Raw genomic sequence first — 72,089 nt, forward strand, 5'->3', positions numbered from 1 at the left:
GTGTATCATGCTACTCGTCAGGTGGAATTGAGGGGAAACTGTACATCACATGACAAACATGTTTGAAAAGAGGATTTTCAGTGTGTGAACTTGGTACCTAGAATCCATTAAATTGCATTTAATTTTATGATCAGGATTGTTTCAGTGTCGTGGATGAGCTACAGACATTAACAGTCAGCTCAGAATCGCTAGAGCAGAATTCTAAGACTTTTATTGCCATCACTAGTTTAGTCAAGAGAAAACACAATCACACACACACAAACTGTTTCCATGGAGTTAGATTTATTGCCATTTGTTGCGCTGATATGAGTGAGAGGATCTTTAGCACAATCACAGTGATAAAAAGCATGAAGCCCTTTGTACATCATGAGGGATAAGATCAGTGATCAACTCCAGTGTGCTAATTAACACTTACTGTACACATTTTTTAACTTCTATTATTACTACTTAAGGTTACAAATGGAAGACCATGGTTACATCTCATAGTGTGTCACAGAGCACAACAATGGAAATGTTCAATGGGTTATTCACAAAGTCAACATGGTTTGTGAGAACCTTCCAGACAGTATCCTAACCCAAAGCATTTTGTAGTCTACTACTAAATAGAATTTAGTCTACTACTAATTAGATGTCCAATACCTATGACCTATCCACTGTTAACCTAGCTGTATGATCATTTATTATCCATATTAACCTATGTTCCTTCCATTATGAACCGAGCTGTATGATATAGTTTATTTAGCAGGCTATTCCCCCTTTCAGATTGTGTGACTTGGATACATCTGTTTGATATAACAACACTAAAACAGATGACCCTGTTATTCTATCCTATCGCAGTTAAACGCATTACATTAACATAGTGAGATATTAGTACATTTGAAGAAAAAATAATCCATTTTAGGCTGTAGACACAGCATGTTAAAATCTGACGATGTTTGTTGCAGATAACACACTCTTAGATAACGTTCTGATTTCAGCACAAATTTTTGAAAAGATTGTTAGGTTCTGTCTTTGGTTAGTTCATGGTAGTAGATCTATTTTTTTTTTAAACGTAGGGTATGCTAATACTGATTAATTAATAGCACTTCAGCTCTTAAAACATACCAATTATACTTTTAATCAGCATGATTTATCATACATTTTAAAGTTTGAGCTGCCTCTATAGTTTTATTTAAAATATTTTATAAGAATACTAAGCAAAATGTCGAGAGCTTTGTTGATCAGAAAAATCTTTCCATCTTTTTGTTAAAATGCTTACACAACTAGACTACCAACACCCTACAGATACTGTCAAGAACAATTTGGCAGAGCACAAGAAATGAACTTTTTTTCCCCTTTTTGGTTCTGTACATTTAGTTTTTGTTTTCTACATACAATAACTACATAACATTTGAGTCAACTGATCAACCCAGGTCCCTATTTAGATGAGAATGATTGTACTAACTGAAAGGGGGTGGTGTGTCTTTAAACAAGCCAGTGTCAATGTCATAATACACCTGTGATCGTCATGGCTATTTCTATTGGTTTTGGTCTATAACCTAAGCTATCAGAAGATGCATGTTAGTCCATTGTGGGGTTTGTTGACTTGGTGAGCAGTTTAGGGTGAAAATGAAGGCAGAAATAATAAAGCAACCTGTTTATCATACAAAGCAGAACTCCAGATCTAATCAAAGTTTCTTCATAAAGATCCATTTAAAAAATCTAACTGAATATATTTTATGGATGAATGAAATTCCAGAATTTGTACAGAATGGTAAGTAAAATTAAAATGACATGTCCTGATCTGGTCCCTGGGTTATCGGTTGCAAATACTGGAGTTTTAACAAACACAACATACACACAAGCTCTTAATAATAAAGTCAATCAAAAGTGTTCTGTTAAATTCCTCTCTGCAACAGCAGTGGAACACTTCCACCACACAACTCCCTTTCCATAGTTCATCATTATCAAAACTTCATACTGCCACAAACCTTTAAAATATACCACGCAAAATATTTAATACATACATACCATTTATATGCACACATGCACATACAGTGTGGCCAAAAGTATGGGCACTCTGAGAAGTCCATGAAGACATGAAGATGTTGGGCGAACCGCCCAGACTGACCTCAGACTGCTCTGACCTTAACTGAACAGATTTTGGATTAATTAAACCATTACAAGCCAGGACTTCACCAGTGCCTGACCTTACAAATGCTTCTGCCTTAATGGGTACAATTTCCCTCAAACGCACTCCAATATCTTGTAGAAAGCCTCTCCAAAAGAGTGAGGGCTTTTATTAGGAGAGGGTGTTGCCTGTGGTATTAGGATACCCTAAAAACTCATAGAGGTGTGATGACTGGGTGTGCACATACTTTTGACCATTTTGTGTGTGTGTGTGTGTGTGTGTGTGTGTGTGTGTGTGTGTGTGTGTGTTTGAGTGTGGTGTAGGTCAGCAAAATAAATGCCTTCACAAAATAAATCTCTGATTTCATTCACAATATGTAAAATAAAAAATTAAAAAACACAAAAAAAAAATATCTTACTCTAACACGATCAAAAAGTGCTAGCAAGATTATTTTACAACAATGTGCAAATGTAATTTGAAGTCTGATTATTATTTAGTCTAACTTTACATTTTAATCATTTCTATGGTGAAATGGCTTATCGTGTTCTCTGCAGTGAGGGGAAAGGGTAGAATCCCCACAGCCTTGACGTGGTCAGCTCTCTGGGAGGCCTGCGATACACTTGGCTATTCATCCTCAGTGACGGGCTCTCAGGTTAAGACAAACAATAAAACACAAAGATTTGGCAACCAAGCACGTCTGCTTGGCCTCCACTGTAGAGGATTACTGCAGACTCACCAGTGATTGACTCAGTCTTTTCTCTCCCCTGATACTCACAAACAGGGCCTCCACTCTGTTGTTATGGCAAAGATTCCACTAAATGTTTGAGTGCTCTCTACAGCAAGGGAATTGTGATTCTTCATGATGGTGACTGAAATATCGGGGCTGCTTTTACCTAATATGAAGCTCGGACTCTTTCTGCAATGTCTAGCTAGGTTTAAAATGCTCCACAATGTTCACTTATCTTTGAGTATAATATAAAGATCCTATTCAGAATAATGCAAGAATGTAAATGCATTTTACATGATAACCATTGCATCTTTGAGCTGACTTTGAAGTCTAAGCTCAAACTGTATATTTAAAACATCCAATATTAAATGAAAACAAAAAGCACCGATGATTTAGGTTTGCATGCACCTGTCTTCAGTTCCCCAACGCAGAGCTGTATCCTCACACATCTACTGAGACTAAACTGTTTTGAATGTTACTACTGACCAAACACAAGTCACAGCTACAGTATGCTCTAGTTAACAAGCCAGACAAAACCCAGATTGTTCATGGCACCAAATGCACTCTCTGACCAACACAGAGAGCGCTATTTGGCACACAGGTTAAACTGAAAAAAGTGTTTGGTACACAGTGCTAATGTCTTACGTCTTGCTTGCAGGCTTGAAACGTAACATCTACAGCACTAAACATGGACAGCTGTAAGCTGCACAGTAAACTAAAAATGGGGAGAGAGGAACAGTAAAACTATTTTAATAGCTAACCAAAATCTTGTTCTCATAAACTTGAACACATTTGTATTCTATAATACTGCATATGTAAGGATGATTCTCCAGAGGATGATTCCATAGATAATGAATGTTTGCCCTTTTAAATGCAGTGAACCCAAATATGTATATGTTTTGTTAGTCATTAAATAATCTTTAAACTGAGCTGGACTGGCAACCGGCTTTTCTTTGTAATCTCCTACAAACTCTCTATGAAGTGTCAGTGGAAAGGAGACGTTGGCAGACTGTGAGGTGACTGTGGGAATTCTGCCCTGAGGAGGGGTGAGGGGGTGAGGGGTGAGGGGGTGAGGAGGTGAGGGGGTGAGGAGGTGAGGAGGTGAGGTGAATAAGGTACATTTAGACTGCCATGTCATTTAGACTGCCAAGTCATCACCTGCTGGATGACACGCCTTCTCTCCCAACACCCCCTGACCAATGACAAGCTGACAGCTTGTGTAGTGTAGTGCATGTTGTATGGACTCATATTAGTAAGAGAAAGACTATCAGTGAGAATCACAGCAATGCTGGCAGGTATGTGGAGAAGACTGGATTAGCCTTCATGTGAACTCTTTGCACTAATGAGACTTTCGAATAGTTCAAAATCGGTGGAGGTGCAATGAAATTCAGGCAGTGACTATGAGCAGCTTGCCTTGGGAGGACAGGTGTGTGTGTGTGTGTGTGTGTGTGTGTGTGTGTGTGTGTGTGTGTGTGTGTGTGTGTGTGTGTGTGTGTCCCACATCCGTCCTACATGACGCTCTCAAAGATGATCACTTTGTTCTCCTCCATCCCTGGAGACAAGGAGGAAAGGCTTTTGATGTCCGTGTCAGGTGCCATGTACTCCAGGTGATGTGCACCCCATACAGGTTTGGTCAGATGTTCCCAACGCTGTGGAGGAATGAGGAGAAGAAACACGCCAGTTAGCCCAACCCTCTCTTTACCACACAAGGTTTTTTTTATCCCCCTGCAGTCCTGTGTAAACATAAAGGTGTGGGCTGCAGGAAAGCCCCTGGGATGCCAGATGGTGTATTTGTGATACGAGCTTAACTGCACCCACCGTTCAGAACACAATGATCTACAGCTATTCACGTCACTTTTCTGAAAATGCGACGGTACTTTTCTGATCCGCTCCTGCTGCCCCTGTCTGAAACCCCCGGCCCTCTGCACCTACTGGGAACTACTTCACCACCTACGCAAGGCTTTACTCGCTGCTCTATCTGCGCTTTATCGGTAGACGTCTGCTCGGCGTTCATGGAATGCAAAACGAGTCTGTTCTGAATGGAACGCGAGCCTGTCCTCCCTATGCCCCAAACGAGGGGGAGCGGACGCTCCTGGCTAGAAAACTCCACCTCTCTTTTTCAATGTCTCCTGGGACTTTTATTTTATCCATGAAGTATGTTGTAGGAGTTTTCCAAAATGAGTATTTTCCATACATTCCTTCCTCTAAGGACTTTGCACATCTCTATGTAGCTGTCAGTCAGTCTGTGTCTGAGGCTGAACACCATTTCAGAGAAGCATTGGGTTCTATTTTTAGAGGAAATCAATAGAAAGCCATTAGCCCACTTACCACAGTTAAATACACTGCTTTTCATATGAAACTGCCTCTGTGAAACTGCCAACCCAAATACATTATTTAACCAAATGGCTCAGTTACACTGTTGTCTTTAGAGAACTTGTATGCATTGGCATTTGTAAAACACGAAAAATATGTGAATTTGCAGGGAATCGTGTGCACAGTCTCAATGTAACGTCAGCGTAAGTCCAATTCAATTTGTGCAGAACAAAGTAAATTTATCCAGAGTTAAATTTATCACAGCAAAAAAGAATCTGACTAAGCTAGGATTAGGGCTGTCGGCTAAGAAACGACCCCACAGACATCTGACCGAATCCTTCACGGTAAAAAAAAAGAAGTAATATTTATAAATGTAATATGTGTAGTATGTAAGTACTGCTCCTTTCTACCTTTACTGCAGCACCAAATGACTGATTGTGAGAATGGTTCAACGACCACCCCCCGTGTAGGTGTGTGTGTGTGTGTGTGTGTGTGTGTGTGGGCGCAGACCCACCTCTCGGAAGGTTCCCTTGGCCCCAGAGAGCTTGTAGAGCAGACTAACAGGAATACAGAGCATGGAGGAGAGAGCCATGCACCAGCCAATCACCTCCCCCCACCAGGGGTACACGTACACATTGTTGTAGGTAAGAGGCTTGTAGTTCAGCAGATGAAACAGAAATATACCCTAAAAGAAAGGAAAGAGAGAGAGGCACACATCCGTGTAAATAGGGGTTAATTTGATGACTAAGCATATGGACCTCCCACTGTATTTAACACCGTTTGTGAGTTACTGATTGTCTAACAACAGCAGCTGAACAACATGACTTCTTTTCATAAACTGGGCATAAACATCAAGTGTCCTATGAGTATCCAGTTTGATGCACATTAGTATTAGAGCAGGGAAGCAGCTGATTGGCTGGCCCAGACACGGAGGCGGTCAGGTGACCCTCACCATGCAAACACATGGAGTAATGAAGGACCAGCACCACTTCATCCAAGGGAAAGGCCGGTAACCAATCATGCGAGCGATGTCATCCATGAACCTGTCAGCACCTGTGGACACAGGATAAGCGTGTGCATGAGTGCACATGCTCTCAGCTGGAACGGGGCGGAATGTTCGGCTCGTGACGCAATGCATCGTGGGGCCGTGAGGAGAAACGTCAGCAGAGGAGAGTTTGCTCGGGTGACGTGAGGGCTGTGAGTCTTACCATAAACCCAGGCGACAACCACGCATTCCCAGAATGCCTGCCACAATAGGGTCATACCGCTGGCTGAATAATAGTCAAACAGCTGGAAGACATACATCCCTCCCTGTAAACACACATACACACATACACACACACACATGCACATACACACGCACACACAAAACAAAAGGTCAAGCCCATCCAAATCATAGATCAGCCTCAACATGTTCAGTTCTCATAAGTACAAATGTACTAATGTTTCACAGTGACTCATGTCACACCCTCAGTTAAGCTGACCATGAAGGTAAAGCTGCATACGTGAGTCACCTGACCAGAGTTGTGTTAAGATCATCTCTGCTCGTATCTCACAGTCTCTGTTATCTGGGACAGCTATCCCACCAAACAGCCTAGTTACGTTAATAAATACTGTACAGTGGTCGTTTACCTGTGTAACCATGGAGAGATCTATAATGAAGCACAGTAAGCAACAGATCGCCACGGCGATTTCTCGACGGTAGCCCATGTAATACTTTCCAGGGAAAAGGTCAAGAATGCCAGTTACAAAACCCTCCACGCCAACAAACTGCAAAAGAGAGGAGCAACATTTTAAACAGCATGAACTCAGAGACTGAGTGGGCCAGTCTCTCTTGCCCACTGGTCAGAACAAGTGTTGTGTCTTGGCTTCTGTCTCATGGTATAACTGAAGTGAATTTAAAAGCACAAAGCCATAAATACAGTTGTTTTAAATGAGCAAGAAAAACATACAAAATTCCAGTTCCATGAAAACCCTCCACCCAGAGTGAAAGAGGTCGTCAGCGCTAGCCCTTGGGGTGTTTCTGAGCTGGCGTCGGAAACTGTTTTTTATTTCTTCTTTTTTTTATTTCTTTTTGTTTCGTCTGACCTTAGCTCCGTTAGTCAAATCACTATGACTCACCACACTCTGCTTGAGCTGAGAACTAAACACCCGCCCCAGATCTAGTAGCCTTCAGATCTGTGATCAGACTCTGTGAGCTGAGAACTAAACACCCGCCCCAGATCTAGTAGCCTTCAGATCTGTGATCAGACTCTGTGAGCTGAGAACTAAACACCCGCCCCAGATCTAGTAGCCTTCAGATCTGTGATCAGACTCTGTGAGCTGAGAACTAAACACCCGCCCCAGATCTAGTAGCCTTCAGATCTGTGATCAGACTCTGTGAGCTGAGAACTAAACACCCGCCCCAGATCTAGTAGCCTTCAGATCTGTGATCAGACTCTGTGAGCTGAGAACTAAACACCCGCCCCAGATCTAGTAGCCTTCAGATCTGTGATCAGACTCTGTGAGCTGGTACTGGCTCACGTGCTGCCCTTCCTGTCCCACGACACTGACCTGGTTGTCCAGTGAGAATCAGACTCAGTGGACAGTGACCTGACTGTTCAGTGAGAATCAGACTCTAGGGACACTGCCCTGACTGTCCAGTCAGAATCAGACTCGGGGGACACTGATCTAACTGTCCAGTGAGAATGAGACTCGGGGGACACTGATCTAACTGTCCAGTGAGAATGAGACTCGGGGGACACTCACCTGACTGTCCAGGCCCAGCAATAGCAGCATGAAGAAGAAGAGAGCAGCCCAGACTGGTGCCACCGGCATCAGCGACACGGCTTTGGGGTACGCTATAAACGCCAGGCCGGGCCCTGTGGGCAGAGCAGCAGTGTTAGAATGGCTCAGGGACACGGGCCAGGGATGTGCCCGCCACTCACCACACACATACACACACAGAGCACCGACTGCACATAGACAGAGAGGGGGAGTGGGGGAGGAGGAGAGGGAGGGAGAGAGAGAGAGAGAGAGAGAGAGAGAGAGAGAGAGAGAGAGAGAGAGAGAGGAAGAAGAAGGAGGAGAAGATGAGGGGAAAAGAGAGAGGAAGGAGCACCTAGATGATATGCAACCAAATGAAAGATTTTTTGTTTTGGAAGAAAAGAGGGATTTTTCTCGTCTGAATTTTGTTTTTTTTTTTTTTGTTTGGGATTTTCCTCTGTTTTTGCTTTTACAGTCAGGCAGGTTAGTCATATGACACTCTGTGATGTCTTTCACTGGGACATGATGATTACGGGCGTTAGATTATAGCTGATGTTGAGCACTGCCATGCTTCTGAGCAGGGATATGATTATCAAACAAGATTCGTTTAGCACAATTTGTTGGGTTAAATTCGGAGCAGCCAATCAAAGACTATAATAGTTAGTTACCACTGATTAACACAACACACGGGTCAAAAGGTATTTGCTTTAGATTAGGGAAAAATGACAAATTTATATGATTTTTGTGTAACTTGAATTTGTACATCACCAGTGGGTTTACCATTTAATCACTGCTTGATATAATTCTAAAACTTGTCTTGAGAATGCTTGCTTTCCACTGCAGTGCGCTACAGAAGGCCGCAGCTTTCAGAGTACAGAAATACAGAGCCATGGGGCATAAATGCTCATGTTTCCCTGAAGATTCGGTTAAATTTAATATTCAAATAATCTGATGGAAATATCTGATTTCTTCACCTAATAACTGACAGCTGGTAGAGAGAGAGCTGTGCTGCAGCAGTCATTACTGACTCAAATAAAACCAGATACATATTATCACAAAAACATAGCCCAAGTCACGTTTCCCATTGCAGACCTCTGAGCACACAAGACGGAATCCACGTTCTGACTCTAGCACAGCTTCCAGTAGGTCTGTACCAGGTGTTTAAAGTTCTTGATGGCCTGACTGTATTGGAGGGTGGGTTAGAGCAAGAGCGCGGAACCGAATCATGGATTCAGAGAGCTGGGCTGGAAAAATCAAGATGAATAGGACTAAATAACAATGACCTCCCATTATTCAATAGAGAACTGAACATAGAATGACAACCAATCTCACGGGTTAGTGCTAGACATTGTTAAAGTGTTTTGTTGTTGATATTTTCATTTTTAGCATTATTATTAATATTATTATAATTATTAATATTATTTGGATTTAGTAGGATTCTAACAGGTCAATGGAAAAATACTATAGATTTGAGTTTTCACCATGCTGGGCCCTGTTTCTGGGTCAGACAGCTCTGGGGCTGATGATTAGCTACACTAGGCTAGGCTGACTCTACGCTAACTCTATCGCAAGATACGAGTGTCGGGTGTCTGGGCTAAGCTGAGGTGTGTCCCACAGCTAGGCGTAAACTCTCGGGCTGGGCTAGATTAAGAGGTGTAAATGCTGACATTAGATATCAGAAGGTTACCTGCTTTGGCAGTCAGCTCCAGGACCCCTCTTGAAAACGAGATGTGCACATCTCAAGAGGCAAAGTTCCTGGTTAAATAATCCTTAAATTAATACTTAAAGCCAAAATATAGATAATATAGAGATATAAATGAATAGATATGAATCACAAGAAATAGAACGGGACTGAAGACATTCAAGGATCACTAGTAAAATCATCAAAGGCATGATGGGAAAATCTGGTTGTCCGCCAACTAAGTTCTGAATGGATTCTGGATGAGAAGGGAAATAAAAACGCCCCTGTAGTTCACGCCTCTACATAACGCACACATAACGACACGTGAGCAAACGTGAGATTCCCCTCCCTGGAGGACACACACAGCACAGAACATACATGTGGGACTCACAGTCACACCACAAGGACAGACAAGGGCTCATATTCACACACACACACACACACACACACACACACACACACACACACACACACAATTCTCTTTGTATCACTCTCTCATACTAATAAATATACCTACAACCACACACACATGCACACACACACACACACACACACACCCATAAATAAATACAGTACTATTCTAAAAACTTTATTATATGAAAAATTATATAATTATATAAAATTATATTTTAAAAAATTATATTAAAATTCATATATGAGCAAACTGCAGCTGCACACTGAAGCCAGAGTCCAATGCAGTGGCAGCAATGTTAGAATATTAGAATGAAGGTGGCATTATGGGCTCAGCAGCATGACTGATTTATGAAGAGATACAGCCTTTCTCTCTTCCGCATCTCTTCCTCTCTCTCTGACTCTGCATCTCTCTCTCTGCGCCTCCCTCTCTCTGCATTTTTCTCTCCCTCCCTCTCAGTCTCTCTCTCAGCATCTCTCTCTCTCTCTCTCTCTCTTTCCACAAAGAACATGCTGTCCTTTTCCCAGACACAAGTTCACTGGTGAACTGGTCCTCCACTGCAAGGTAAACGATGTCCTAGAAAGTTAGTGTTGCATGCTGGGAGGATGGGCTCACCGCGTCCCAAAATGGGTGTCCAGTCCTCGCCAGGAGCAAGGTATGCTGGGACATTCACCTTTCCCACATCAATGGATCTCTTCACCCCTGAGTACTGCAGTTCTTTACATCCTAAACTCATATTGCTAACTGAAACATTCTGATCTATGGTTTATTTTATCCCTATTAACACCCTTTGTGTACTTTACTTCAAAATCAAGCAAATCTAAATTTGTACATAAAATATTAGTTACAATGTGAGTTTACTTTCAGTAGAATTAGACCCATGGCATCCAATTAAATCATAGGATTGATGATAAAGGTCTAACTAGGAGACATTTGCATACAGTTGTGTGGGTGGGTAACGGTTCAATTGCTTACACTACATTTCTCTCTACTGGTCACACTACATCTCTCTCTTTACTGGTCACACTACATTTCTCTCTTTACTGGTTACATTACATCTGTCTTTACTGGTTACACTACATCTCTCTCTACTGGTTACACTACATCTCTCTCTACTGGTTACACTATATCTGTCTTTACTGGTTACACTACATCTCTACTGGTTACACTACATCTCTCTCTATTGGTTACACTACATCTCTCTCTACTGGTTACACTACATCTGTCTTTACTGGTTACACTACATCTGTCTTTACTGGTTACACTACATCTCTACTGGTTACACTACATCTCTCTCTATTGGTTACACTACATCTCTCTCTACTGGTTACACTACATCTGTCTTTACTGGTTACACTACATCTGTCTTTACTGGTTACCCTACATCTCTCTCTCTACTGGTTACACTACATCTCTCTCTACTGGTTACACTACATCTCTCTCTACTGGTTACACTATATCTGTCTTTACTGGTTACACTACATCTCTACTGGTTACACTACATCTCTCTCTATTGGTTACACTACATCTCTCTCTACTGGTTACACTACATCTGTCTTTACTGGTTACACTACATCTGTCTTTACTGGTACTGGTTACACTACATCTCTCTCTATTGGTTACACTACATCTCTCTCTACTGGTTACACTACATCTGTCTTTACTGGTTACACTACATCTGTCTTTACTGGTTACCCTACATCTCTCTCTCTACTGGTTACACTACATTTCTCTCTACTGGTTACACTACATCTCTCTCTACTGGTTACACTACATATGTCTTTACTGGTTACACTACATCCCTCTCTACTGGTTACACTACATCTCTCTCTACTGGTTACACTACATATGTCTTTACTGGTTACACTACATCTCTCTCTTTACTGGTTACACTAAATCTCTCTACTGGTTACACTACATCTCTCTCTACTGGTTACACTACATATGTCTTTACTGGTTACACTACATCTCTCTCTTTACTGGTTACACTACATCTCTCTACTGGTTACCCTACATCTCTCTCTCTACTGGTACATCTGTCTTTACTGGTTACACTACATCTCTCTACTGGTTACCCTACATCTCTCTCTCTACTGGTTACCCTACATCTCTCTCTTTACTGGTTACACTACATATCTCTCTACTGGTTACACTACATCTCTCTCTACTGGTTACCCTACATCTCTCTCTACTGGTTACACTACATCTGTCTTTACTGGTTACACTACATCTCTCTACTGGTTACCCTACATCTCTCTCTCTACTGGTTACCCTACATCTCTCTCTTTACTGGTTACAATACATCTCTCCTTACTAGTCTCCAAATCTCCTGGTCTATGTGTTTTAAGTTTAATATGTTGAACAGCTGTATCAGGGGATTATATTTCCTCAAAAACATGTATTTGCAATAGTTTTGTTAATATTCCTTTGTGCTATAAGTATGCCATTTCAGATATTATAAGAACATAATGCTGTAAGAGTGTAGTCCAGTACAAACCAAGGTAATGCAGACTCAGAGTTTAACAACAGCCCACTCTAACGTGCTTACATGACACCTGAATATGTGGATTCATTATATGTCTAATCAACCTACTCAAAACATCAGCTTCATGGGTGAACTCAAACAGAGGAAAATCCCTGTTTTTGGAGTTGTTTCAAAACAGAATAATATAATGGTTGGTATAGCATTTTTGTCATTTATAAGTTATAAAATGCGTTTATATGTGAATGTTATAAGTTATGTCTATATGTGGATGACTTAAAGAAAATCAGACTAAACAATGTAATTCAAAGTCGTGCATGACTTGCATGTTATAAGTTTTTTTATGATTGTCTGCATGCATGGACACTGTAGCAAAACATGCTTGGTTGCAAAACAATTTCACAATAAACACTAAAATCTCTGGTGTTAAATTACTTTCCATCTTAACAGAACTCTACAAGATCATTAGCACTCTCGCCAATGTCTGCCTAAGCCTGTCAATTGTACAACGGAGCACACCTGTAGTGCATGGACGTTCGTCATGAAATTTCCGTTAGTAGTGGAGTATGGATTAGAAAACAAACATTAGAGAGACCTCACAGAGACTGCTCTGTGAACACCACGTGGTGAGAGGACCAAGGGAACAACCTTATGCAGCTCTCTCTAAAGGACGTGGCTGGAGAACGTTACTCCTTCTCCATCAAAAGACAGAACACGTGAGGCACCAGAATGCCAGGCTAACCGCTGGCTAACCGCTAGCTAACAGCTAGCTAACCCCAGCTTAACCCCAGCTTAACTTAACTTCATCACGATTACTCAGGTCAAACAACCTGAGTTTACTGTCTGTGCCACGCTCATGTCTAAAGACTCGTGGAGACCGAGCATTTAAGGTGGTTGCTCCAAAACTGTGGAACACACTTTCTCCACATTTAAGATCAGCTGACACTGTAGATACTTTTAAAAAACAGCTAAAGACTTTCCTTTTTACGCAGGCATTTAGTTAGTGGTGGAGGTTGCAGCCGTTGACCTTGTACACTGTATTTTATTTCTGTTTTATAGTGTGTGTTTTTGTGTCTTTGATTTATTTTATTTTATTTTCCGTTGTAAAGCACTTTGTGGCTTGTGCCTGTGAAAAGTGCTATATAAATGTATTTTACTTACTTACTTTACTTACTTAACCTCTGGCTACCCCTGCCTAACCTGGCTAATTCAACTTAACCCCTGGCTAACCCAGCTTAACCCCTGGCTAACCAATGGTTAACCCCTGAAGCTTCATAGCTCCTGGAGTTCTACACCATCATGAACGTGACAGATGTAAAATTGTGACATAACACATGATCTTCTCCTTTTCATTCTTTCTTCATCTTACTTTCACAGTTTGAATCTAGACGATTATGAAAGTATTACGCTGTAGTTCATGGGCACTGTGATGAAGTCAGATGGATGTACTTAAAGCCTCTGTTTTTAAAGCCATCTGCTGTTAGGTATAGCGTGGCCTTCATCACACGGGTGTAGTTTCGGATGAATGCACAGTGATGACGGCTCTGACACGAGCACTTTCCCTCAGTCAAACACACGGACACACCAACAGGAACACCCATATAAGAAGACACTCGTGTTCACATGTACACACATGCACACATACAAACACACACCCCACACACATACACACAATAGCATTCTCTCATGACTTACACATACACACACAATAACATTCTTTCAGGCCTAAATACTTAAGCATACACACAAACCAAACATGATAAAAAAACAAACTCTAAATTACATCAGCATACACAGATTTAAATGATTATATCCTCACACACACACACACACACACACACACACACACACACACACACACACACACACACACACACACACACACACACACACACACACACATAATCAATCCCCCTCAGTAGTCACATTGACAGTATTTTCTGACATTTCTGAATTTTTCTTTTACAAGGCTGTAAAATATTCACAGTAAACAATGTAATACATGCAAAACATCACCAATAAAATCAGTACCTGTAGCTTATGAGTAAAATCAAATTTTTAAAACATCATTGTCATTTCATATATCACATGCCCCATCATACAGAGAGCACATATTAAAAATGCACTCCCTAAATAATTAACCAGCCTTGGCCTCAAATCAACATTCCTCTGTATGTACTGCAAATAGCCAGAGGGGCTGAATTATTTAACAGATTGACATCCATCAAGGGGAAGAGGCTAGCACACGAGAGGCTGGAGGGGCAAGAGGGGCTGGAATGGCTCCCTGGATCCAGTCTTCCCTCGCTAGGCCCAGCTCCCAAAATCCAGGCCCCTTCTGGAATACACCTGATGCAGCTAAGCAGCAGACGCCCGTGTGCTGTGTTGGCTGCGTCGGGCGTGGTTCTGGAGTGGTTCTGGAGCTGGGAGACTGTGGGGTGGACAGCTTTGGACCACGCCATACATCCACTCAGACAGCATGCTTTTAAAACACTCAGCAAGAGCTTTATGGCTCTTACCTGACTCAGCCACTTTGGAGATGTCCACGCCCTGCTCGGACGCCATGAAGCCCAGAATGGAGAAAACCACAAAGCCAGCAAAGAAGCTGGTGCCACTGTTTATCAGCGCCAAGACAAAGGCGTCCCTGACGAAACAAAACAAGAGTTGAACTATTGACCCCACGTGTCCAGTGGCAGGTGATCTGGGCTGGGCCAACACGCAGCTCATTAAACATCACACAACACCCATGATATGCCATGTCTCTAGAAATGTAAAAGGAAGTGGTTTTACCGTTCATTCTAATGAGACGTCTTACCCACGATGGCCGTGTTTAGGCCATGATGTGAGAGTTCATTAAACCCAAACTGTGATAATGGACAGTAATGAAGGACACACAACCGGAGCGGTGGATGGTTAGCCCCGCCCCCACAGACTCAACAAAAGCCAAAAGAGGCCAAAACAGTGAAAGTGACTTACTTGTAGCAGTCATTGTTGAATCGGTTATAACTGCCAAGGGCAGTCAGGGCTCCGAGCCCAATGGCGTAAGAAAAAAATATCTGAGTACCGGCATCGATCCACACCTGAATGAGAGATGAGAATCAGTCAATGTTCTCCTTCCATGTTAATTAATGCAAATTTAAAAATAGAAATAAAATTATCAAATAAATACTGTTTTGTTACTTAAAAGGAAGGAAGACCCAACATGGACATCCATGATGGCACATCACACTTCAATAATCACATCAGGCTTTCCTACAGATTCTAGGAGTGGGCGCGTCAATGTGATTGACATTAATTGTGGCCACTTACCTGCTTTTCTTATATAAGCTAAACCACAGACAGATATGTGAGCCTGCATTGCTACCTATTTAGCAGTTTTTTACTGGTATCCAATTAATTTAATGCTGGTTTTCCCTTGTTCATTCTGTGAGACCTTGAGGAAGTATTTTGTTTTACAGGTGTTTTGCTTGATTTCCCATCCCACTTCAGCGAAGAGCAGCAGGTCAATAAAGTTTGAAAGCTTCTTAAAAATTTGCTATTTTATGACCGTGGTAACCTGTCATCTGGAAAAAATAGATCTCAGACCAAAATGTGGGCACCCCTGCTGGAGAATTACGCTCACCATGCGCTGATGTGGAAAGTGTTACATGGAGTAGACTGTTTGCTTGAGAAATGTTCATTTAAAAAGATGATGAGCATAAAGAGAACTATCAGAGGATAAACAGACAAGCAACTGGGGTGAAGAAGGCTGGAAAAAGGGAGAGGGAGAGGGTGAGGGAGAGAGAGATAGGAGGGGTGGGAGAGAGAAAGAGGGAGAGTGGGAGAGGGAGAGAGAAAGGGAAAGAGGTGGGAGGGGTGGGCTAGAGAGAAAGAGGGAGAGTGGGAGAGGGAGGGAGAGAGAGAGAGGGAGAGAGAAAGGGAGAGAGGGTGAGGGAGAGAGGTGGGAGGGATGGGAGAGAGAGAAAGAGGGAGAGTGGGAGAGGGAGGGAGAGAGAGAGAGGGAGAGAGAAAGGGAGAGAGGGTGAGGGAGAGAGGTGGGAGGGATGGGAGAGAGAGAAAGAGGGACAGTGGGAGAGGGAGGGAGAGAGGGAGAGAGAGAGATTCATTAACTGTAGTGGACTCACCTGTGGCTCTCCTAGCTTTGACCAGTCAGGCTTAAGATAGTACATGATTCCATCGTAGGCCCCAGGTAGTGTGACTCCTCTCACCAGCAGAATGATCAGGACCACGTAGGGGAAAGTTGCCGTGAAATACACGATCTGCAACACACACAGCACAGCCGTGAGGAAGAGGCTTGCCCAGCCAGCACCTCTTCATCACCCAGACAACCCACGACCTTGGTATGGTTTCAGCGAGTCCTATTGTTTTGGCGCTGCAAAGCTGCAAACGGCCTTCTTAGGACACTCGGCTGGCTATTCGTTAGGCAACAGTCCAGGACTGCACGAGGGCCTTGGCTACATGTAGCCATTTAGCGATAGAAAGCATTATCAGCAATTTCAGTGTACTTGATAAGGTGGTGCTTTAGCTGAGAAGCCGTGTTATCGCTCTGGAGTCTGCAAGGACAAGGGCGATCACATGGCGCACCACCCGCCCCACACACACCACCCGCCCCACACGTATGCAGAGACAGCCACATACTTTCCTCATCAGATCATCAGATCAGTGCACGGAGGGGCCGCCTTATCTAATCAGGGCCAAATTTGAAATAACTTGAACCTTGCACTCAAGCGATGCGTGGCACGGCGTTTTGGTGGAGAACATTCTCAACGACACTTCGTTCTCTGCCTCTCTGTCTGTCGTCTTGTATTGTTTATTTTTTAAATGATGCTCTCTGGCACAGGCTCTGTTGGCAGCAAACCTCTGCCTGACTCCACCTGCTCCCCCTGCACGTCCTTCACTCCAGGCTGGGCTGGACTCAGACCTTCTCAGGCAGGAGGAGGAAAGAGCTGAACTCCGGCGGGGGCGACGCAGCCCGAGTACAGGGACTCTATTCAGGACGCCCACTTCAGCTGCCGCGCCTCGTTCGGCTCACGCCCCCCCACCTCCCCTCTCCTGTAATGTCTAGCCAGCACTCCCTCGCTCTCTTTCAGCAGGGCTACATCACGGCGCCATAGAGCCATGCTGGACTTTGATGAATACTGACCCTGACCGTGGACCTCAGGCGCAGAAATCGTGACTCGAACTTTCCTTGCACTGCTTGTGAAAGACTTCAGTATGAAATGTTCTGTTGTTTTCTGTGTCCAACTACCACCCCTCTCCCTGTCATATCTATCTATCTATCTATCTATCTATCTATCTATCTATCTATCTATCTATCTATCTATCTATCTATCTATCTATCTATCTATCTATCTATCTATCTATCTATCTACCTTGTGTACTTTACCACAATGTTGAATATCTCTCTGTACAAACGCATGTATATGTATCTGATGTCGAGTTGTAGCTATGACCTTGACCTTTAGCCTTGACCTTTAGGCAGTTGTGTCCCGACTCAAGGCTTCACGGCCGGGCTTGCCCGGGGTCTGTCTGACATGCTCCCAAGAATGGTTACTGCACTATTGCAGTGTTACAGTTATACCTCGTTCGCCGGGGACGCCCAGGTCACATGAACAGTTTTACTTAAACACAGAAGCTATACAGTGTTAGCAGAGCACGCCCGCGCTGCCATGACTGTAAAATAAAGCTCTAAAAAAACACGGCTCAGATCTTTAGCAAACAGTAGCAGCTCACACTCCTGTCTGTTCTAATCAAGGCTAATCTGGCCAACTGTTTCTGCCCCTCATATAAATTAATCTCTTTCTGAAATAGCCAATTAGCTCAGTGGGACACCAGTTTGAAGGGAGGGAATCTAAGCCCATTGAAGTATTTCCTTTTATTGACAATGTATGGAATATTGCACACATACATATCCACACGTACATGCATGCACATACATACACACACACACACACACACACACACACACACACACACACACACACACACATAAACACCCACACGCACACTCACAACCGCACACACACATGCACACACAGGAAGATGTGAGTTAACATTAATTTTCAAATTGTCATGTTTCTTTATGGCGGTAATAACCACGTCTATGGTAATATACACTACGTCTCTAATTTTAACCATTTCATGTGCACATTTCTTTTTAAGGAACAACTCAAGATGGCGAGTGTAACACAAGCATGTGGTTGTAAAATCCATGTGGGAGGAGAGGGTAGCTGCACAGGCCCCAAAATAAACTTGAGTCATTCTGTTGGTCAGGTTTCATATGTCCCGCCTCCCCCAAGAGGAGACTAGCTGGCATTTGGCCATCTGCACGAGAGCCTTGTCACGTCCCACTGCAGAAATTCTCTCACCAGTGACCAATAGCACAGCAGATTCCTGACAGAGCACTCTGTTATATGTGAAGCCACTCCCCCTTAGCAAGTGACGTTGCCATAGCTACGTCTCTGCCAGGCTTCTGTGCTACCGTGGAGATAAAGCAGTGGGTGGAGTTATGCAACGGAGAGTCAAAGGACAAAGTCACACTAGTCTTTCATTTGATTACACTACAAGGATGTAGTAAACTAAAGCTATTAAAGTTGTGTGATTTTATCTTTATGTGCAGTATGTAAAAAGCAAAAAAGGTTATTAATGTGTAAGGTGCATGAAACATTGAAGCTGTGAGGTCTTGATCTATATAAGGTCTTGGTGAGATTCAGCAGTTTTTCAGTTGAACATTTCCATTGGATATTTGCATTAAAAAGTGATTTACACACTGTGGGTCTTCACGTCATATTTGCAATTATAATGATCAGAGACACAGATCAATGCTTTCAGCATAACAGATGGAGAGTGAGGATGGACAGAAAAAGAAATGAGAGAAAGAAAGGATTAAGATAAAAGGCATAAGAAGAAAGAGGAGCAAGAAAAAAATGAGAGCAGAGGAGACGCACGCAGAGATGGAGAGCAGGGACGGCTGCTTTTAATCAGAGCACGTGTCTGTTTTATAACAGCGTGGAAAGCATATAGGTCTGCAGTAGGGATCAGGGGGCCTCTACTAGCCTGAAGCCATGAGTGTGTGGAGAGACGGAGAGAGAGAGCGAGGGAGAGAGAGAGGGAGGGGGAGGGAGAGAGAGGGAGAGAGAGAGAGAGGGAGAGAGCAAGGGAGAGAGAGAGAGAGAGAGCGAGGCAGAGAGAGAGGGAGGGGGAGGGAGAGAGAGGGAGAGAGAGAGAGAGAGAGAGAGAGAGAGAGAGAGGGAGAGAGAGAGCAAGGGAGAGAGAGAGAGAGAGCGAGGCAGAGAGAGAGAGACTGAGGGAGAGAGAGAGAGGAGGGAGAGAGAGAGAGGCGGAGAAAGAGAGAGGAAGAGAGAGAAGGCGCATACCTTCCCCGTTGACTTCACTCCCTTCCACACGCAGAAGTAGACCATCACCCAGACAGCCAGCAGACACAGTATGAGCTCCCAGTTGAGTTTGCCCATATCCTCCAGGCCCTCGGAGATGTTCAGGACCTTGTTCCTGCACGTGGGAACAACACTGCATGACACCACGCACGAGACCACCACTGAAAGGTCTTAAATAAACATAGAAAATAAGGAAAGAAATATATACTGTATGTAACCAAATCAAAGCCAAAAATGAGTTGCCTTGTTAAGTTTGCTCAAATCCGTTATGCACACAGCTGCTTTAATTAATTCTAGTTGCTCTTACTTAAATTAGCTGTGTAATTTTTCAAAATAAACAGCATGAGCAATTTCGGTCAACACACAGGGTTTTACAAACCAGAACACTTGGTTTTACAGGGTAGGATGTTGGCAGAATGTTTTACAATATCTTGATGTGTTTATTCTATATACAAATTCCAGAGATGACCTTTAAAACACAGACAGTCCCAAGCAGGCCTCCGCACAACGAAACTACAGACCAATGACAGAACACGGAGCCGGAGCACTCCGTCCCTCTCACGCACTGGTGCAAAGAGACGGACCCGTGTGCTTTTTTAAAAATTACATTTCGCACGGGACATTTTTGTGAGCCTGGACCTACTGCCACTGGGGACATGGTGTGAGACCTGCGAGACAGAGGACAGAGGTGAACCTACTCCCAAAACTCGATGATAGGGGAGCGTCCTTCTGCCAGTTCTTCACATGTCATGTTCCCGAAGTTGGAGGTGCCCATGCTGCCGTTCTGACAGTCCTCCCAGCGGAAGATCTCGATGCAGCTCGCCGTGTTCCACTCGTTGTCGCACGTCGACCACGGCAACGTGCTGCTGAAGGACTTGATGAGGTAATAGAAGCCCCAGGCCAGGACCATGATGTAGTACGTGTTACAGAAGAACACGATGACCATGGAGGCATATCCAAGCCCTGACACACATGAGCCAGATGTAAACAAACAGATGGATGTCTCGTGTTTTTGACACGGTAAACAGCAGGTGGTAAGGACGTGGAGAAAAACGTCAGACCTTTAAAGAGAGGTGCAATGTTCCACACATTGATGCTGCCCGCCTTCATGAACTGGCCTAGCGAGATCTCTAGGAAGAATATAGGAATACCCCCAAGAAAGATGAACAGAACGTAGGGAATGAGAAATACACCTGTGTGACAGAGAGAGAGAGAGAGAGAGAGAGAGGGAGCATGAGAGAAAGGGGAGAGAGAGAGAAAGAGAGAGAGAACGAGAGAGAGGGAGCATGAGAGAGAGAGGGGGAGAGAGAGAGAGGGAAAGAGACAAAGCAGATGTAACAACTCCACTGCTCAATGCAAAATCCAATTTGCAAACAAAAAAACATTATACAACATCAGACCATTATACAGTTTCCCCAACTTATTTGATTTAACTTATTTGATTTGCATATCAGTTTTGATTACAGAGTAAATGTACCACTGAGTACTGCATTGTTGCTACAATAAACTGTTAAGTGATTTAGCAGCAGTATTTTAGGGGAACCTACAATGCAAGTGCCAATCATTTTTCCCTGATCACATTACAATATGGACATGGATGTGATTTTGTAACAAGGTCGTTCCTGCAGTTGCGGCCGCGTTTAGCTCTTCATCACAGCTCGTACGGCCGGGTTAAGAGGTGAAGCCGCTTCCTTCCTGTATCACGCATCATTCAGAGGATGGAGTAACCAGCCAAAGACCTCTACCCCAGTAACCCTCTAGCTAACGGATCTGGCAGTGACCTAGCTCAAGCGGCGTGGGAGGGTGTGTGGGCGGGGCCACAGGAGGAGGAGGAGGAGGAGGGGGTTGGGCTTCAGGCATGAACCAGTCGGATGCAGTGGCAGCTGCCCTAATGCAGATTATCCAGTGAACAATAACACTGAATGAAAGTCCTGATGACGTCACCCGCCACCCACGGGCCAGAGAGATAGAGAGAGAGAGAGAGAGAGAGAGAGAGAGAGAGAGAGAGAGAGAGAGAGAGAGAGAGAGAGAACGAGCGTAGAATACACTGCAGAGCCGCTCGCACCATGTGGCGTGCTTGCGTAACACAGGCTGGTGGAAGCAGCCCAGGACTCTGCAGTAGCGTACAGAAACGTATGCGCACGAGCTGCTCGGGGTTTTGTTTCAAGATGGCTGATGCTGCAGCCTGAATGGGCTGAGCGGAAAATTACCAGCGCTCCTGAGTACGGGAGGGCTCTCAGTCACCAATGCGGTCACCGCAGTCAAAACCCAAAAGGGGAAATTTGGGAGGAGGAATCTGTAAAGTATAACAATAACGTATTTATCGGGGGGGGGGGGGGGGGGGGGGGGGGATAATGTCCTTCTGAGCGAGCAGGCATCTCTGGAGGCTTTTTTCTGGGCTTCTTTTCAAAAGGAATACCATTGTTGAGCTTCTAGGAGTTTTGGTAGGGACAAAGCCCTTTTGATAACGGCCCAGGATGAGGGGGCAGCCACACTAATGACAGTGTTCCAGTTGTGGGAAGCGACTGCGGCAGCCACCGGAAACCCCGAACATGACGTGAGGGGTGTCGATCGGAGCAACGGCAGCTCTATGACACACGCGGTCGTGGGCTCGGGCAAGCGGAGAGTAGGAGGAGGACGAGGAGGAGGAGGGAGGGAGAGAGAGAGGAGCTGATTTGCAAATAGAGCGTGCCTCAGAAATGCCTGATAGGGGATGATATATGAGAAGGTGACGGCCAGCCAGTGCAAAGAGACTCACACCTCAGGACAAAATGCAACGGTGTGTGTTAAGACACACACACACACAGTTTGGCATCGTGACTGCTTGGAAGATGAGAGGAACCTAAAGTGGAACATCTGACTGCGTTTAATAACGTCAAGCAATGTGATTAGGAGACGTGAGCCTGCCATTCGCCCGTCTCACTCTCTTTCCAGGACTGTTTGCCTCAGTCTTTATCTGCCTGCTAACAGTGTCTACAGAAGCCATAATCTATTGAAAGTGACACAGCGGACAAGATGGATTCACCAACATAAAAAACACCTAGAAACATTATTTGCATAGTAAATTTGAGAAATTAGCCAGCACTTTGTGACATGTTGTTTGAAACAGTTGGAGCGAATTGGAGATCTGGTCCTCTTTGACATGAGCTCAATGGGTGTGTATGAATGTTACACGGCGACACCTGCGACGCCATGCTGTCTTTTCCCACGGTGGGCGGCTCACGTGACACACAACACAAACCACATTATCGTGAAAACAGACGAAATGTGGTGTGGCGAAGGTACCAAAACCCCCACTATTCTGGACAAGCAACCGCCCGAATCTCTTTTGCTAATTAACGACGCAGGTTACAGGATCATCGTTTTTGTCTGGTAATTACAAGAACCGAGTGCAGGTTGTGGAACAGGTGTGAAAATGCAATCCAACCTCACCGAGCGCGTCGGTGACGATAGACGGCTATAAATAGACTACCTACGGCAGCGCCTCCCCCACCAAGCAGGCGAAGAGGGGGGAACTCAATCAACACGTTCAGTACAATCAATCCCTGCGGAATACATTATAATGTATGCCGGGGCAAAACAAAAAAATCAATTGGCCTTGGCTGCGCGCGGCAGAATCGTGACAGCTGGTCCTCACAGCTGGTCCGGGTCAGTCCAGCCAAAGAAAATGGCTCGTATACCGAGACCCGTTGAATTATTTTTTAGCATGAACTAAATTTAGCAAATTTAGCACGCATTGCAGTTCACACGTGCCCTCTCGCACGTGCCCTTTTTGCAAATGCAAATATGATTGCTCTTTTGGCTAGTTGCTTTGCTCCGTTGTATTCAGATGAGCGAATTTGATGTTTGCACCGAGAACTTCGAACATGGTGATTTCTTTTAGCGCATAGACTTCAACAGCTTATCAGTCCGAGCATTTGAAAATACAGTAATAAGCCCTTTAAATAAACATTCCAGTGCGAGAATAAACTCACTGTGAAATACAGAGGGTAAAATATGACACGTTAATGTGCTTATCTAGGTAAGCTTTGGTTGTGCACGTAGCCTATTCAAATATCAATAAAGCCAATGGGACAAAGATCAATGGCACAGATCCCATGCCAACCATGGCCAAGAACATGAAAGGTGTGCCTGCATCCAGCCATGTAGCACCAAGCTTGACTCACTTAAGAGGTTCTGGTCCTGGTGTGCCAGAGTCCAGCCCAGTCTGGTGACGTCCCTGCTCCAAACCTACCAAACCTAGTGGCGAATTAAATCATGTGCATTTGAGGAGGAGAACCTACAAGCAGGGCCACACTACTGCCGTTCAGAACGGGAGCTAGGTTCATTTCCTGTAGCCCTGTAGCTCCAGTCCTGAGGCTCTGCTGCCATGCACGGTTTCACGTTTTCCGTTTTTCACGGGTGTGCTGGAGCAGTGACATCTGGAGCCTGTGCAGGCCAGCGGGGCCCTGGGATGGAAGCTGAACACAATGACTGTAAATGACATGGTGGCTCAGTTTTTCCACCTAACTGAACCCGTCTGGGTTTGGACCCGGTCAGCAAAGGGATTAGAAGATTACCAGACGCTATTCTTAATCGCCTGTCCACACAGAGTGAAGGATTGTTGTCAGCTGGAGCAAAGGCCAGTCTCACTTCTGACTGCAAAGCACAACCAGGCCTAAGCCAGCGATGCTCTATCCAAAAGAACTTTAAAAGTCATCGTTCGCAGGGAAATATTCATACATTTGTAGTCATTTGCAAGAAAGGTTTTTTTCTAAATACTATAAATTATGTAATGACTGACAGGATTTTGTGTCATTCATATGTTTTTGCAAAGATCTAAAAACCTTAAGATTTACTGTTTACACTGTAGATGAGGCACACCAGTGTTCCAGTGTCACACCCACATATGTCTGTTGTGTAAGACAGACAGCAAACTGCTGCGAGTAAGAAGCAACAACAGGATGGCAATTTTTGAACTGTACATTTTTGAACACAATAATACACAGTGTATGAACTGGCTGTCATTTTTTATGTGTGAATGACATGGATATGAAGAGATCTGAGCGATATCCTCACGTCAGATACCCTGCAGCTAGCTCTGGAACTGGGCATTGACCCCACGGTAGCCGCTAGGAGAACAGTCAGTGAGCCTACTGCAGAGGTCATAAATCTACCGGCTATGGGGCTGCCGCGCTAGTGTGCAGGACGAAGAGTAGAGCCTTCTTCTTCCTCACCGTTTACGACCTGCTGCTGATCTACGGCTAGTAGTAAAGGACAAAAAGGAATAGAAAAGAACCACTGTGACCAATAACGGGAGGACGGAGAGTGACTGCATCTCTCAGAAGGGATGACTGATCTTCGTAAGTAGACTATAAGATTCAGCAAGGCCTTGGGTGTGGGCCTCGGTGTGTCAGAGCACGCTTGATCTGTGAGGAAACCAGTCAAATGACTGAAACAGTGTGTGGCAGAGGCAGAGGGTGTAATGTTTGACTTTTGAACATGATGAAAACTAACATTACGGCAGACAAGGCACTCGAAGGTCTTTTTCCTGTGAAGAGCAAAACACTGCAGTCCTTGTTCTGAAGCTAATGCACATTTTATTACCTACGTGGGCATTATTAGGATACAGATTACAGGGAAATGTAACATCTCATATCCTCATGTCACTCAAAGCAACTCAGTGCAGTGTGCCTGACCTCCCAAACAGAAAAGGCTGTGAGAAGGGCACTCAGTGACTTATTTAGTGCGCACAAGGGCACTAGGGAATACCATCACCCTAGTGGGATTGGAATGCCCCATAAAATAAGTTATTTCTGCCTAATGATATAACAGTACTGCACTATCAGTTGCTGGAACTCCACTAACAAATTTAAAACCATGCACAGAAGCACTGATTCTGGTATCTCTTCCACCTTAAGAACAGATAAAGCAGACCTACTAGACCCATGCATCAACAAGGACACATAAACTGGCAAGCCAACAAGAACACGTTGGCTTTATAATGAGGTGTCAGTCATGAAATACAAGACAGTGAGGTGCCGTGACTACCATGAGCCAACACAAATCAGGGTTTGCTGTACCCAGTAATATTTACACCACAATAGCCCCCTAACGCTAATTAATCATTATTAAACCCTTTAATGTTCCCTTCATAACTAGCTGAGTTATCCAAAGGCTACAGAGAATTACTAATGGTTGGAGGTGGCAATGGAGCCTCTCACAGGACCAAAATAATTCAATTAACCCAGGAGAGCTGAGGTAACAGCAAACAAACAATATCACTGCAAACCTGGTCAGCCTCCACAGTTGGTTATCACTGCAAATGATCAGTGTTGCGAATAACGCCGTTAAAAATAACGACATTAGGTAACGGCGTCATTTTGTCAGTAACGGGATAATATAATTAATTTTTTTTTCACAAAGATTTGGAATTTTAAAGGATTTTATCCTGCACTGGTCTGTGGATGTGCAATAAACATCAAAAGTTAAAAACCTTTCTGATCTACTCATTTCAACTGACTGTGAAAACTGCTTTTTCAAAAAATCCTTATTCATTGGCATATAACTTTTTTTTTACTAATGCAAATAGTTACTTTCCCTGATAACGAGTTACTTTTATTATAGAGTAATTGAGTTACTAACTCAGTTACTTTTTTGAACAAGTAGTGAGTAACTATAACTAATTTTTTAAGTAACGTTCCCAACACTGCAAATGATTATATGTGACCTTTCATGGTTGAAACAGGCCATTTGATGGTAGACAAAAAAGTTACATTTTCAGCTTCTGGTGCAATTTTACTCATGTCTTGGCTGGCACTTTGATCATATTAAATTAGATTATGACATTATATATCATATAAATACTAGAAAAAACGTTAAATATTTTTAACAACTGTGATGTCTCTTAAAACCAACCTGGCAGGAAGCAAAAAACGAACCTATCATACTATACAACATAAAAAGATGAGACTTCACTCATTTACAGTTGGAGTTCAGTGTCTCCAAGAATGTAGGGTGCGTGGTCCTTGAGTGGCACTCGGACCAGAACATTGCAGACACTACAGAACTACATCCTATGACATGGACTCAGTCATGGCTGGACCACTTTGCACCAGCCCTGAGTAACTCTGAGTCCGTACGCCCGGTACTGACATAAGGACAGGAACTGGAAAAGCACCATTTTCCTACACATTTCTAGCATTCTGCACAATGGAATATTGAGCAGATTTGAATACTTTGGCTGATTGGTTGTTTGAGTCATGGTAAAATACATAACTGAATAATGAAACCACGTTTGAGAACTTCAAAACGGGCAAACACCACAAACTCAAAATAAACACTAGTGCCCCATAAGCCTAGCCTTTGCAGACATGAAGAATGTGTGAGAGTGCTATTATTTATACTGGGAGGCTACCTGGGAGACTTCGTTTGAGTTGGGGGAACATTTCAGCAGTCTGTGAAAAATGCACTCATTTTGAAAACAGCTACACTGACTTTGGCAACTTGAATCAGGACACGCTTGCACGCTCTCTCTCTCTCTCTCTCTCTCTCTCTTTCTCTCTCCCTCTCTCTCTCTCTTACCCTTTCTCTCCTTCTATGTCTCTCTGGTAACCTTAGCACTCCTTGTTGGGGGTAAAACAAGTATTTTAGGAGAGACCTTTGAGGGAATTGGACAATTCTCACTAGACACCTTTATCAAGCATCTCACATTTCTCTGGCTGGCAGGTCCCTGTTGAATCGTTTATTGTTCTGGGAGAATTGATGCTCTCCGTGCCCTGTTCCCACCAGCTGGTCCCAACGCCCTTTTCGTCCACTGCAGGCAGGGGGCAGTGTTGTGGGGCGGCCCGAGTGGTCCAACCCAGATCACATCCTCTCTGTCCAAACAGCCAGAAGGACAGAAAAGCAGATCACCCCTTCCACACTACAGGGAATGGAAACCCGAGTGCTGCAACAATGTTCTGCGCTTTGACATTTATCTCACTACAGGGAGCCAAGGGTATTGGCAATAAAGTATACAGTTCTCCAAAAGACCTGGCAGAGACTCCAGGCTTAGTCTGAAAATATTCAGTTATAAAATCGTTATGGCTATAATTTTTCATGTTTGTCTATTTAAAGAAGTATAATAAGGAAGAAAACCTAGAGCAGACATGTTCCCATTAAACTAAAGCCCATTTTAAAATACAATAAAATACAAAACAATAAAAACAGAGGATAGAAAAATATAGAATAGGCCTATTATGAATATTATCCTCTAGTACAATTTGTAGTAATTTCCTTATTATCTTCGAGCTTTGACCCAAATTCCCATTTGACAGTCACAGTTCATATAGGTGCGCATAAAAATCGAATTATAGTCTTATTATGCAGTTTAAAATATGTCATGTGCGATGACCACACGTAGCCTAATTACTGGTTCTTTAGTCAGGCAGTCACATGTACCATTTTTCTTTATCTTCAGGCCCGTAATCACCAAAGGTCTATCGGACTATATACGTGCAATTTCTTAGCACAAAGAACAGGTAGCTTTGATAACTTTAAAATCGCACGGCATCCACGGTGGATCAAACAGAGACAATCGGCCCGCGATTATTTTGAACAAACTCTCAAACACCAGATTTCTTGTGACGCAATGTTAACATATAACTATGCCACTTAATTAGTGAGTTTGAGATGCAAATGTAAATCCATCCGTTGAGTTTTTAATATGAGCTCGTTCAGTTGATGTGATTTGGATGGAAGGGGGGATATTTCAACGCAAATCTTTCGTTTAGGACAAATGTAAAGAAGCCATTTGTTATGGAGCATGAAAGTGTTAGAGATGTCATTGTACCTCCAGTTACAAAAATATAAGAAATATAAGAACCGAACAACCACCTTCGTGTTGAGTCAATGCAGCGAATGCAATAGACTACAGACCACCATATCCTTGATGCTGTGCTACTTTCCGACGCTTTTTCACATAAAAAGGGAGACACGACTATGACGTAACATACAAGACAAGCAAGTGATGAAATACTTGTACGTCCTTCCTAGTGACCTCTGACAAACGAAGTTTCTACTGGAGATTTACACGTACGCATCTTCCAACAACGCCTTAATCGTAGTTTTGTTCGTACTCATTCGGTTTGATGTCATAATTGATGACCGTGAAAATGCGCAATGTTGTCACGCGCATCGACCATCAGGGCAGGCACCCTTAATGAAACCCAGTCCGGTAAATTTGGTCAAGATATTGTGTTGAAAAGGCGCAATATTGTGCGTCGCCTGACGCGCCATGCAAAAAAAGCTTAAGCTACGCTTTGATAGACACGTACCCATACTGAACCCATACGTTAGCTTGCGCAGTGGGGATCACTCTTGACTGCACAGAATGCATGAACGTTACGACTGTTCTCTAAACACATAGTAAATGACAACTCAGCAATGACTGCTATTTCAAATGCTTGAGGAGAACAGTGGATGTCTAGCCGTTTCATGAATGAATGAACTGTCCAATGTCTCGCGCAGGTTTTCCTCCTCGAGGTTTCCTCTGACGGACTGTGACGTATTATCATGGGAGGAGATTTAGTCACGAGACGCATCAGTGGAATGCACAGTACTTTATTTGGCCTATTTGGTCTGATATTGAATTGTAAGTGCATAAATACTGGAGGTTAACTTACCACCACCATTTTTGTAGCAGAGATAAGGGAAACGCCAGACATTTCCCAGGCCAACAGCAAACCCAACACAGGACATGATGAAGTCCATCTGTCTTGTCCATGTCTCTCTTTCAGGGTACACGTTCTCTGCCATGGACATCGCTCCAGGCGCCGAGACGCCACCGGCGGTGCCGGCTCCTACGATATGGTTCCCATTTACGCCTTGATGACTTCCGTTAGGAATTAGATGGCCCTTCTTCTCTTCCACCAGGACTACGTTCAATGCGCCACATTCTGCGTTAAGAGACGTTTTCTCCATCCCAGTTTCACACTTGTAAACAATGCGCTCTTAACGCCTTAACAAGACTGAGAAAGGGGGAATCAGCAAAAAATATCAGTCAATTTATGGGATTCCCAATAATCCCAAATCTGTTTCCCCTTTGTCTTTTCTCTTGAGTCAGTTCCCTTTATTGACACCAAGATGTCTTTTGGTTTTGATCTTGACCCAATAAAGATGAACAGATCTGGTCCTTTGCCTTTTCAGTAAAGGCTGTATCAAGTCAGCAGTGTTATTCTTTAAAATATACTTCTCTCTTTTTTCGTTTTTCAATGTCAAACCTTTGACGATGACAGTCAGATATCTTGTCGCAATTGGCAACAGGGGTGTTTATCAAAATACGATTTTTGCAAAATAACAGTAAATAAATGTACAATACGGTCGCAAAAGAAAAAACACCGAATTAAAAAGCACCTTCAAAAACAATCTACGAAACACTTAAAGGTTAGTCTGAAGAATCGCATGGGAACGTATCTCTCAAAGAGGAGACGGGTGTCGAGACGAAAAACCAAGCAACCCTTGCGCACACAAATAGACGAATGTAATGGAATTACATTCACCAATTCCCTGCAAAACTCTTAGTCTAAACCATTGTCCTCTCTGATATTATTCTCTCAGAAATAACGGACTCCCGGTTCTATCTCTATGGGTGGTACAGAATTGTCTCTCCGCTTCTTTCTTCGCGCACTGTCTGTATGGCTGAGTCCGAAGGCGCTCGGAGCTTTAACTTGGTAGCCGTGGTCAAAAACGTCACTTGGGGAGTACCGCCCCCGTCCCGGTTATGGACAGAATTTTCATCCAATCGCGAGCATGCGTTACTGTGAGGTCAGTTAATCATAAACTACGCGCTACCCTTTGCACTTGAATGACACAATGATTTATGCACAACGCTAAAAAGTTCTTTGTGGTACGTTACAAATACTGTTCGGCAGTAACTGGATGGTGTCATATATAATAGCTATGATCAAATTATAAGCCGTGCACACATATTAAATGAACCGAGCTATAAATATCAAAGGGCATAATTTTCCATGTAACCTGATTTTATGTATTTGTGGAGATGTACAAAAATGTGACCATAGATTAATTATAGATAACCACATACGGAATTACTAAACGGGACAACGATACTTCAAATATTTACCACCTGCAGGGAGATCGAGGTGTATCAAGCTAGGGTTTCCTTCTTCACGTACACTACCAGTTACAAAGTCTATGTGAAATGCTGGAAAACAATGTTTTATGATAATCGTGTATATATTTTAACTTAGCTATGATCACTAATTTTTCATTGTATGACATGTGTGGTTTCTATTTAAGCAGGCATTCATAACTTAATTGCAGTCAGAAATTAAATTTGAAATGGAAATTTAATCTTGTAAATTGTCAGTTAAATGACTTGCGTGATTACTTGTTGATGTGTTCAAAGCAAGTATTAAGGAAAAGTGTGCTAGTGTTAAAAATCCAAGATTTAAAATACATGTTTTTTCAACATCTCTGTGATATGCTATTTCTCAAGCTTTGTATTGTCATATGCTGCTTCCTCTCTTAAACACACACACACACACACACACACACACACACACACACACACACACACACACACACACACACACACACACACACACACACACACACACACACACACAAAGAATAAAGGCCTGACCTTGACTGCAACATATTTATAGCCTTTGCTTTACGTGGCATTGTCTGCATTTTTAAATAATACTGAGCAGACTTCTCTAACAGACAGTGTGTTCTATATGTAACAGAACTAAATTCTGTTAGTCCCCAATACCCATTTAAAGTGCCTTATAAGTGTAAGTTGGATTATTGAATTATTATTGAATAATTGTATTATTCAACATTATTGAATTATGGTCAGTAATACATTTACTTTTAGATATTTTAGTTCTAGTGCTTATGTCCAAATATGCATAAGGGAATCTGTGTGCTGTATACTTATTACATAGTTACACATTACGTTTCTTCTTGTTATTATTTTAAAGCGATATTAATAAAGGGAGCTGTGATGGAACAGGTCAACCAACCCCTTGAACCCATCGGCGCAGATGGAAATTCTGAAGTGAGGGGGACCAAGCTGTACAATATATACGTTTATGCTTGTAGATGCTCGATTTCGGATGGGGTCAATATAAATCTGGAGGGGACATGTCCCCCCCGTCCCCAGTGCCGTCTGCGTCCCTGCTTGATCCATCGAGAGGGTTTACTAGTGCTCACCAGAGAGCAGAGTGAGACCATCGGCTCTGAAGTCTGGGACTGGATGGAATGGCCAATGACAAAGTAAAGAAAACTGTGGAACTGGCATGCTGCCTTGATCCTCGTTTCAGAGGAAACGTTTCAGATGATTTCGAAGTCACAGTCAGCTGCTGTGTTGAAGAGGCCTTAAAACCGAAAGGCGCGACACCAGTCAATGAAGAAGCAGTCAGCACACAGTTAACACCTCTCTCCACCCAAGCAGAAGAAAAGTGCTCAGGCTGCTAAAGACCTCCACAAAACCTCCACCCACAAAGAGGACCAAGGAAGTGGAGAACTGCAGTGTGAACAAAAGCCCACGTGCAGTACCACCACTGTCTAGCAGGGGAGCACCGTCACAGAAGTCATCCACTAATCTCTATGGCAGGGGTACTTTGAGGACCGCGGTCCGGATCCGGACCCGAACGCAGTCCTGTCCGGACCCAATCTCATTCCTGATTAACTGGATACGGACCAAAAAAAACCGGAGCATTTAATTCAGGGCTATTGAAAAAACACTCCGTCATGAGTGTTACGTTTGCCACCCCCACTCAACAACTTACGTTCGCCACCCCCGCCGCACCGGACCTCAGGTCACAGGTATCTGCCATAATTGGACCGCGGACAAATTTAGTTGAGTACCCCTGCTCTATGGCTTACAGCAATGTATAACGTACAGTTTATATGGTCCTGACAGGATGAGCATTCTTGTGACAGAACAAACCAACTTTATTTGCAGCAACCACACATAATGAGATTTTTTTTCTATGGAAAAAAAGTTACTAATTTATAAAACCATTATCTGTCCGAGAGTTATTCATTTACAATACATGCAGGGTGTTGTTAAAACGTGTTTGGAGAATGATTCTTTTGTCATTTACAAGAGACTGACAAAGCAGAAAAGTCCCAAAATCAAAATCCTCAAGGTGAGTATACAGCCCAACTACACCAGACTGGCAGAACCGAGAGTAATTGTATCTGCAATCGATCCTTACGCTTTATATATCACACCGGATCTCAGTGTACTCAGTAAAAACACACGATGAACATGTCCGACTTGTCAGTGCAGTCAGAGGATTATATCCAACAGTCTTCATAACGCACACTAGGACATCGGCGGTAATTTGTTAGTACGTTCATTTAACCAGCGATTTTAACTGGAGACGTTTGTGATGCATTTCTACCTCGATGAATTATACAGGTTTATAACGTGTTAGGTTTAGCTGATTGGTCAGCCCTGCTGTGCAAGCATGTTTCTGAAACCACAATAATCAATAACTACTAATTACACGTTTTGATTGAAATGATCTTCTTGTGGTCCTCACTGTGCTGCTTTGCAGTTACCACAAAATAGGACAGGCATGCTGTGACAGTGACTCATGGATCATGCGTGACCCCCCCCCCCCCCCCCCCCCCGAAACAACCACCAACATTTACATGTTAAATTTAGGCTGCATCACTAGCTCCAAGCAATTCATCACAGTAGTCTATTAAAAGAGCCTCTCACTGCTAACTTACATGACTGTACACTCTGTTGAATATTTTTCTCTCTATGTCCAGAAGGACGTACAATAGAGTGTAGTCCTCTCCATGGAATAAATCTATATTCTAGTGTTCTGGTCCTGAGTCTACGGAAACCATTAATCCAGAACCATGACAGGGGGAGTATACACAAATAAGAGGAACAGAGGTTTTTTGTGTGGACAAGTACGTAATGAATTGGTGATTATTCAATTGCTGGGAAATCGCTATGGATTATTCAAGGGCTTCATGAAGAAGTGGGTTTTTAGTCTGTGTTTGAGGAGGCTCTGATGAGTGGACCGGTAGTGAGGGTTCTTTCCACCATTTAGATGCTGGTACATCCAGATTTATAATGATACTTCCAGGTATATGTTCCTTTTGTCTTGAGGGGCAGTATGGTGGTAGTTCAAGAGTGCAAAGGTGTGAGATAATGCAATGTGTGCAATGTGGGTTGAGACATGTGATTTCAGGTAAGAGGAGACGTGACCTTTTGGGCTTTGTCAGTAAAGGTATCAGGGTTGTAAATCAGATATAGGGATCACAGCAGTGGAGTGATGTATGTGAACTTAGGAAGATTGAATATGAGTCACACAGTTGCAGTCTGGACCAGCTGCGAGTGTGTGGTGGTGTGTGCAGGGAGGCCTACAGAGTGTGAGCGGCACAGGCCCGGCTGGAGATGACCAGAGACAGAACAAGCAACGATCTGATGGTTGTTGTCCACAGTTTGTTTATGTACATGCTAAAGTATTAAAAATCATAGTCTCTCGGAGCGTGGCATGGAGGGGAGTATTCTCATGGTCTGGGAATATTCAAAGAGAATGAAAGAAGATCTAAAGACTTCATGACATGACTGAGAAGCATTTTTACAAATACATGTTTTAAACTAATTGTGAACAAGAAGTTGCTGAAGTTGCTTGTAATCTTCCCATTAAAATTAAGCCAAATTAAAACTTTTACTAATGTAACTTTTTAACGATGAGAAAATAACCACACATTTATTGTCTGTAAATGGTCTTTTGAGAATCAAAATGCTCCTTTGTAATTTTGAGGATGTCTCATTTTCTTACCTCAGGAACTTAATTCAACTTTACTGCCATTATAAGACAAATTTACTCACATTGACTCACTGGTCTCAACTGGTGTAAAACACAAACTATGAACAACAATTTAAACAATTGCAAAATTGAGCATCGTGTAGAAAAACAGCGAAAAGAACCAAATACACGTGCTTCAAGTGTGAAGAGATTTACAACAGGACGTGACGGATTATCAACAAAAAAAAGAAAGAGAAGAAAGTGTCTGGGGAAGCACGTTAGCAGCTCACAGTGGTGCTGGTACTACACTCATTCAGTTATTGTACAATCTCAGTCCTACATTCACAGAAATAACAACACTGCAGCGATCTGTGGTGTAATGACTAGTGTGGGTGAGTGGGAAGCTGCATTTTCTGTGGCAGAAAGCGTTCCTTAGTTGGACTATGCGTGAGTCTCATTTAGAAAATAATTTCATTTACTAGACATAACACGTAAAAATACAATTTTCATCACTATATAAACATTAACAGATATTCCACCATATATTTAATGGTGAATCACAGATGCTGAAATTGTAGTAGTCTAGGTCTACACAGGTTTGGTTAGGGTGAACTTAAACCAGCTTATATTAAAACAACATTACAGGAAAGGAGCATTTTGATTCTCAAAAACCATTTACAGACAATAACATAATTTAAATCAGAAGCCACTAGTGACTGATATCTAGCAATACCATGTGACTCACACATGGTCTCTGGCAAAGTGAAATGTGTCTTTAAGATCTGTAAGAACACGCAAATAGTGAGAATGTCACAGATGGTCAGTGGGCAGTCCTAATGTAAATAGCAGCCATGGGAATTAGTTATAAGAGAAATAGGCAATTCTTAAAAAGCACTGAAGTGCTCACAGACTGCACCGCTACACACCAAAGACTTAAACTGACGAGCACACTGATTATAAATAAATGGCCAAATGTTTCATTTCATAGCAGAACAAGAGCTGAGGCAGTTTGTAGAATATAAAGGACCACATTTTGGTTGCATTACATGTCTGATGGAAATTCTTAGCAGGAGACTGAAATCCGACCTGTGTGTCTGAGACACTTATACATGCTGTGCACTTAAAAACTGCCAGTCATGGTGATATGTCGGAAACCCTTTTTTCAGTGTTACCACAGGGTAACACTGCATTGTCTTCTCTAATCAATCACTCTTCATTACCCAGACTTTAGGATTTTAATCACTTGAATTTCAAACCCATGCACAGAAACATCACACTGCCACAAACTGCCAATCTGTCATCTGTCCTCATCGTGTTGGACCTTTCGCTGCCTTTGACATGTTCAAAGGGGTTCCTCAATCCATATTCTCAAATCTTTGACATGTTCAGAGGGTTCCTCAATCCATATTCTCAAATCTTTGACATGTTCAGAGGTTCCTCAATCCATATTCTCAAATCTTTGACATGTTCAGAGGTTCCTCAATCCATATTCTCAAATCTTTGACATGTTCAGAGGGTTCCTCAATCCATATTCTCAAATCTTTGACATGTTCAGAGGGTTCCTCAATCCATATTCTCAAATCTTTGACATGTTCAGAGGTTCCTCAATCCATATTCTCAAATCTTTGACATGTTCAGAGGGTTCCTCAATCCATATTCTCAAATCTTTGACATGTTCAGAGGTTCCTCAATCCATATTCTCAAATCTTTGACATGTTCAGAGGTTCCTCAATCCATATTCTCAAATCTTTGACATGTTCAGAGGTTCCTCAATCCATATTCTCAAATCTTTGACATGTTCAGAGGTTCCTCAATCCATATTCTCAAATCTTTGACATGTTCAGAGGTTCCTCAATCCATATTCTCAAATCTTGGCGTCCCTGACTGAGCATGACTCAAGTTTACACCCTGCCTAGAGAGCAGTTCATATCAAGCAACATGGAGATGATCGTTATCTGTTCCTTACAGGTTCTCCACGGGTGTACAGTACAGCAAGGATCAATGCTCTGACCTCTTCTCTTTTTCCTATATAGTTGCTCAATCACTCATTTAGATTCGAACTTCGTGGCACTGAGATCTGGTGGCCTCCTTTGAGGAATCTCTAGAATTTCCCCAAAACATGTATGAAACCCGGGTGTGGTCCTCAACCTCCAGGTATGAATGAGCCATTTCTTTCCATAGAAGCCACTAATTTGGCACCTGCTCACTCTTGGTAGGCTTCCTCACACACACCTGCTCACTCTTGGCAGGCTTCCTCACACCCATCTGCTTACTCTTGACAGGCTTCCTCACACACATTTGCTCACTCTTGGCAGTCTTCTTATGCATACACCTGCTCACTCTTGGCAGGCTTCCTCACACACATTTGCTCACTCTTGGCAGTCTTCCTCGCACACACCTGCTCACTCTTGGCAAGCTTCCTCATATACACCTGCTCACTCTTGGCAGTCTTCCTCACACACATTTGCTCACTCTTGGCAGTCTTCCTCGCACACACCTGCTCACTCTTGGCAAGCTTCCTCACATACACCTGCTCACTCTTGGCAGTCTTCCTCACACACACTTGCTCACTCTTGGCAGGCTTCTTTGCACACACCAGTACACTCTAGCAATCCCTGCATTCCTCTATTGCTCTCCATGGCTGCATCCGTACTACCTTAAAGCACTGGTCTCATCCTCCACCACTGTCTCGTATGTCTCATGCCCTAAGGACTATTTATTTTGAACCAATGCCAGTCAGGAAATGGAAGATCCGGCTTTAGAATCTTTCCTGCACTAACGTATTGGTCTGCAGTGCCCTATACATACTACAAAAGTATTTACTGTGTATGTTTTCTTTAACAGGGTTCTAGCTTAATGGTGTCCTTAGACTATTGCCTAATGTACTAGTGAAAGGGTTACTTCCCCGGAGATAACAGGCACTTTTGTAAGTCCCTCTGGGCAAGAGTATCTGCTAAGTGCACTAAATGAAAATGTCAGTTTGATGCATGGTTATGTGTTTGGTGAATAAACGTGATTCTGACACAATGAAATTCAAATTCCAGAAGTATATGTAATTTTACTGTATCGTCTCAAATTTCATGTTCACATTGGCACAATACTAAAAAAAATGCTATGGCAGAAATGTTTTGCTGTACTAAACAGCTTCCCAGTGTGTTTCCTAGCATGATGTCTGATTATTGATTCTCTGCAGTATCATATATCATATTTTGATGATCAGACTGGACCCAGACAAGTGGACCCAGACAAGTGGACCCGGACAAGTGGACCCAGACAAGTGGACCCAGACAAGTGGACCCGGACAAGTGGACCCGGACAAGTGGACCCAGACAAGTGGACCCGGACAAGTGGGCCCAGACAAGTGGACCCAGACAAGTGGGCGGTTCCCTTTTTACTTCTAGTCTGTTCAGACTGCAACACATCTTACAGTGTTCCTGTGATATTTGTATGTGTTTTTACATTCTGAACTTAATTACATAAATGATTATTTTCCCCACTTTTTACTGGGCACATATACAATGTTCTGTCCAGGCAGTGTTATTGAATTATTCAAATATTATTGTTAAACAGGGAAGGGATTTATTTGGTCTACTCAGAGTAGCTAAACCCAAAGAAAGGGTGCAAAATAAGAAACAATATATCACAAGTATGCTATGATTATATTGTCACGTGTAATGATTGTAATATACTGGGATTTAAGACCTTTTGGTGAACTCTTAATCTGGTGTTGAGCTGGAGACTCATTTGGAATGACTGTGATGGTTTTGGATGGTCACAGCACACACGTTTAGGGAATTTTGGGGTTTTGGGACCTTTTCTGATTTCTTGGTATGTGTCTTCCTGGCTTCTTCTGCAAAATATATGTAGGGTCATGGTAATACACGTAATGTCACCAATAACAGATGGGACCGGTGGGGTCTGAACCTCCTAATTAAAACACAGACTCCCCCAAAAGAGGCAAAAACAAATGCCTTGTAATTCATACTTTGGGTAGGGGGCGACTATCTTCTCTTCCAACTTGATGTAACAGCTAAAGTGGAGATTGTTCAATGAGCAAATATACACAAATTCAAACAATTATCATATGCATTTTTTGTATAGTTTAACCAAAAGGACTAAGGTAATGCTGAAAACAAGAGTTTCTTCAGTAACAGACTATCATGCAAAAAAACTTGAAAAGTCGATCAGGTACCTTATTATTTGTGATTAGGGTTGCAACGGTATGAGATTTTCACGGTATGATAACCGTCTCAGAAAATACCGCGGTATCACGGTTATCACGGTATCACAGTTAGTTTGTATATTATTAAAAGATACACTGACCCTTAAAGAAATTACAAGTTTTTTTTGTTCAATTAACTATTTATTGTAGAAACCTGGAACTATTGTATACAAAATGTCTCCTTTAAAAAAATAAGCTGTACACATGTTTAAATAAATACTGCAAAATTAGATAAACCTAAATCATGGATTTCAGTACAATTATTTAAGTTTAAATTATTTAATATCTGATAAACTCAACCTGGGTCAGTGTCTGATCAACAACTGTTGTAAACGTCCGTTGTACTGCCAAGTTAGAATATAACCAGATACTGCAGAAAGAGAGGATTTATTTCTGACATGACCCTCACAATAGAGATTTCTATTTTAAGGCTTTCACACCGAGTCTGGTTTTAACATATGAAAAACAGGCACGTAAAATTTTGAAAATGAACGCATGTAAATTAATGGCATCTTTCACATCCAGTGAAAGCAAGGACCTTAAAAATCTATGGATTTACACTTTCACTAGTGACCGTAGCGCGCGACTCGGCACAGTTCTTTTGTATTACGTTAACAAATACGAGCCTCTTGTAATTCCAGGACGAAACACGAGAGAACGTGAAGACGTTAAGACTGGGCGTTTTGAAAATAAACAACCATTAAATAATTTAATAAAAAGCGAATTATTTTGAGTATATGTATAAATATTTAACTTAATTAAGTTTAAGGTGCTGGGAAATATTGAAACGGACCTTTAAAGTTACGTACAAGTGCTTTAATTCCACCTTATAAAGGTGTATGAACCCTGCAAACATGACTTTGTTCATTGCGCTGAGGCGCGACGCGCGCAAAGTTACAAAATTCGAGACGTGCACGACCTCGCGAATCGACAGCGCGCGAGACCCGCGCTCACCGGCGGAGCCACCGCGATTACGTCATTTTCGCCGCTGATTTTAGTTAAGCTTTTTTTTTGTTAAAAAATTTGTTAAGTCTAATGCACTTTCTGCCATTCTCACTGCTGTGTGCTTAGTAGCTGAACCGGAGCGGAGTTGCGCATGCGCGGGTCAGTTTCTCCGCTGGCTTGCTTTTTACCGGTAATAAGCAAACGCACACGGTATGATAACCGTGCATTTTAATACCGTGGTATACCGTGAAACCGGTTACCGCTGCAACCCTATTTGTGATATGTGAAATATTCATTAATATGAATGTGATGAATTCCTAATCACTTTCAACACTGATCTGTATTCTGATCTGTATGCTAGTCCTTCTAATGGCGTCCCAGAGACACGTCAATAAAAGGCCTGTTAGCTGGCCAGGCTCCCCCGACGTTAGCTCCTCTCTGGTCATTTCAAAGTGTGGCACCCCCTTCTGCGCTTGTGCAGTCGTGCTTAATGTTACGAAAAATAATCCGCTTGCCACACAAATGTGCTTTACAGACTCCTGAATGGCCGCCGTGCATCAACGCTTGAGCAAAGTCACTGGGGGTTCCCGCTCTCTTCTGGCCCTACCTACAACTAACATCAAAAACAGATCAATTTGTCCGTGGCGGCACACGAAGTGGGAATGAACGGCCTTATCTGTTTGCCCTCTTTTGTTCATACAATTGCCACAAAGGATGTCTGTACCAAAATATGCTAACACAGTTAGCAACGGCTAAAAGTTAACGTGTTACAAGCTTTACCTCATTTAGATAAAATCAAATAGCTAAGCGGCTAATGTGTTTCAGTGAAGTATTCCTTTAAAACCTTAGAGAAGGCCATGAGAGGCGGAGTCTGAGATGCAGGTCATGCCCAGTCAAAGTGGTGGGGGTCAAAGTTACACTCTTAATGGAGATTCTCCATTTAAACTCCAACCATCTCTGGAGCGGCGGTATGAATTAGCATGGCACGCTGCCCTCGGGGCAGGAAGAGCACACATCTACAGTTGCACTCATACATTTCCGTCCATCTAAGTTTAGGTCGGAGTGGATCTCGTGACCCTCCCTGACAGCTGCCCTGCAAAGGTTAGGCCTGTCCTCTTTTTTATAGCTCTCTGGAAAACAAGACCGCTGCAGTGGGTTTGCTCCGCCCCCTGCACCCCCCCGCCCCGGTCCATGTAAAGTAGAGGTTGATGAAATGACAGGGACTGTTTATATCCCAACGTCACATGGTTTATGTTGTAATTCATTCGGCACAGGTATACCGCGTGCTCCGGTGCCGGTTTGGGCCGATGCCACAACCGTCCCACCGTCATATGGTGTCTGACAGGGAATCAATGCGGTGCAGATCCGTCTCTCCAGCGTGGTTTGTGGTCAAAGGTCATATTAAAGCGCTGAAGCAGAACAACAACAAACCTCCAACACAACAACCAATCAGCATGGCACACCTGTGTTTTCTTCCTTCGCTGTTTAATTGAAGCGTGACAGGCCGGCGGGTACAGACCGGTGGGTACAGGCCGGCGGGTACAGACCGGCGGGTACAGAGGACGCAGATGTGGTCAGTCTGGACTGAGGGTTTCCCCAGAAGGAAACGCGGGTCCGTTGGCAGCTGTCTGACTCCCGAGCTGGCGGAGTGAAAGGTTAAACAGGTGCAGAACTGTGTCCTGACCTCACAAGGGGTAACGGTTTTATGATGTCAGAGATAAGGTTGCACTGCATCCTGGCCCGCTGTGCAGACCCATGGAGAGAGCTTGCTCTGGTTCCCAGAAGAACCCTGAACTACAGGGAATAGAAGGATTAGCTCTGCCATGTGTGTGTGTGTGTGTGTGTGTGTGTGTGTGTGTGTGTGTGTGTGTGTGTGTGTGTGTGTGTGTTTGAAGGGGGACAGACTTTACTTCAATTAAGCTCACTAATTATTTCCTTACCATAATACCTGATCCTCTGTCCTTTTTGGTAGTAACTGAAACCTTCCAGCATCACCTGCACCGCAGGGTACAGAGTGTGATGAATGCAAATGTCCACAGTTTGTCGATAACCAGGTGGTGCATGGAATTCTCAACTCAAATTATTTATGTATAACAGCATTAATTATGTGTGGAGATTTAACTCTCAGCCCATAATGTTGGTTGAGGTGACCACGTCAGTGGTATACAGTGTACAGTATGTACTTCTGAAATCAATCTGCCAGTCCTCTTCCAGAGTCACATTAAAATCTGAATCACCCTGGAATACAGCTCTTGAGCATGTGTGTCTTAGTACTCACACATTTCAGAATGTAGTGTGCATCAATGTGTGTGTGTGTGTGTGTGTGTGTGTGTGTGTGTGTGTGTGAGAGAGAGAGAGAGAGAGAGAGAGATGATTTTGCTCTGGGGACATGTACCCCAGCATATGCTGAAAAAGACCTCTGGTCATGCATCATCATATGACCGCAAGTGATCTCACTGCTTTAAGTGAAAGATAATCTGAATAACCTGAATAATCTGATTGGCCTTTTAACCTTCTTCTTATGTCACTGCTGGCAAGGGACAGAGTTGCCTCTTTTGTAACCAGGGTCACCAGTATTTGTCTGTTTTTGACATGATCTTTATTAAATGGAAAAACAGTCATGACTTAGCTCAAGAATCCGTGTGCTATGGGACATAAAAGGCCAAAGTTCAATTGTCCAGCAAAACAATCTGCATTGTTTTTATATAAAGATCTTCTTACCATGTTAAAAAGTGCAGACTAAGTCAATTCAATTACACCCATGTACAGATTTGTTTATTTACTTTTAAGATCTAATCAAGGTCTAATACTGTGGAATAGTTTAAAGTTAAACAATGCTGCCCTCTGGTGACAATTATTAATACAACGTTTAAACATTTTTTGGCTACATGATTTATAATTATAAAGAATAGTCTAAGGTGTAGCTTAATAAAACATTATATATTAGTAGGGACTTTCAATTGATAATTAACATAGACCTTTAGAGTTTAGCCTAAACACTTTCCATCATCTTCATTTTTAATGCCATATGTTTACTTTTCTTGGAGCTTTTGTCATATCTTGTGCAAGACGTGTTCTGGGACTGGTGACAGAAACAGTGTTCATGTTAGTGTCTTTGGAGGAGGCAAGGAGAGGAGAGGAGAGGGGAGGAGAAGAGAGGGGAGGAGAGGAGAGGGGAGGAGAGGAGAGGGGAGGAGAGGAGAGAAGAAGAGAGGGGAGGAGAGGAGAGGAGAGGAGAGGGGAGGAGAGGAGAGGGGAGGAGAGGAGAGAAGAAGAGAGGGGAGGAGAGGAGAGGAGAGGGGAGGAGAGGGGAGGAGAGGAGAGAAGAAGAGAAGAGAGGGGAGGAGAGGAGAGGAGAGGAGAGGAGAAGAGAAGAGAGGGGAGGAGAGGAGAGGAGAGGAGAGGAGAAAAGAGGGGAGGAGAGGAGAGGAGAGGAGAGGAGAAGAGAGGGGAGGAGTTGAGAAGAGAGGGAAGGAGAGGAAAAGAGAGAGGAGGAGAGGAGAGGAAAAGAGAGGGGAGGAGAGGAGAGGAGGTGGTGTGGGGGCACTGTGGATGGTGGCTCACGCCTGTGTCCATACAAGGAGTGTGAGAGGTCGCCTGGGATCCTTCTAGTGCACAAAAAACCAGGCAGTTTTATAAACAGAGACAATGATGTCTGCTCCTCTAAATATGAGTTATGATCAACACGAGGCTATTGCCCCTCACCCAACCAGCTGCAGTGAAAAAGAACCATGGCTGTAGCATCAAGTGCATCTCTCAGATGAAGGGATTCAATTAGATGAAGGAGAGAATCATTTCTATCCTCTTTTTCTTTCTGTCTCTTTCTCTCTCACTCACATACACACAACACACACAACACACACACACACACACACACACACACACACACACTTCACTCATTCTCCGCGTCTGTCTTCTCTTAGGTGTGTGGGTGTCCAAGGTCATAAGTCTAAAATACATGTGATTTTTCTTTCAGGAGCTCAGATCAGATTGGACGTTCAGTGACGTGGACACAGCAGAAGCTCTGGACTCCCAGTTACTGGAGGGTACCAACCACATTTCGGTAGCAGTAGTCTTCAGGTAATTGCTTACTTTGTCATTTTGTTTGTAACCATCGATCTGTGCTCTACACCTCTGTTATACAGGTTCCAACAGCAGACGCCCATTAAATGGTCAGCCTGTGGGAAGTGTTCTTTTTGTCTGGTTGTTAATGTCACGTTCTGTCGGGAGAAGGAATGTTTGTTTCTTCTTTTGTGACTGTAAGACTCAGCTAGAGCCACGCAAAACTGCAGTGTACCTGATAAATAATCTCGCATCTGGGGCTGTAGTGTTCAGATGGATTATGCGATATAATAAACGCAACACTGCTGTAGTGTTCAGATGGATTATGCGATATAATAAACGCAACCACTCCTGCTTCTCTGTCTTATGATGGTAAAGAAATTGGCAGCAATTAACAATTTATATTTATATTTGCTCTGTGTTGGTGCTGCTGGATCTCAGTTCTGCGTTTGATACCATTGATCATGAAATACTGATAAATAGGTTACGTGACTGGGTGGGCATATCTGGAACAGCACTTGATTGGTTTATTTCTTATCTCACTGGGAGAAGTTTCTCAGTTACGATGGGAGATTACACGTCTGAGGCAACCCCATTAACCTGTGGGGTTCCACAGGGTTCAGTTTTAGGGCCTTTGTTGTTTTCTTTGTATATGTTACCTTTGGGGCAGATTTTAAATAGTTTTAATATTTCCTATCATTTATTTGCTGATGATATTCAGCTTTATTTCTCTTTTAAACCAAGTGAGGTTCATAGTTTGTCTAGGCTATTAGATTGTCTTCAATCAATCAGAGAATGGACCTCAAATAACTTCCTACAGCTAAATGACAACAAGACTGAGGTATTGATCATTGCTCCTGATAGGCTTAGTCAAACGATTAAGCAAAATCTTGGGCTTCTTTCCTCTGCTGTCCACACTAGCCTCCGAAATCTGGGAGTTATCTTCGATCAGTCTTTAGCATTTGATTCTCATGTTAAACAGCTGTCAAGATCCTGTTTCTTCCACTTGAGAAATATCAGTAAACTGAGATCTATGGTTTCAACAGCAGATCTAGAGATGCTGATCCATGCGTTTATTTCATCTCGCATAGACTACTGTAATGCCTTGTTTTCATCTCTCAGTGTATCAGCTCGTGGACGTTTACAGATAATTCAAAACGCTGCAGCGAGGTTACTGACCAAGTCAAGCAGACGGTCTCACATAACACCCATTTTAAAATCCTTACACTGGCTTCCTGTAGAATTCAGGATCCAGTTCAAGATTTTAACTTTAACATACAGAGCACTACACAACACAGCTCCTGTGTATGTCGCTGACCTGCTCCACCCCTACACTTCATCACGATTACTCAGGTCAAACAACCTGAGTTTACTGTCTGTGCCACGCTCATGTCTAAAGACTCGTGGAGACCGAGCATTTAAGGTGGTTGCTCCAAAACTGTGGAACACACTTCCTCCACATTTAAGATCAGCTGACACTGTAGATACTTTTAAAAAACAGCTAAAGACTTTCCTTTTTACGCAGGCGTTTAGTTAGTGGTGGAGGTTGCAGCCGTTGACCTTGTACACTGTATTTTATTTCTGTTTTATAGTGTGTGTTTTTGTGTCTTTGATTTATTTTATTTTATTTTCCGTTGTAAAGCACTTTGTGGCTTGTGCCTGTGAAAAGTGCTATATAAATGTATTTTACTTACTTACTTACTTATATATTGAAGAGTAAGTTTTGTTTTAATAGACATTTTCACAGGATGTATTGTGTGTTTGAGGATGCAATGGTATCGGAGAGCCTAGATACATCTGATCTGAAATAAACAGATAGATCCTTTAATTTCACTGTGTGTGTGTGTGTGTGTGTGTGTGTGCGTGTGTTCTTGCCTGCACTCTTGTGTATGGGCCTGTGTGTGTATTTGTGTGTGTGTGTTCCTGCTTGCACTCGTATGTATGGGCCTTTGTGTGTGTGTGTGTGTGTTCCTGCCTGCACTCGTGTGTATGGGCCTGTGTGTGTGTTTCTGCCTGCACTCGTGTATATGGGCTGTGTGTGTGTGTGTGTGTGTGTGTGTGTGTGTGTGTGTGTGTGTGTGTGTGTGTGCGTGTGGTGTGTGTGTGTGTGTGTGTGTGTGTGTGTGTGTGTGTGTGTGTGTGTGTGTGTGTGTGCGTGCGTGCGTGCGTGCGTGCGTGTGTGACTCATTCCGCCAAGGTGAAGATGCCACTAATGAAGGAGTCGCGTAAGAAAGCGGACGACATCAGTGCCGTGTACGAACTGAGAGAGAAACTGGGAGAGTGAGTCACTGGGTTTTGCGTTGATGGATTTGGCGCTGTGTAGCGGGCTTGTCAAATGTCAAATGTTCTGCGTGGGGGCAACCGAGAAGAGCTGCACGTGAAGAAGTCTCCGTCCACGCAAAACATTTCCGTTTATGGAGAGTCGTGCGATAACGACATTAACGTCCCATGTCGTTTTTTTAACAACTCGTTCAACAATTGTCATGACAACAACAGTTCGGTATGATCGTCTCTAGTCTCAGCTCATGTGCGTCTCAACATGGCGCCGTAGCTACAGAGATCATAATCCTTTACTGCCATACGAATCCAATAATGTTGTATTAAAGTGACACCGGAATACATTTTTCCCAGAGGCTCGTTCTCCGAGGTGAGGTTAGCTCAACACCGACGTACCCAGAAGCTTGTAGCAGTCAAGTGTATCCGCAAGAGGGCGCTAAAGGGTAAAGAATCTATGCTGGAGAACGAGATTGCTGTATTACGCCGGTTCGTGGACATTTTTGTACAAATTAACTTTTTAACTGAGAATTTATTTTTAATCCTTTAAATTTTAGAAATAGGCTCGAGCATTTGCTCAAACATCCTGAATATTATAAATGGTAGGCCTACATATATATATATTTCAAATTATAACAACTTGCCTGAATATAGATTTGAATGTATTCTCTCTCCAGAATCAAGCATGAAAATATTGTTTCCCTGGAAGAGACATTTGAGACGCCCACAAAACTCTATTTGGTAATGACGCTGTGAGTAGACATGTTGAACACGCGTTTCAGTGCACGAATTCAACAAGGGGTTTCAGACCCCAGTAATTCATTATACCGTTCAGAGTTTTCTGTATACATTTACATAATGCATTTACAAACACGTATGCACGTGCCGCCAGCCCGAGGCAAGCAAAACCGCATCACGCGCTTACAGTCTGTACTAGAATAGATGTGGAGATGCTAGTAAAACTATGGCACGGTCTTGCTTGCGGTCTCGGACCAGGTTCATTCCTCACTCATAGTGTTACAGTAAAGGATGGAGCAGATGTGAAACTGATCCCAGGCCTGTGGTTGTGGGCGCTGCAGGGTGACGGGCGGAGAGCTGCTGGCCAGGATCCTGGAGCGGGGCAGCTACACGGAGAAGGATGCCAGCCGCGTCATCCTGCAGGTGCTGGGGGCAGTCAGGTACCTCCATCACATGGGCATCGTGCACCGGGACCTAAAGGTACCACACCCAGTGATTGTTGCAGAGTAGTTCTTGTTTTCTCAGTTGATTCTCCAGTAATAACCACGTGTGCAATGTGCAGCTCGAAACTGGTAAGTGACTGAGCAGCTTGTGTGTGTTTGGCTGCCAGCCAGAGAACCTGCTGTATGAGAGTCCTTTAGAAGACGCGAAGATCGTCATTAGTGACTTTGGACTGTCTAAGATGGAGGAGCAGGGCGTTCTGTCCACTGCTTGTGGAACCCCTGCATATGTAGGTAAGATCATCTAGTAACCCTGCAACACATTTTAATTGACTCTCCTTAAAAGCTTTTCTGGTAAGTTTAATATTGGGATACATTTAGCTCATGAATGATGATCCATGCCATAAGCTAGAACCTTGTGGGAGCGCTTCCCAAAATGCACTGCAGCTGTAACATCATCCTTACACTTTTAAGAGAGTTCAGTCATACTCATGTGTTCTGGAAAAAACACCTATAAAGTACTTCCAGTACCACTTACATAGGCTGGAGGTGATATACACATTCAAATGCATTTCATTTAGCTTTTCAGCAAGGATATACTTTTCTATGTCAAACATTTAAATATATTTTAATTTGATTTAATTTTAGCATTATATTTAGTATTTTAAAAAGCAAAGGCGCTTACAACATAAAGTTTAGCTCACGTTTGTGATGTCGTGGTAATCTTAGCAGTACAGATCTTCAGATCGTCAGCCCATATGGGCACTGTCTTGTTAATCTGGGTTGTTTCCCCCCCAAATTATCGGAGCACTGTAGTCATTATCAGGCGGTGGGCCAGAAGCCACTTTGAACATTTTCCCTGCTTCCAGCATCTTTGGCCTGGAACTCACGCTCTGACCTCATCAGCTACATTTCTACTACATGTGTGTTTTTGTGTAGCTCCTGAGCTGTTACAACAGAAGACGTACGGTAAAGGAGTGGATCTGTGGGCCTTGGGTGTCATTTCCTTCATACTGTAAGTGTTTGTATGAGCGTATGCACTTCTGTGAACACACACACACACAAACACACATAGGAGGACACACCGTTTAGCTCAAAGTGCTTTGGAGATATGTGCATATTTATGAAATGTTCATTACCTATAAACTGTATTTGCCTCCTTATGATACATAGAGTGTAGTCTCCCCTGAGGTCCACAGAGGACTGTGTATTAAAAGACCCGTGTTTCCAATATAGTTCATGCAAAATCCATAAAAATAGCCTGCAGGTGAAGCTAACGTTGTGCTCCTTATTTCTAGAGTCACTGTTTCATTTTACAACCTGCTGGAGTCAAAGCAGACAAAATTGCATGTGTAATTACATTCAGAAGACAGAGTATATAGAGCAATCTCGACTGGATACAGATGTAGAGCAGCCACAGTGTGACCCCACCCAGTGACCCTCCACCCCCACCTCCACCCCCCTCACTGCAGGCTGTGTGGTTATCCTCCCTTCTACCATGACAATGACACTCAACTCTACAAGCAGATCATAAAGGCTGAGTTCGAGTTCGACTCACCGTACTGGGATGAAGTTTCAGATTCAGGTAAGAACCGAAAATTACCAGCCACTACCCAGAGCCCTTGGAGGTCATCAAACTGTCTGGCATACAGCACTGATTTGGACCAGGGGATTTTAACTGTGGCATTATCCCTGTTCTTTTAATCTGCATTTTGTTCATAACATAGAAATATAACTCATCTTAGCGATGAGTAGATGCACAAGTATTCCAAGCTGGAATAGCCCAGGACTGGGGTTTGCAAATGCTACATTATAGGACATATATGATTACATTTACCTGTAGGTAAGGGTAGACCAGTTACCAAAAATACCTAAAACTGCAAAACAGAGAAGAAACATGTCTAAAATTTCAGACTGAATTAATGGATTAAAGAAAGCCGCTGTTATTCGCACCCTCATCGCCCACACTAAACTGTATTGATCCTACTGTATTCTCTGCTCTGTTCTTCTGCTAATGCTTCCAGCCAAAGACTTCATAGTCCACTTACTGCAGAAGGAGCCAGAGAGGAGATACAGTTGTATGCAGGCCCTGCGGCATCCTTGGTGAGTTTATAAATAGCAGCGATGGGGGAGTGGATGGGCCTTGAGAGAGAGAGAAACAGAGAGAGCGATAGAAGGTGAGAGTGTGAGGGAGAGGGAGAGAGAGAGAGTGATAGAAAGTGAGAGTATGTGAGGGAGAGGGAGAGAAAGATGGAGAGAGTGATAGAAGGTGAGAGTGAGGGAGATAGAGAGAGAGAGTGATAGAAATTGAGAGTATGTGAGGGAGAGGGAGATGGAGAGAGCGATAGAAGGTGAGAGTGAGGGAGAGAGTGATAGAATGTGAGAGTATGTGAGGGAGAGGGAGAACGATGGAGAGAGCGATAGAAGGTGAGAGTGTGTGAGGGAGAGAGAGAGAGAGATAAGAGGGAGAGAGATGGAGAGAGAGGAATAGAAGGTGAGAGCGTGTGAGAGAGGGAGGGATTGAGAGAGTAATCCTCACGTAGGAGTGTGTGTGTGTGTGTGTGTGTGTGTGTGTGTGTGTGTGTGTGTGTGTGTGTGTGTGTGTGTGTGTGTGTGTGTGTGTGTGCATGCGCGTGTGCACACCAGAACAGCAGTATGAGCCACACAGCTGAGCAGATGTTACTGGAACCGCAGTCACAACCATGTGTGTGGTCTTTAATGGTCGTTAAAGTGTGTGCACGCACGAGCATAATCAAGCTGGTGGAGGATGTCTGGAGGGCTGCAGTGCCCAGTTACATCAGCCTTACTGAACGAACCCTCACAGGCCTGAGACACGTGTGACTGCACGTCGCTGCCAACACTGCACGTGAGATGTAATGGGGCTTCAGTGGTGCAAAGCCAGCAAATAGCTACATAGTTTGACATCAGACTTGCTCGAGTGAACTGTGCACATTGGTGCTATTCTGACCCCAAGCAGCACTGAACACAAGCAAGGCGTTCCAGTATGTTAAAGAACGCTTCCTTCCCCATGTACTCCTTTCTCAGTTGATTGTATCACTGTGTTGCAATAGCGTAAATGTATCTGTCACGTATTTCATGCATGTTTCGCTGTGGCAGGATCTCGGGAGGCACTGCTCTGCAGAGGAACATTCATGTGTCTGTGTCCAAGCAGATTCAGAAGAACTTTGCCAAGAGTCAGTGGAAGGTGAGCTCCTGCTCTCCTGGCTGTGGATGGCCATGTGTGATGTGTGGAAATGACTCCGAAAACTGCATCGTTCACCTCTCTATCGCACAGACTTCGTCCCGAACCCTCTAGCTATCTCTCAGGAGAAAAGCTGCGTCCACACTGCCCCCTGGAGATGAGATGGGAGACACAATACCCACCCAGCTGGTGTAGAAATTCAGAGTGTACACCACTTCAGCCGGGCTGTCTACTTGTAGGGCATAGGCACCCAGCCCCGCCCTCACACCACACAGCCCCGCCCCCTCACACCACACAGCCCTGCCCTCACACACACCTGCGTGATTTCTTTTAGGAAGTCCTCCAACCATTCTCACTGGTCCCTCTGTCCCCTCTGGGTTCTTCTGTGCATTCGGAGATCACCTGGGAACACGAACCAGGGTTGCTGTGTTGTTAACTGTGATGAAAACACGAAGAACTTGTGTGTTTCAGAGAGCCTTCAACGCCACCATGGTAGTGTGTCACCTCAGGAAGAAGACACAGACCAGTGAGGAAGAGGATGGGGATGCAGCCGTGGTAACGGGTGAGTTTGTGTGCAAATGCTAATACTGCTACTAATGAATGAGGTCTGATGGTTGCCACACGCAAGGTCACGCCACCAGCTTCCTGCGGCTTGTATTCATAAAACAGAAGTCAAAGATGGAATTAGGATTAATTTCAAGAGGCAATTTGGATCCCTTTGAAAATCATGCCCAGTCTGATGCTAACCTTAACCTGTAGGTATGAGGACGTAGGTCTACATAATTACTGTTATCCATATATTGCACTGTGGGTGCAATATGATACATAAAACCTTCAAGACATGCAAGAATTGTTGGCACGTGTAGTTTTATCAAAACCAAATCAAAATAAAAGCGTGGCCAGCCAATCAGGGCTTCGCTTCCTGGCTTTACAACACGGCCACTGTGTTTCTGTGGGTGCCGAGTTCTCTGGTAAATACGCCACATAGGTGTTTACTGACTGTCGTGCACCCGTGAAAGCAAAAGAGAAACTGAAAAAGTGGAAAGAGAAACGTGCAGCTTCAGACGTCTCGCACCGAGGCCCACCACACAGTAGCGTTCGCACATGTTCCACTGTGACATGTTAACTAGTGAAATGTTGTGATTATATTTCAATGGCTACGTTAACATTTCTGTCTGCTAATGCACAAGTCTGCCAGGCTGTATGGTTCTGTAGGCACCTGCCGTGATGCTGAACTTAATGAGTTCGGTCGCTATTTCTGGGACAAAGCCTAATATAACACATACAAGCTCAAAACATCACAAAGAAGCATGGGTAATATTAGAAATGGCATAATATAAGAAATGTGAGAAAGTGTAAAAAAAACAGCTCTGCAATAAGACAAAAGGACCCAGTCATGAGTGGAGTGCGGCCCAACTGAGAGGGGACTCCCTATGGGAAGCGTCTCAAACACAAACCTAGGAACCTCAGCTGAACACTTACGGTCAGAGACGTTCCGATAGGGACGTGTGGGTCATTTTTTACACACAAACCGCTGCCTTGTTCCTCTTCTGCTCTTCAGTGCCGGGACCTTGTGCAGCCATGCCGTCCGTGACCCAGGAGTCTGTTGGGCCCGCAGCGCCGCCCGTCCGCCTGCCGTAGCTCCAGACCGCTGATGGAGGTGACGATTGTCCCTTTGCCCAACCACAGGCCGGTACAGGATTCGTCCTGAAGCCAGACAGAAGGACCGGAGCCTCTCCGCGTACGTTTAGTTAAACGCATGTCCGCTTTATTGGCCATGTCGAGTACTTGGAAGTGTGTGTGTGTGTGTGTGTGTGTGTGTGTGCGTGCTACTGTTAAACAATGCGAAAAATACTGGCCAGGTGATATTACCTCCCGTTCCTAGCTGATGAATTTAAGGATAATAAAGCTACAGCTAGGTTTTTGGTCTCTGTGATGAATGAATCTGGCCTATAATGACAGTAATGTGCTGTAACTGTGCATTGTGACAAAGTTCATATGTTGTCTCCATTTTACATTGCAGAGTGCAGCATTGTTTTTGCTGTATGTTAGTGAATAGGTATTTCAAATATACATAATATCTTCACTATGGATTCGGATGAAAGCTACTGACATTTCATGAATATTTGCATGCTTCTGTTTTACTTGCCTGATTAACAATACAGTGTCTAATGTCTGCATGTAGCACGCTAAGATTATAGCCTCAAAGCCTTGTGATGTGTTTTTTTGATTCGGGTTAATTAAACAATACATTTCTTGTCCAGCAGAGGGCAGCGCACTTCATTTTTTAAACCAACATTGAGCGCGCTAAGAGAAGTAACCGGGCTGGATCGTCCTGCATCATAACAAGTGTCTTCTCCCAGTGGACATTAGCACATTAGCATAAAAATTCTTACTTACAGAAACCTGAGCTCTTGATTAAGCCATTGTAATAAGGAACTGATAAAAGGTTATTCTAATGGACAGCGTAATGAAAGTCTTTTCAAAGGGAAAACAATACCAAACGCTGCAAACTGGCATAGCTAAACCTTTCTGACAGTACTTCAAGGTTGCATGGATATTCCTAATGAATAACGTACCGATGTGGCTGATTTTGGATCTATTCAGCTGGCAAACCAGATAAGAATTAAATCTGTAAAAACACCATATCTGTATAGACTGTCTACAGTAGAATATAAAAGGAGACATAATAGAATTTTATCTTAAATTCAACATAAAAAAGTCATTTTTAAAAATGACTAATTGTTCTGGCTGTTATGATAGTAAGACATACACAGAGATGTTTTGGTACATTTCTGAAAAAAAGATATTAAGTTGTAAAATATATAATGCCAAACCTTTGTTTGGTGTTGATAGGGTGTGAAATAATGTGTTAAACACATCTATTTGCCCAAATAGTCAGTCTTAAACGTAACGAGACACATCCTTGAGAGACTTGTATGCCCCTGTATGTTACAGCTCTTCCTGTGAGATAGCAGCTCATGTCGACTCTGGTTTGATCCTGTTATTGGGGCCAAAAGCTGGGATTAGCACCACTAACAACACGCAGTGGCCCGATGAACACAACACACACTGCACACCATTTCCTGTTCGTGCCAAGAGGGAAGAGGAAGGACCACCAATGTGGCATCCTCCATTGCTATTGGAGAACAAATAGCTGCTAAAAACACAACTCCAATAACACAACTCCAATAACTCAACACCTATAACTCAACTCCAATAACACAACTCCAATAATTCAACTCTTATAACACAACTCCAATAACACAACTCCTAGCACCTAGCGCCTCCAGCTCCTGTGACTCTGGGGCACCCATGTGGAAGCAATTTGGAGAAGACCATATATAATTTGGACAAGACCAATTATAAATGAATTTGTGTTTGGAGCAGCCAAGTGAGAACACTTTTTGCACTTAAGACGTGTTGTCAAGACGCTCCAAGGGAAAAAGTGAAAACGACTTGGACTGGATGGAGCAGATGACTATCTGGCCAGCGAGATGATTTATGGCAGGCAGTCGATTTGAAAATTGACACGTGGCTTCGGTAGCTGGACCCTAGCTAATGCAACAAATAAATAACTAATGGAGAGCTTTTTAATCACCCGGTGTGAGAGTGGCTATGACGTGAAATGGCAGGGTTAATGCAGTCAAGTACATCTTCCGCATCACTGCTGACGGCCATGCAAACGTCCACGAGCACCTGGACTGGGGCTGTGTGTTCCTGCATGCATTGCTTTTGCATGTGTGCTTGTCTCAGAGACAGTAGTAAAAATAAATCTAAATCATTTCCAATCAAACAGCGTGTTTCTGAAAGAAATGAAAGCTGTAGTCTTGCAGAGACCAGTGTGCTGGGATGCAGTGATGTCCAGACCACATGGCTGTAGGAACCTAAGCTTGTAGGCCAAGCCCCCAACACACCAGACCCACCAAGCCTGCGATTCTGGCACAGTCATGTAAATGCACATTAGTTACTGAACACTGAATTGGGCTGACAGAACCGTGTTTACTGCTAACTTGGCTCATTTTCATAATACAATCTGCTTCCCATCTGGCATAACTCATTTTAATTAAGACAGCGATTTCACAAAAGGAGAACAGCCGAGTCTGAGTCATGAGATCTGCCTAGCTGGAGTCGTTTCCTGACGCGGTGAGACAGCGACCTGGGCACCTGCGCCGAGGTGCTCGGAGAACACCTGCTGACGGCCGTCTCCGCCACCGTAGCCGCGCGCGTCTCGGAACAGCCGGCCGCGATGCCTCCTCGACGCTCCCCGGCGCGGCAGCCAGATGTTGGAAACACAACAGAATGATCGCTTAAAGTGGCGAGACCGTCAGAGGGTGACACTCCGCGCGCATTCGGTACGTCTCCGAGATCAGATGGGCGAGGGGGGCGTGTCCTCGGGGGAATAGCTGCCAAAGCTTCACCTCGGGGACGCGGCGGAGGAACACGCATTCCGACAAGGCCAGACGCGTCACTTTAAGATCAGTCCGCCAGACTGAGATGTGTGAAGACGTCCTGGAAGACTGACCTCAGGTCAGTGACCTGTATTTGAGAACGTGGGACGGTTGTGGTGAGGCTGGAATCACGTCGTTAAAGTCTAGGGGTGGGCGATACTCGGAATTTTGGTATCGATACGATACCGATACGATACTGGTCAGTATCGCCGATACCGATACCGATACTTCCAAACCGTTGGGGGGGCGCGATACTTTTTACTTGAAATTATAATCCATTAATATAATAATTTATATTAAATTATATATAATTTTGCTGATGCTGGTCCAGCGTGTCGCGTGCCAGTGATTATGCCTCGTGCCAATGGTGGCACGCGTGCCATAGGTTGCCGACCCCTGCTGTAGACGGTCAACCAGTTTCAGCTGTGGAAAATTCAATTAAAACAGGCGAATACACCACAATTAAGCCAACTACAGGAAAGTCTGATGTATGGAAGTCATATTCCATTGTAATTAATGGAGAGGGAAATTGGCTTGTTGTGATTGATATCAGAAAGTGTTGGTGTACGTCACCTGACGGCATGTGTTTGGACTGTGGTAAGAAATGGGACAGCGCGATCCATCGCTATATAGCTGTTTTAATAGATACATAAGAAAATTTCAAGTACTAAATCTAATTAATTCAATTCATATTAGGATTGCGGGCGGGGGGCGACAGAAATGTGTATGTGGCGGACGGGTGCGGGATTAAAACAAGCGATTTTTTGGCCGGTGTGGGCGGGAGCGGGACTAAAACAAGCAGGTGCGGGCGGGAGCGGGATTAAAACAAGCAATTTTTTGGCGGGAGCGGGATTAAAACAAGCGGGAGCGGGCGGGAGCGGGATTAAAAAAGCAGTCCCGCGCAGACCTCTAAACTGCAGCAAAAGAATCGATATTTTCGCTGTGGTATCGATCCGATACCGATCCTCACCTTTGTATCGATACTATCGATATAAATATCAATCCGCCCACCCCTATTAAAGTCTACTTTTAACAAAGTTCGTTTAAAATTGGGCTTGAGTCATTTTAACACTGTATAGTGAGGTGGTGCGGTTGGTTTTATAGTGGAGTTTGATCGAAATATTTACTGTGGCCTACACACTAAACCCTGGTGCAGGTAGTCACTGTCCTACACACTCGCTCACAGCAGTTTTGGACAAATCACTGAAACGAAATGCGGCCATCTTGTGTCCTGACAGCACTTGGTCGCTATAAAAATGAACCCAGAAGCTACAGGTAAAAGGGACCGTGACTCATCAAAAACGGCAGAACTGCTAAACACATCTTGGCATAATCACAGAAAATGGCCTTCAAGTATTTTAGTGACATATCAAAAAGAAGTCAAAAACCGTAATTGAATATGGAGGCATTAAATTCAGGCTTCTTGTCATGTAAAAGGCCTGTTCTTTTTTTCATCTTCTAAAGCTAGTCGGATCCCACAGAAGCAATAATCACCGGGTTTAAAAGCTCGCCATTCTGGGTTTACGGTTCTATTGCCTCCCTGCGCCCCACCGTCTCCGTCCTTCCAACCCGCCTCTTTCTTATCTGCCCCAAACAGCAGCCTACGTGCTGCCAGAACTCCGCCGGTTCGTATTGCGGGGAGCGTCTTCGCTCTTGTGTGCGAGGCCCGATCCCATCGCGTGGATGAAGTGATTATGGAAATGCTATGGAGGCTCTTTGGGCAGCAGGCAAGGGCGCCGACATGGAGTCCCGGACTCGTCCTCGGTTCTGTGGGGCCGAGACGACTCCCGTAATAAAGAGAGCAGTGTGCGAGGACGGGTCCCATTTTAGAGACAGACAGCCTGGTTGTGGGTGACTATTGTTGAGGCAGACAGGGAAAAGGAACCGGATCCTTCCCTCCGTCCTTATCGATCGAGTTTGTTCAAAGCCTGTGTCCGCCGGCTGTGTCACGGCACAGATCAACGAGCCTGTGCAGTCGAGCATGTGAGTGACATTTAGAAATAGCTGTTTGAGTTATGCGAACAAACAGCCTGGGTTTGCTCAGTTAATCAAACAGCGCTGACACGAAGGCAAACTACTTTAAAGCTCAGTAGAGTGGATTCAGGAGAGCATGCTTTAATGCTGAGAGGTGGACCGTGTTTTTACAGTGTAGTTTTTTTTGTGTGTTTTAACAATCATTCTTGTTTTTCCATATACTGTTTTCACCCCCCCCCCCCCCCCCAAAGAAATTATGAAATATCATCTAATTAAGGGTGATAGGTAACACTGATAAAGCGCGTGAAAATGGAGTTTTGAATTAGCTCAGCCACTTTTCATGAATAATCTGCATCATTATTTCACATTTCACAGTAAAATATTCGAGCTAAAAACGATGATAAATGCGCTTGATTTTATCCTAATTGCTCGTGGTTGTGGGGGAATGCCTTTCGAAATGAAGGATTAGAAGAATGCAATTTCAAAGAGCAGGCTAGTGTGACTGCACTGCTATGGAGCGGAGGCGATCAGCGCGCACGGTAGCAGATTTCGGTTAGGGCGGCGGCTCAGGTCGTCTTCCTGTGGGCTGTTCCACAAGTCGAGGGCCACGCTTGACGCAATTTGGTACAAACGTTCTTTTTCTTGATCGCATAGTAACCTTCCAGATACAACATGCAAAACTTATATATAATATCTGTAGATGATTCGAGCTAAGTAAAAACAGGACGTTTCCTTCATCAGCTGTGCAAGCAAAGTGCTTCTTATTTAATAGAAGAAAACAGTGTGTGCGTGCGCGCGTGTGTACATACACACACGTCTATATAGGCCTACATATTTGTGTTTATATTACCATATCATAGCAACATTTTGTAGCTGTCCCATGGCCATTGGGCGGTTCTAAGCTGTAGAGTTTAATAAAATTTTGATTTTTTTGAAAGATTAATTAGTAAACAGTTGATTCTTCAGAAGGAACATAACTCAGCAATGGAAGACAGGATTGATTCCTAAATGCCAGAGAAGTACATGGTCTAGGCTACTGGTGCTGAGACATCACTGAGACATGAGACATCACTGAGACATGCAAGCCCCAGTGTTACAAAATTATGCTTCTACAGCCCCCAAACGAACAGATAATGGACACGAGCAGTGTTTCAGGACTTTCAGGACTCCGGATCGGAGACGGTCCCTGGAACGCACCTGAAGCACCTCTGGATGGCTCCATCAGGAGCTTGTTCCTTCATGCAGGTGTCGTCTCTCGGTGTTTATACCAGGAAACGCTGAGCCCAAACTTCAGGAGAAGAGTCCTGCTTTAATACAGTGTGTGCTTGTGTGTTATACTGCTATTTAAGACTTTTATTTATTTATTTTTTTACCAAGAAGCATCAATATTTGATAATTCCTGCAAAGCCAGGAAGTAGTTAATGTGTAGGAGGCCTCAATACATTTTCATTTGTGCAAATAAGGTACCCAAATAATAATGTTTGCATAATTCATATCTAACCATACAAACATGGGCTTTATATGACAGAGCTTATAGTGACATTAACTGGACAGGTTGATGGACATTAACATACGGATCATATTCCACAGCACATTTCAGTCTTGGTCGATAAATCGTTCGCTGCTGCAGGATCAAACGAGTGTGTGTGAAGCCGTGGTCTTCCTCCTCTCCCCAACAAATAGAGAGAGGGAGTATTAATGCTTTTAAAGGAAAAAGAATTGCACTCACAAATCAGTGTGTGACAAATGAAACCCTGGAAAATATAAAAAGAGGAATAATAATAAGAGGTGGTGGGGGGGGGGGGGGGGGGGGGGCTGGGAAGGACTGTGAAACCGTGACCTATTCAAAGGGATAATTTGCAAGAATCTGTCATGTCTTGATGGAAACGCTAAGCACATTAATTTAAGACCCCCTCATTTTTTCCTCTGCTGTGTGGTTTAAAGAGAGAGAGGGGGAGAGAGGGAGAAGAGTGAGAGAACGAGAGAGAGGGGGATTTACTATGGCTGGGGATTAGGAAGGGGGAGCCTTTGATGGTTTCAATTATTACCCTGAGTTTGCACACGAGGAGGAGGCTGACATCAAAGGGGACAGGCGATTAGGACCCTGCTAACGTGGAGACGGCTGTGGGCTAATCTATAAGATGACACCAAACATCTTGTTGGCACTCCAGTCCAGATCCAGACATGTCAGGCCAGAGCACTGAGGTTAATTAGCCTGGCTACCTATGCAGCAGTCAGCAGTGTCGTGGTAATAATGAAAACCAAAAGTGCCCTCCACACATTCACGTCTCATTCCCTCACACCGGGTTTACATGGGCTCCGCACCACCAAACACTCCACCAAAGCCAGAGGACCTAAGGTGTAAAGAAGTCTACACAGACACACAAAGGTTTTATAAAGCATTTTGACTGCAGTGTAGAATATAGGAGTATGTCTACGGCAGTCCAACGTAACAAAACAGTAATCATAGACATTTGTTAATCGCATGGCCAGCTAAATGCTGCCAGGAAGTTCATTATTAATTGAGTGACTACTAAAATAATTAATCAAAAGGAAAACGCAGGTCTTAGGGGCATAGACTTATTACACTCTCTTCCATTGATCTATTGCTGTATTTTCATACACTGTTAAGGTCAGAGTATATTAATGTATGATACCATAGCCATAATTTCACTCTCCCCTGTTTGTCATTGTGTTGAAGAGCACGAGGGTGTGTACATTTACTGGTAGGTACATTACACAGAGCCTTTATTTTCTACCCCACAAACTGCCCCACAAAGCACATTAATTGATAAATGAGCACTATCTACTACTCTGGGGAGCTTTTTTATTGAGGTTCGTGGAGCATGAAATGATTTAATGCAATTTATCTCTGAGCATTAAAAATGACAAACTAATTTCTGAGCCTTGTTCAGAGGAGAAAGGTAGAAAAACCGTGGAAGAGTGATGACCAATACCAAGATCTACGACTGTCAAGATCATGAGAAACTTAGAAATGACCATAGTATGTTGGTATACTGGCTGGAGAGAGTGAGAAATGACCATAGTATATTGGCGAGCCATAGTGAAAGATACTGCAATTACCCAGGTGACCTAGAGTCTCCGCGTCTTTGGTGTTGAGTGTGGACATTGGACATCTGGCAATAGGGATCAGTTAAAGAAGTCTTAACTATACAATTGTGAACCAATGAATGGCTCTAAAATGACACCAAGATTGTGGACAGTTATGGAAGGCTGTTGGATACGTTTTTGTATATTATTTGCATAATGTGATGCCAGGATTTGTCCAGAGTTCCTTTACATCTGTACATACTGCTGTACCAGTGAGAGCTCGGGGTTCAGAGTGAGGTTCTGCTGTTCATAGATGCCCTCAGGGCAGGACATTCAAAGTGAGGAGACCTTTTAGGTCCACAAGGACTAGCCAATCGCAGGCCTGCATGTGAGGAACTGCTGTACTCACAGCATGGCTGCCAGGACACAGAGGTCAGGATGATGTAGTCGATTTTGATACATTTGAGTATCAACATTCGAGTGGTGCTCTGCTACTTCTGAAAAAACATTTGTGTGTGGTTGTGGTTTTGACTCAACCCTAAGCTTTCATTACAGAAATAGCCTTTGGCTACTGAAACTGCACTAGACTGACTCCTTTGTGTATTACATAACTAAAATATTTTTTAAATATATAAATAATATTTATACATTATGTATTTATTTATATATACATATTTGTCTAAAATGTACAAAATTCCCTGAAAAAGTCTGATTGACAAGTGTATCATCAAATCAAAAGGGCAAAAAAAAAAGGACAAGTACCCCGCCTCCATTGTGTAGCAAGCCTGACATTGCGTCTTTTTTTAAACTCGTTACCACAATATAGTCGCTATGGTCACCCCAGAGGGCTCATTACCCGTTTAAACATCACACACAGTGATCATACTGAAATCTGTTTGAATTTCAGAGTGCACTTGGAAACTGCTCTGTGGACGGTTTGATCCATTCGTGAGGAAGGCAGAGAGCAGTAACCACACCCGGGTGACCGCACCCATCCTCCATGTGGGCATGCTTGTGTGCTCAGACCCCCAGAGCGAAGAGGCAGCGTGGCGGCCCAATGCCCAGAGCATCCCTGCCCCCTCCTGCGTGGCATCCCCATGACACCCCCCTCTCTGTGAAGTAGCTGATATGCTGCACCGTGGACCAGAAGAAACATGGTCATTTCAACATATACTCTATGTATGGAGGAATGACAGTAACCTTCAACCTGACATTGTTCATTATGTTACAGTGTCTGGGTAAAGATGAAGGTGAGAGCTTCTAACACTAACGGTTATCTGACGCAAGCCGAGTCTCCATCCATCCATCCCTTCCTTCCTTTCTCTGCTATTAGCAACAATTATTTCTGAAGGCCATTTTTTTTGCCTCAATGTACTCTCGGCCTCCATCAAGATTGATTGAGAATACCTGTGGCAGGTGACTTTTTAAAATGCAATTAGCTAATTGGATGAAACCTCCCCCCCCCTGATTGTAATGAGAGCAGAGAAAGCTATTAACGGTGCTGAAGCCGCCATGATGGATCTGAGCCAGACCGGTAGCTGAGGGCTTCTGTCCTTGTCGCCATTCTCAGTGTTTGGCGATGCTCGTTAACCTTTATGGAAGGGGTTTTTAGAAACGTGCCTTTCTTAAGTTCTCCGGGTAGTTATAAATGACAAGGTCCCGGTGTCGTATCGTAAAAAGTCCTTCCTTTAGTTACACAAAATTACAGTCACGCCGGCGTCACTATATAAAAGGGTTAATCTGAAAATCAATGGAGCAAGAATCTTCAGGGCAAAGGGAGGGGGTCAATTAAACTGAATCGATGACATACAAAACATCTAGAATGGCTGATGTTTGCAGTTGTAACAAAAGGGAGTGAGCAAGGCAGATAGAAAGAGCGGCAGATATGATTGGAAACGGTTTTTAATTTCCCAAAGTGGTTTTCAAAGCAACGTCCGACGCCTCTGGATTGGGATTAGATTAGGCCTCCAATGATTGAGCGGCATGTCCAGATTTGCAGACCCCATCCATCCTGACCGCTCGGCATGCTTTGAAATCCACCTCTGGGTAAGTGGAGCGGACACAATAACGCATGGGTCATTTGTCAAATGGGCCCTTAGGGGGAGAAACTTCCACTGAGCTTTGGTATATAGCCTGCACGCTGAGAAGACAGGAGACACAGCAACAGGCACGTAAAGGCATTGGCTAGCCCCGCCCCTTAAGCGGCTCATTACACCTGCATCAGCCCACCAAGGCCTACAGAGGGAAGAGGAATGGGAGTATTTTTTGTATACGTTTTCTCCTAGTTTTCTTGTGCTGTCAAACACTTTAATAAAGGATTTACCCTTTTCTGGAAGTGTGTCAGTGGGAGTGTTCATACAGAGCTTAGGAGCTAGTCGGTTTCTCCAGAGTTTATAACCCCCTCGCTGTGCCTTGAGCGCAGACGACACCTTGCTCTCCTGTACTGCTGAAGTCAGTCAATACTGGAAAATGTCACCTCTTCTTGCATTCCACTTAAATGGGAGGACATACTGGCTGACTCACTGCCATGGTGTAGGTGTTTGGTAGACAGAGAGCGTGTAGTTCCTTCCCACTTTGTCTGCACACATATTCCTTATCCTCCAGGTTTGGGAGAGTCAGACTAATGAACGTCCCTCCCTCCTTAGAAGGCATTACTTATTTATAGGCTCCCACAGCCCCAGAGGCGGCCTGCTTTTTGCCTGCTTGTTTTCATCCCCACTTTTTTCTGTAATCCTTTTCTTTTGTCTGGGGAGCAGGGCCTCTGTTGGTCGTCTTGCTGCAACCCCTTCAGATGTTACACCTCTCTGTCTCATACATATTCATGACGATTCCACCACTGCTCTCACTCCAAAATATCAGCCAGTGGAAAAACAGAGGAGAGGGAGAGGGAGAGAGAGAGAGAGAGAGAGAGAGAGAGAGAGAACGCAGAAACTTCTATAGGTTTAGGAACAAATCATGTACTATATTCATTCCACACAGACATATGTCCCTGTTGGAGGGTGAAGTTGTGTTTATGGAATCAGACCCAGTAATGGTACATGGTTCCAACTGCTTTATGTACAGTTATTCTTCTCTCAATAGGAGTGATTTGGTTATATATATATATATATATATATATATATATATATATATATATATATATATATATATATATATATATATATATATATATATATAAGCTTGTCAGACAATTTCGTTCACAATGTTAAGAGCAAAATACAGTAATTTGATGTTGCTTTGAACACTAGCAGGACTTCTCCTGCGTTCATATGAAATCAGAGTGATCAAAGGCCTCTCTAGAGTGGGCGCGCTATCCTCAATAAGCCCCATCAGCGCTGAATGGGACGTGTTTCTCCACTCCAGCCCTTCCCGCAGGCTGGGTGAGCTGAGGAGTTGTGGCCAACTACCTCACTTCCCTAAAAAAAAAGGACACTGGTTTGAAAACAAATCTTTGAACATACAATGCTACTGTATAAATACGAAGAACATGTTAATTTAAGGTCAGGCAGAAAAAAATATGCTAGTTCGTTTTGATAAAACCCTTTTAAGATGAGAGTATGGTGGCCATGTTGGGTTAGCTGTTACAGCCTAGCCAGTGATGTCAGTAACGCGTTACTTAGTAACGCGTTACTCTAATCTTACCACTTTTTTCGGTAACGAGTAATATAACGCGCTACTATTTCCAGTCCAGTAATCAGATTAAAGTTACTTATCCAAATTACTGTGCGTTACTATTTATATTTTCCCTAGTAAAATATATATTTTTGCTTTCTTCTTGGCTCAGTTCTACTTTTGCGTCTGACCGTAGCGCTCGACTCCGCACGCTGCGCGCGACCCTGTGAGAGCGCGAGCACGTTTTACAAGTCATTCTTTGCTGTGTCCTCCCGTAACGATATGTGGTAGTATAAAGAAACACCCCTCAAAAACAGGAGAAGGAACATTTACCTGATGAATTTTAATGTTGCTTTGTGTTCCACGTTTGAAAAGTGCTGGAATTTTGACTAACGTCGCCTACTTTAAAATGCTTGAAATTGTAATGGTATTTCGTTTCACAAGCTGTCTGACTGAACTGGGGTGGGTTTCCCGAAACGTTCGTAGCTTCATACGAGGTTACAAAGTACTTGGCGCTACGAACGTTTCGGGAAACCCACCCCAGTTCGCTTGTATTACGTTTACAAATAAATTTACAAATAATACCGCGCAGCTACACAAACGTAATGTCAGGAGATACTGTAGCGACTCCTACTCCTCACGGCGAGTCTTGTCCTTTAAGTCACACTGGTGGGCGGAGCCTGCGCGCGCCAGGGTTGCGTTATCAATAAAGTTTCCCTCCTCGGGATTTTTGGAATAAGCAGTTTCTGCCTCGGTTACCGAACCTGCTTCAATACATTGTTACTGTTAAAAATGCACTTCCAATAAAGTGAGTATTGGAAAAATTAATTTTGCTGCTGAATGTAACTACTAAAGTAACTTGTAATCTAACGTAGTTACTTTTAAAATCAAGTAATATGTAACGTAACTAAGTTACTTTTAAAAGGAGTAATCAGTAATCAGTAATCGGATTACTTTCTCAAGGTAACTTAGCCATCACTGAGCCTAGCAGAGGACCTGTGAGGAAGAGGAGAAACAAAACCATAGCAGTGGGCTACAGCATATTTGCAAAACTACCCATCACAGCATATTCCGAGGTGCCAGTTTGCTTTTAGTTTGTGTAAATGCCTCCAAGAAAAGTACTTAAAACAAGTTTTATTTCTCTTGAACTGAATCATTTTTCCATTTAAAAGGAGAAAGTACAAATCCCACTACAACTAGAGGAGCATGGCATACACACTGGGATGTACTGGGACATACTGGGACACACTGGGATATTCTAGGACATACTGGGACACCAGCTCTGAGAGGCTTTTTAAGATCCTCTGTCTGTACAGCTTGGCATTGTATCTCAAACAATTTCAATGCTGTCGATCATCTAGAGAGAAAGCCGGCGATGCTGAATAAACACTAGAGTTCAGTTTACACCACACAAACACTCCACCACATAATTCAACCCCTGTAAATTTCCTGTCCTGATGAAGAGAAGTGGCAAATATGAGGATGCTTTTTAAGTTGGAATAGCTGCAGTTTGGAGGTGGTGCTGATGCGGGCACTGAGCCCTCTGGTGTCCCTGGAGATGCCACCTGCTTGCATCACTTCCTCTCATCTCATGCCCTGCACCACAAGCTCTTAGGAGACACGCATCTTTGGGCCTCAGAAAAAGGCAACTATATTCTGCAGGATTGGGCTGTGGGGGGTGGGGGGGGTTGGATCATGCATGTGTGTTCACCTGATCTCATGTGCCGTTTTTCACTGAGTCACTTTGTCTTTATTTGAATGAAAACATCAAATCTGTTGAGAGAAAATAGTAACTGCAGATGATAACATACAAAGAAACATTCAGGAAATATACAGCATCATCCACATATCTTTTAATTAGCAAAACAAAACAAAACAAAAAGTAAACAAAAAACACCATGCTTGTCCTTTGAACATTAAGTTAGAATCCAAATTTTCAAAAACCTTGCGGACTGGGTAAAAAAAAAGTGCAAATATATACAAAACACTTCACTTCAGCCAGCGTTTAAACGGACTCATTCATTCAATCCTTCAAAATGAGGAAAAAAAGAAAATATAAACAAACAAAAAACTAAAGGAAACAAAAATAATTTAAAAGAAAACATTCTGAACCAATAATTATACAAAATATATTTATATATTTATATAGAATTAAGGACTTGGCAAAGCAGTCATCCATTATTCAGTCAATCAACCAATCAGCCAGTAAGACACAAAGCTACTTCCTCTCCTGACACATTGTTAATAAACTCCATATATCTTTGAAACTGTAAACAAGTTTGTTACAATATAATTGATTAAAACATTTTGGGATAAACAGACAAAACAGACAAATAAATTATAATAAGTCATCAGAGACAAAATGTCTTTTTTCTTTTTTTTTATAACTAGAACACTGACTGAAATGTAGTTATGGATCAAAAACAGACATTTTCTTCTACCGATTCTACTGAAAAACACCACAAATTATCTTTTCCCCTCCCACTCATTTGTCTCATCCTGACATGTACAGGTGCTTTTAATAGTACGCTGTTTTATCACTTTACAGACTAAGCGTCTCAGAAGGGCTCGGAGTTCTGCAGTAGAAACTTATTATGCGACTTCTGACTTCATATGGCTATCAGCCGAGGCAGATATAACGAGGATCTCATCATTACATCTGTCCAAAAAATAAAAATAACAAAACAGTAAAAAAAAAAAAAAGATTTTCTTACAGGCAGTGCATAAGCCACCCCTATTCCCAACAGTATGTTTGGGTTTGCTCACAGTTCAGAAAATCAGATGTAAACCTTGGTGTGGTTTCAACCAAGAGGTGCTAAATCAAATTCCAACCGTTCACATATATATATATTTATTATGTATTAAATTTTTTTATTTTTGGTGTAGATTCATGATTCATTTGAATTTTTGAGGGTGGCATCTAGTGTGGCCGTTTATATGCCTGTGTTGACGTGCAGGCGTCTCATGGTGCCAGACCCTGGAATCCTCCTTCATGAACACCCCGCACGTTTGAAATGTCAATGAGCTCCTATGCAGTTCAAAACATCTCACCCTCAGATTTTCATGTGACGCTTTAAAATGTGATCTTGTGCCTTCCACCGCGCTGACACACACCTTCTGACGCCTGGCTGAATGTCGGCGGAGGAGAATGATGCTGATGTTTTAGTGCAGTTCTATATACATGATGATTTATGTAGGTGGCCTCAGACAGGAAATCCTGACTTTAACAACCCTTTCAAAATCACAGCTCGGTCACAGGCGGAAAATGAGACAGCAGATATGGATGGTATTCAATGAGCCTTTAGAGAACACAGCTCCAATGTTTGACATATTACCATGTCAAGTTTGTGTTCCACTGTGTTTTGGAAGGACCAGGGCGTGTATGGGGACTGCTTCACAAAGATTACTAATAATGGCTAATCATTCATTTCAATTGGTATCAGTTTCATAGCATCTGAAGGTTACTCCAACAGGAAGAAGGAACGCTCCACATTTTCCAGAATAACATACCATCCATTTCAGACTTGATGTCTAAAGTAGCGAATGTCCTTGTGAATGTGCAGTCATACTAAAGGCATAATTAATAATACCCACACAGATCTGCCAACTGCCAGCAAGGACAATGGTCTAGACTCCAAATCCCAACTGGTATCTACTTCAGAGAGAGTCTTCTATTTTTCTGTAGGACTGACCTTACTGGTTTTTTTGGTGCTAAAGGTTCCACTTTTTAAAATATGAAAATTTAAACAAACACTGTTACTGCATAAAATCTTAAGGTTTTTTCTCTAGTATCCTAGCCGTAAGAGTCTTAGGGAAATATTTTTGCACCAACAGCTGTAACACAGGCAAAATTTTGCCAAGATATCCTCAATCAACAGTACTGTACATGTAACAGTGTTGCATTGTGAAATAAATAACAATAAATTATAAAGCACAATAAATAATTTTAAAAGGGTAAACCCAGAATCTATTGTCCAATTTACTCACTACGACTTCTTCCCAGAGTACCTTGTGTTAAACAACTGTTGACCTCTGCTGCTATGGCAACAGAAGGAAAAGAAGCTTGCCTCAGATAGAGGACATTGACTTAAGGCCATGTTGTTTGCGAAATACGGACATATCTGACACAATCTCCATTTAGATCAAGCTCGAAGCTCAAAGATGGGTTCGTGACGGAGTCCAAAGGGACGATTAAGGAACCTTGAAAGGGTTATGGAGGAGGAGAACTAGTATCTCGGGGTCTATTCACATCCGAATCTCATTTCGAAACTGCACCTGCCTGTTAAATCACTTATAGGACAATGAGAGTGGAACAGCCTTTCCCCATTGTGCTTGGTGGTCCATTACAGACCACACATTCCATTTTGAAAAGGGTGATTTTAAGGTACACATAAGGAAAGAAAACTGGGAATTTTTCCATGATCAAACACAACTAAGGTGAGTGTTAGTGAATTTAGTCTCTGGGATGGAACATTTGAACACGCAGGGGAATTTGACTCATGGCTTTGCATTTTTGAACTAGACTTATTGCTCTTGATGGATGGATCTATTATATCAGTATGCCTAATATCAAACACAACACTCCATCCGTCCTCTTACATGAACCAGGAAAGGGCAACAGATCTGAGCTGGACTCCAACCCTCACAGGAACACAGTGGTATACAAAAGCAGATTGAGATGGTGCAGTACAGTGTCAAACTAAACAAAACCCCAAACTGAAAGAACTCATTAGGCTGGAGAGGCCAGTCTGAGGCCATATTACACTTGGGACTTGGGAATCCAGATGTAAAAAAGAAATAATAAAAAAACAAGACTTTGTAGGATGCTGATCCTCACCTCTTCACACGACCAGGTCTGTTTGGCCCCAGGTTCACGAGAAAAGACAAAAATAAAAAGGCGCTTTTTTGGGTGCGGGTTGGGGGTGGGGGTTCTATGGCAATTTTTTTTTGAGACAAAAAAAGTGGCTCATGTTCCGTACTCCTAGCACAACACTCCCGCTCAGAACAGTTCCTCCAGAGACACCTCGGGGGCGACTGGGCCACTCTGGAGATGTTTTTTTCACGATATTCCCCCCCTTATCGGACTCTAAGACCAAGACGGTCCTCTCAGACCCTCTGGAGTCTCTCAGAGAGTTGGCGAATGGCGTCATTTGAACAAGCATCATTTCACTGTTTTTAAGCTTTACTAAGGTTACCACTTCAACTTCCTCTGCTTCCATGGCACTACACAATTTAGCATGGTTTCCAAGGCAACAGCGCGCGTGCCTTTCTCGTTGGAATGTATCTCAGTGATCCACAGTTGTCCGCGTCCAAAAGTTTTTCGGCAGTTTGCCATTATATGAGTGGCTTTGAATAGGCCGGAGTGTAGAGAGGAGAGAGAGAGAGAGAGAGAGAGAGAGAGAGAGACAGACAGACAGACAGAGAGAAAGACACGGAGATTAATCCACAGTAATACAGAGAAAGACAGAAAGAAAGGAAAATTAAAAGGACTGAGAAAAGACAGATATTCTGACAGATAAAGTACGAGAGGGTGGGAGGTGTCCCGGACCACTGGACAGTATGGGTCCTGACCAGAGAAATATTGGGCTTTGTGTGCTGTGGTTCCATAAGAACTGATTGTCCAGTGTGATGGCCCCTCCTCTTCCAAGCACATGCTGTGGACCTTACAGTAGTGGTCCGGTTCTCAGAGCGTTTCTGCCAACCCTCCCTTCTCCAAACCCAGTCTTCTCCCCTCCTCTCACCATCCCTCCTCTTCCTCCTCCTCCTCTTTCTCACCACTCCTCTTCTCCTCTTGGCCCATCAGCTGCTGCCTGACATCAGGTTAATGGCTTGTTCCAGTTTGTGTCTCAATTTGTGTTTACGGCAGTAACCGTCTCTGTCCAGGGCTGTCAAGATCTGTATGGTGAAAGGAACAGGTAGAGAGAGGTAGAGATAGAGATAGAGAGAGAGGGGGAGAGGGAGAGAGAGAGAGAGAGAGAGAGAGAGAGGAGCCATTAGTTGATAGACACACACACATACATGTTCTAATTCAATATTCTATAGTAAGCTTTCTGGCCACAGACCATTTGAAGAGGTTGAATAGAGCTCGGGATGAATATGAAGCCTAATCTCATAAGACATGGACATCAAAATGGACGAAATAATATTGAAATGGAATTTGCAATTCATGAACCATCTTAAGTAACTTTAACTGTCTCCCACCACCACAAGAAAATCTAACAGAACAAACTAAAATACCACATAACGAAATCTTGTTAGAGTTCCTCAAAGATGATTGAGAATTTTCCATAGTAGAAGCCAACATCTACATCTTCCAGAACATTTACACTAATATACCTGAAGCCATAACTAGGAAAAGAGAAATGAAAGCTGATCCCAGATCTGTGAGAGCTGGGTGCGAATGATTACAGTGCGAATGGAGTGAAGTTGCTTGTGAACCCACCTCCTCTTTGTACTTGTTGATGTAAAAATAGAGCTCGTTGAGCGCGCTCAGTGTGTTGAACTCGCTGCCATGGAGACGAGACTGCTCCACCAGATAGGCGTCCATGTCTTGATCACTGATGCTAGGCATTTTACTGATGTCTCTGTAGTACCTGCACACACACCCACCCACACAAACACACGATCAATATACTTCTTATTACTGCCAGTCAATGCGAATTTTCCAGCATGTGAAAATCAAACCTAAGCTGGCACTGATCGCTGTATTTAAGAGTCTGTTTACAAAGTAGCCCAGTGGATGCTATGGGGAAATCTGGCTAACGAGGCTCACTCCATACCATCTAGCAGTGGCATGCTCAAGCACTAGCAATGACCCAAGACTAGCTGTGACCCAGGGGGTCATAGGTCAGATCCCACCACAGCATTGCACTTAACTAAACTCCAGACTTTTCTAACTGGTTAATACAGTTAGTCCCTAAAAGTGCAAACAATGGGTTTTATCGTTTGGACAGGGGACAGATTGTGCTTCATACCTCTCCACCCAGCTCTTGTAGTTGGGAATATCTTTAGCGTAGAGCAGCTTGTTGGAGGGCGAGTCTTTGCCCAGGCGGTGCTCCGAGGTGGAGCAGGAATCCATGAAGGTCTGGGCCACCACGGAGAGACATGCGTCCGTGATGCTGCTCTTGTGGATGTCGAACACAAACTGGGGGTTCTTGATCACGTTCACCCAGAACCTCAAGGGCAGACTGCAGGACAGGGGGGTTGGGCAAACACAGAGAAATCAGGATAAGGAACCAATCAGAGAATGGCGTTTTCACCATGAGCCACGCAGTCGGATAAGACGCCACCCCCACTCCACACAAGCTCCACGCGCAAGAGGAAGTCATAGGTGGTGACTCAGGAAGTGAAAGGCTCACCAGTTACTCTTCCAGGTGTGACGTACATCCGGGTCACTGATCTGCCTCTTGTCCGCCTGCTCATCCAGGAAGTCAAACATGTACTTGATGGCGAGGGGGAGGGCACTACCGCGGTGGGCTGTGCTGAACACCGTCTCAAACAGGTCGTCCACAAACTTCTGCAGCGTACCCTGTTCACACGGGACCAAGGCACCGTGCCATTACATCGCTGTACTCCACCCGACACACACGCCCACCTTAAAGTGTTTTACTCTGCTTTTTGAAAGATGCGTGTGACAATTACCATCAAACAAAGCAAAACAAACAACAACAACAACAGACAGTTTTTGGGGGTGTTAGGTCCTGTCATTTTCTCAGCTGTGAAGAAGAGGTCGCTGGAATTCTTTATGCTAATTAACGCTGATTTCATTGGCCACCTCAGTGGGGGCGGGATCGTTTGAAGGGCTCTGCAGCTACTTGAGTGAGGTAGGGTATTGGCTCCATGTGATATAACATGTTGCAGTGAATAGAAGCATCTTGTAAAACTGCATATTCTCCATGGAAACGGGTAAATGCGTTGGGACATAGGGACGTGTCCCGTAAATATGTGTCCTGTGCTCAGGAAGTGGACATCCCACGAAATCTCTGCTCTGGGTGGACAGTCTCAGGGTAAACAAGCATGAGCCGAGTGTGTCTGCGGGGCGGTGCGTTATTCACACGTGAGGAAGAGCATTACGGCATCAAGGCCCGAGATCAGCCAAGACACACACACACACAGCCGCTCACCGCTCACACTGTTAACATTTATGTGCTCGTAAAGTCAAATCAGTTTTGCAATTAGCTTTAAAGACTTACAGGAACAAATATGGGCAAGGCTTATTTCAAATCATCGTCATCATCATTATCATCTATCTCAGGGAGCGGACTTTATAGACCATGGTCCAGGATTAGAGATTCCTAGCGCACGGTATGATGTCTGGGATTGGGTGTCTTAAGTCTGCAGACTCCGCGGTGATGTTCATAGGCTCAGAGGTTGAAGAGGGGATGATGGATATGGCAGCACTGGAATACCTTCGTTGCCAGGAGACGTGTGAGGTAAATCTCCGACACCATCTTGCTGCCGCGGTCTCCCTCACGCTGGTCCGTGTG

At 43.5% G+C, this 72,089-nt stretch overlaps 3 protein-coding genes across 9 annotated transcripts in view; 1 reads left to right on the plus strand and 2 right to left on the minus strand.

The window, feature by feature from the left end:
* Positions 1-260: 260 nt before the first annotated feature.
* slc6a8 (solute carrier family 6 member 8) lies at positions 261-30,534 on the minus strand. Of its 2 annotated transcripts, none has more exons than XM_077004068.1 (13): positions 29,506-30,534; positions 20,923-21,054; positions 20,560-20,824; positions 19,844-19,976; positions 16,592-16,726; positions 15,444-15,547; positions 14,987-15,111; positions 7,899-8,011; positions 6,783-6,920; positions 6,359-6,461; positions 6,103-6,203; positions 5,665-5,835; positions 261-4,486 (listed from the first exon to the last, which is right to left on the minus strand). In XM_077004068.1, the coding sequence occupies exons 1-13, from the start codon at positions 29,801-29,803 to the stop codon at positions 4,346-4,348; spliced, it is 1,959 nt and encodes a 652-aa protein (XP_076860183.1). In that variant the 5' UTR covers positions 29,804-30,534; the 3' UTR covers positions 261-4,345. The 2 variants fall into 2 exon arrangements, with proteins under 2 accessions (XP_076860183.1, XP_076860184.1); XM_077004069.1 differs by lacking the exon at positions 29,506-30,534 and adding an exon at positions 27,552-27,673.
* Positions 30,535-32,988: 2,454 nt separating this feature from the next.
* On the plus strand, positions 32,989-52,789 carry pnck (pregnancy up-regulated nonubiquitous CaM kinase). 6 transcript variants are annotated; one of them, XM_077004071.1, is made up of 14 exons: positions 32,989-33,003; positions 37,826-38,007; positions 43,776-43,879; positions 46,065-46,141; positions 46,493-46,624; positions 46,813-46,887; positions 47,215-47,353; positions 47,484-47,607; positions 48,253-48,328; positions 48,786-48,898; positions 49,338-49,416; positions 50,431-50,518; positions 50,987-51,077; positions 52,077-52,789. In XM_077004071.1, the coding sequence occupies exons 4-14, from the start codon at positions 46,065-46,067 to the stop codon at positions 52,154-52,156; spliced, it is 1,074 nt and encodes a 357-aa protein (XP_076860186.1). In that variant the 5' UTR covers positions 32,989-33,003; positions 37,826-38,007; positions 43,776-43,879; the 3' UTR covers positions 52,157-52,789. The 6 variants fall into 6 exon arrangements, with proteins under 6 accessions (XP_076860186.1, XP_076860185.1, XP_076860188.1 ...); XM_077004070.1 differs by lacking the exon at positions 32,989-33,003 and having other exon boundaries at positions 46,059-46,141; positions 52,077-52,788; XM_077004072.1 differs by lacking the exons at positions 32,989-33,003; positions 37,826-38,007 and having other exon boundaries at positions 43,417-43,879.
* Positions 52,790-65,434: 12,645 nt separating this feature from the next.
* plxna3 (plexin A3) overlaps positions 65,435-72,089 on the minus strand; it is a 107,833-nt gene continuing 101,178 nt past the window's right edge. Inside the window, 5 exon segments of the mRNA XM_077001280.1 lie at positions 65,435-69,498; positions 70,046-70,196; positions 70,578-70,790; positions 70,962-71,131; positions 72,012-72,089. The exon segment at positions 72,012-72,089 is cut by the window's right edge and continues 113 nt beyond it. Of these exon segments, the coding sequence (XP_076857395.1) occupies positions 69,403-69,498; positions 70,046-70,196; positions 70,578-70,790; positions 70,962-71,131; positions 72,012-72,089 (708 nt within the window). The 3' untranslated portion in view covers positions 65,435-69,402.

The sequence above is a fragment of the Brachyhypopomus gauderio genome, chromosome 4 (assembly GCF_052324685.1).
Source record: "Brachyhypopomus gauderio isolate BG-103 chromosome 4, BGAUD_0.2, whole genome shotgun sequence".
NCBI lineage: Eukaryota > Metazoa > Chordata > Actinopteri > Gymnotiformes > Hypopomidae > Brachyhypopomus > Brachyhypopomus gauderio.

Coding starts and splice junctions, on each gene's coding strand:
- slc6a8 (XM_077004068.1), bottom strand. CDS start 29,803: ATGGAGAAAACGTCTCTTAACGCAGAATGTGGCGCATTGAACGTAGTC. Junction 21,055..29,505: donor CTGCTACAAAAATGGTGGTG/GTAAGTTAACCT, acceptor TCTGTCACACAG/GTGTATTTCTCATTCCCTAC. Junction 4,487..5,664: donor CCAAGGGAACCTTCCGAGAG/GTGGGTCTGCGC, acceptor ATTCCTCCACAG/CGTTGGGAACATCTGACCAA.
- pnck (XM_077004071.1), top strand. CDS start 46,065: ATGCCACTAATGAAGGAGTCGCGTAAGAAAGCGGACGACATCAGTGCC. Junction 47,354..47,483: donor TCGTGCACCGGGACCTAAAG/GTACCACACCCA, acceptor TTTGGCTGCCAG/CCAGAGAACCTGCTGTATGA. Junction 48,899..49,337: donor GGATGAAGTTTCAGATTCAG/GTAAGAACCGAA, acceptor TAATGCTTCCAG/CCAAAGACTTCATAGTCCAC.